This window comes from Eubalaena glacialis, chromosome 4 (genome assembly GCF_028564815.1).
Source record: "Eubalaena glacialis isolate mEubGla1 chromosome 4, mEubGla1.1.hap2.+ XY, whole genome shotgun sequence".
NCBI lineage: Eukaryota > Metazoa > Chordata > Mammalia > Artiodactyla > Balaenidae > Eubalaena > Eubalaena glacialis.
The window spans coordinates 127474917-127525880 of NC_083719.1; the positions used below are offsets into that span (position 1 = coordinate 127474917).

The following is a 50964-nucleotide window of genomic DNA, read 5'->3' on the forward strand; positions in this document are numbered from 1 at the left end:
TCTCCATCCTTTTGTGTCCTCACTCGTTCCCTCAACCCTCCAACTCTACAGCCCAGCAGCACAGGCTTGGTTTTTTGTCTGGGTTTCCCAGCCTGTACCAGGGTGGTTTCTCCTGTCTATACTCATGCAGTGCCCTCTGCGTGGGATGCCATCCCTCTCCTCTGCACCTAGAAATTCCTACTCCATCTTTAAGCTTAAGCTTAGATATCTCCTTGGGGTCAGGGGCCCCTCCTTCTTTCTCCCACAGGCTGTATCTGTCCCGGACAATGCACAGAAGACATTGAGCCATAGTTGCTTGGTTACCGACTGTCTCCCTCCTCCCTGTGAGCTTTGAGGGCAGCTGCCATATCCTATTCATCTTTTTATCCCCCAATCCTAGCCTAGCGCTAACCCAAGGTATGGTGCTCAATAACTATTTGTTCAATGAATGAATGAACAATGACAAATAGTACTTGGTTTATGGGCTCTAAAACATCTGTGAAATGAATAAACGAGTGGGTAACTGCAAGTTCGGGTCTAGAGAGAGCTGGAGATTAGGATGTTCAGAGATGAGTAAAACCGGATCGCAGCTGTCAGACAGCTAAGTGGAAGACAAATCTCAAGGAACGAGTCCGAAGGATTTAAGGGGGAAGTCATTCGAATCGTGGCCGGCCCAGGGGGCGCGTCCGGGTCCGACCACGCCCTCCCAGCCAATGGGAGGGCTCGTTGTCCTCCTTGCCTCCGCCCCTTTCACCCACCGGGGCGGGGCCGGCCACTCCTGGAGATAAGACTGCATGTTCCGGCGTGCCGCGCGGCGGGTGGAGGAGGAGCCGGAAGTGGGGGTCGCGAGGTCTAAGGGCAAGAGGGAAGTGGCGGGCGGGGACTGAGGGGGGCGTGCAGGTAAACCGACAAGCCGGGGGTTGCGGGCATGGCCGAGGCCAGGAAGCGGCGGGAGCTGCTTCCCCTGATCTACCAGCATCTGCTGCAGGCGGGCTATGTGCGCGCGGCGCGGGAAGTGAAGGAGCAGAGCGGCCAGGTAAGCGTGCCCGGGCCGTGTGCGAGGGCCGCGTGCAAGATCTGAAGAGAGGAGGCCCGCGCCTCCTCGCCTGGCGGCCTGGAGGGCGCCCAGAGCCGGATTCCCGCGGTGCTCCGGGACGCGGCCTGGGGTGCCGAAGGAGACTCAGCCTCTGCTCCCCACCCCGGCGGCTCCCAGTTCTTATGGGCCTCAGTTTCCCTGTCTGTGCAGTGGGCGGGCCGGGACGTGAGATATGACGCTCAGGGCTTTATAATTCCCGCGCCCCTTACCTCCATCCCCTTCCTGGGAGCGGCAGTTTAAAGTTTCCGAAGTCTCGGGCCACGTGGCTCGGCGCGGCTCCCTGGGGCGAGAAGGTTGCTGCGAGTCTGAGAGGTGGATTGCGACCAGATCTGGTGGGGCGAAAGAGCGCCAAGAGAGGGGGTCTGAAGCCCCTTAATTGAGCTGGAGCTCAAGCCCTTAGCAGCCCTTCTGTACTGAGTCGGACAGCTTTGGGATTCGAACTCGTGGTGCAGTCATTTCTTACTTCATCCATTCTTTGAGCAGCTGTTAATCTGGCGGTCAGAGTACTAGTGACAGAATAGTGAGCACGGTCCCCCAGTTCACTGTTTAGAGTTTACAGTCTGAATCTGGTAGGGGAGATAGACATAAATCAAAGAACCATGAAAACACCTGTACACTTAACACTGCATTAAATGCCAAGAATGAGGGGCATAGGGTGTTAAGACAAGAATGGTAGTTTGCCCTCGTCAGGGATATCCAGGGTTGCTTTCCTGAGGAAGTGGATGTTGCTTTGAGATCTGAGAGCAGGGAGGTGGATATTCCAAGCAGAGGTGCAAATTGTTGCATATGTACTGCCCCAGAAAGTTGGCTGAAGTGTGGAGTACAAGGGTGATAGAGGTCCCTGGGGAGACAGAGGCAGGGAGTTGGCTTACTTTGGTTTTCATCTGAAGAGCAGTGGTAAGCCACTGGGAAGTTTTAAGCTGGTATGGTGACTACTGACTTGGTTAATCAGTACCCCTTGGCTGTGGTGGAGGCTGTGGTCATGATGCTTGCTCTTAGGACCTCCTGGAGAAACTAAAGGATGATGGGCCTTACGACATTACCTGTGCTTTTTCCAGTCTTCTTTGGACCTCGGTAGCCCTTCTTACTCCAGTTAACATGACTTAACAGCTACAGGGGGTGAAGGAGAATACCCATCTGCTTTGGGGCATTTACCTAAGCAAAAGTATCCTGCCCTCGTGGAGCATACATTACAGCAGGAGCCGACAGATGACTGATTTTTTTTTTTTTTTTTTGAAGTTAATGATACAGTGTGTGGGGTGATGGTAGGTGCTAGCTATAAAAATAAGGCAGGCGGGGGGGGGGGATAAGGAATGTCAGAGTTAAATTATCTATATAGGGTGGTCAGGAAACCCCAATGAGAAGGTGACATTCGGGCAAGGACCTGAAGGAAGTGAGGGCGTGAGCCGTATAGTTGGCAGGAGAGAGCATTCCAGACAGAAGGAATAGCAAGCCCCCATGCGGGCGGGGTGCCCTGACAGATTTGAGGGACAGTGAGGAGGCCAGTGTGCCAGGGGCCGAGGAGAGTGAAACTGACACTTTCAATTACTGTCAGTTACACTCTCAATGTTACTGGCTCCTGTGCTGGTCACTGACTAGATGGTCTCGATCAGGCCTGACAGCAACATCTTAGGTGGGTACTGCTGTTATCCCCACATTAGAAAGAAAGAACCAGAAGTTTGAAGAGGTGAAGAGAGTGGCCCATCCAGTTAACACAGGCGCTCTGCCTGAGTCCAGATGCACCCTCTTGACCACTCTGCCTAAATCCCCGGCACTGCCCTCGCCCCACATTACTCACTCAACCTCCTTGGGGCACTTGACACCCCAGGTTCTTGACATTTGCAGAGAGAATAGGCTTCTGATCTTGGCTCCAAAGGCCTCTGCTTCTACCAAAGGACTGGCACCATTTGGTTCCAGTCTCTTCCCAGCGGGTGAGCTGACAGTGCGGTCTGGTGTGGTTCGTACTGTCCTGGGGAGATTGACCAGCCTGGCTTTTGAAAGCCTTCTGAAAGGTCAGGGGTGGAAATAAGCCCTGTCTCGTGCCTCCTAAGCCTGGAGAGTGCCAGGGAGGCTGGGGGCTGGATAAATGCTAGCCTGGAACATTCCAACTCTAATCTTCAAAGATACTCCTCACCAACATGTTGTCTTAAAAGGTTTTAGCTGGAAATACTTGGCCCTGCTTGTCTCTGGAAGGTTTGGGTGGTACTGGAAGGGTCAAGCAGACATACTTCCCAGAGCAGAAAGACCCCCTTCTCAACCACCTCTCTGTAGATCATGACGTTGTGAGAGTGGGGCCCAAGGAGGACCCTTACTGTGCTTGGGGGATTGATTGCTGCTTTCTCTTTACTTCTCTGCAGAAAAGTTTCCTGACTCAGCCTGTAACCCTTCTGGACATCTATACACACTGGCAACAGTAAGTCTAATGGGACTGAGAGAGTACAGCAGGGACACTGCAAGCCCTCAGCTTGGGATCAGCTAGGATACTAATCTGGTGTAAGGTCTGTCCCCATAGCCCACCGTAGATACTATTATCACCTCCAGGAAGCCAGGTCACAGATACAGGTGTCTGGTAATGGAGAGGACACTGAGCTGTGATCAGTGCCTCTTAAGGACAAAAGCTTCTCAGCAGCTTTTATTATTCATTCAATCAGTAAACATTTATTGAGTAACTACTGAATGCCAGGCTCTGTTCTAAGTACAAAGATATTGTCATGAGTGAGACATACATGGTTCCTTCTTTCCTGGAGCTGACATTGGAGTCCAAGAAGGTAAGCACGCCTCAGAAAAAAACAAATGAGTGTCAAATTACAGTGGTAGTAAGGATTATGCAAAGAGGTGCCCAGTGCCAAAACTACCTAAACAGGTTAGCCTAGCCTCATTTGGGGGTTTAGGGGAGGCTTCCCTGAAGTGACCTTTGATTTGAGAGCTGCAGGGAGTGGGGGAGTGAACGAGGCAATAGGTGTGGAGGGGCCAGTAGAGTGTACCTGGCAGAGGGAACTACTGGTGTGAGGCCTGTAGCTGCGGGCACAGTGCAGACGAGGCTGGACCGTCGGCAGGGCCCACTCCATGCAAGGCCTGATCATCCATGGGGAGCAGTTGTGTCTTTGCCCCAAGAGCTGTGGGAGCCATGGAAGGGTGAAGCAGAGAGTGATGAGATCACTGCAGCATGGCGCGACCAGGTGAGGCTGTGGATATCATTATCCAGACAAGAGCTGATGGAGCTTGAGGCAGTAATAACATGGAGGGAGACAGTAGATTCCAGGAATGTGAGAGGATGAGATGAGGGTCTGTGGATGGTTTGGAGAGGCATCTAGTCCACTCCCAGGTGTCTGACTTGTACACCTGAATGGAAGGAACCCAATTTGGAGGGAAAGATTTCAAAGACATGTTGAATGTGAAATGCCTGTAAAACATGGGAAACAAGGAGGGGAATAATCTAAGGACATATCAGCAGAGGAATGGTTTGAAAATGAAGGAGGGATAATCGTTCCCTCCATGAACTGGCCTGACCACAGCCAACTATGGGAGTGAAGGACCTGCAGTCATGTCCCATGAGGAATGATAGTGAATACTGAACTGTCTGGGATGGGAAAGAGATGTCAGAGGGGCAGGCAAGGGACCTCTGTATGCACATCTTTGAAGATGAAGGGAGTGGGGTGTTCCCTGGGGCCCGAGAGACTGAAGTGGGACTCATATGTACCTGCTTTAGGAAGACAGGTTTCAGCTTCTGAATAAAAGCAGTGGGTCATCAGAGCTCTCCAGAAATGAGGTAGGCTACAGTGGAGTTGTGAGCTCCTTGTCATCAGAGGTGTGTAAACAAAGGCAGGCGTGGTGTGGAAGGGATCCAAGCTTCCAATAGAGAGCTAAGGTCTTCGAGAACCCTATCAAGCCTCAGTTCTTGGCTCTCCTCTGCTGCTGAAGTGAGCACAGGGCACACCCCGACTTCCTTTCCCACTTGCCCAGGTGTCTGTGTGTTTGCACAGCACTTCCTTCCCCAGAGAACTCCTTCAGTGAGCTGCACCGCACGCCCTTCCCTGCCAGCAGCCCCTTCTGTGGGTGAGGAGTACTGACTGGGATGAGGACCTCACACCCACCAGAACTAGCCTAACCTAGTGGTTCAAACCCAGCAACTAGCTGTATGACCTTGGACAAACTTGGCCTCCCCAAGTCTGTCTCCATCTGTAAAATGAAGATAATAATGGTAAATAAAGTGTTAAACCTAGCTATCGGAGGCATCCCCCTCCCACCCCCACTCACCTCCGTATTTACTGAGCACTTACTGTGAGCCAGAACTGTTCTTGATATAGCTGGGAACAAACCGGAGAAAAACCCCTGCCCTTGTGAAACTTACATTCTGTTGGGAGGAGAGAGGCAGAGTGAACTGGTACATGTAGTAAATGAGACCTGTTTTTGCAGAAGATTCCCAGCAAGTAGCCTTCCTGGGAACAAGGGACGCAAGCAACACATCCCAAACTGGCAGAGCAGCATCCGTCCCATCTGGAGAGCATGGGGCACAGACAGTGACTCCCTCGGGGCAGGAGGCTGGGGTCAGGGGAGATGATGTTCGAAAGTTCCAGCAACTCAGCCATCTGGGTGCTTATCCTCCCCAGTGCCTGAGACTTACTCTTTGACTCTGGGCAACTCACTTGGCCGTGAGACTCATGCTATGTGCTCAAGGTACTGAGGGAGCTGGAAAAGGCTCCTGCCAGCCCTCCTCTCCAGGGACCTGGCTGTGCAGTGGAGGCTTCAAGCAGGAAGTAGGTAGAATAACAGGAGAGAAGAACGTGCTCTGAAGAAAATGAAACAGGATGGCAGGGCAGAGAATGTCTTAGGGGAGGGGGGGTAATCAGGGAGGGCCTCTCTGAGGAGGCTGTATTTGAGTTGAGGCCTGAAGGACAATAGGGACCGACCTGGGCAGAATCTTCCAGGAAGAGGGGGCACTGCAGGTGCCACAAGTTCTGGAGGAAGGAGGAGCCTGGATGGTGCTGTGAAGTGTCTATAGTGCCGGCACTTAACGCTCAGTGACTCTTAGCAGCTGTTATATAATATTGTCCACCCTTCCTGAATATTTGAAGACTCATAGACAATTGTAAAAATACGATGAAATGAGTGAAAATGCAGAACACAAAATTGTATCTAACACTGTGCTTCATCACTGTTTAAACTCTCTTTATGCACGTTTCCTTTGGGGGCGGGGAGGATGTGGGGAGGTCTTCCTTTTCAACTCTCCTGGGGTTGTCCTTGTCACCCGGTTGAACTAGCCAGTCACCCTTGTCCTGCAGAACCTCGGAGATTGGCCAGAAGCGGAAGGCAGAGGAAGATGCAGCCCTGCAGGCCAAGAAGACCCGCGTGTCAGACCCCATTAGCAGCTCAGAGAGCTCAGAAGAGGAGGAGGAGGAGCAGGAGGCAGAAGCGGAAACCACCAAAGCCAGTAAGAGCCCTGTGTGCTGGGGGGCTCAGCTCAGCGCCCTGCACCTTTCGGGAACAGGCTGTTGTATACTGGATTGTTCCAGGGGAGAGTCCACCTCCAGCTTCTCCTTCAGTGAGTCCTCAGAGGACCAGCCCTTTTAGAGGGAAGGTTCGAAGGGTCCCACATACCTATTTCAGTCTTGATTTGAGCCCTTCCTCTGGGCCAGACATCGTGTCCCAGGTGCTAGGAATCCAATGGTGAACAAAAACATGTATGGGCCCTTACAGTCTAATTTGGGGTACGTAGAGTCAGCCTCTCCAGTGGGGCCCAGGAGCTGCATTTTTACAAGCCCTCCAGGTGATTCTGATAAAGATAGAAAGAAGCCCACATTTTCAGAAGAACTGCTAGAGAGATTTCAGAGAGGGCAGCTGGCGGGCACCTCTTATGTGTGCTTATGGGCTGCTTCAGGAGTTGCCGATCTTCCTGTTATTTTGGAAGTGTGCAGGTTAGCACTGGCAAGCCGTCCCGGGCACTCTGGTTTCAGGGTGTTGGCAGGGGTGACCCAGGGAGGCCTTCACAGCCCCTTCCCCCCATGTTCTCAGGGCAGTTTGTGCTTTAACCAACAGTGGTCATAGCTCCACAGAGGAATTATTTTTCTTCTTTGCATTATTGGTTTTTACTTACATAGAAGATAATTTCTTAATTTTTAAATATGTTTTCTGATTGTAAAAGAAATACAGGCTTCGTTATGGAGTATTCATTATAGAATATGTGAAAATTACTTTTCAGAAAGGTAGGGGAAAATTACCCACATTCTTGCCACATATAATTTGGCAAATTATTCTTCCATTTATTTTTCCTGAACATGTTTTTTCAAATACTTGAGATCATACTGAATATGCATTTTATACCTTGCTTACTCTTTTAAAATTATAATGCAAAACAGGTTCACTGTGAACTGTACAAAAGCATACAGAAGAAAAGTGGGAGGTTTCCTGTTCCCTTCGCCTGCTCCCCTTCCACTCCCTAAATGTATCTCCTGGAGGGTAGCCTTACAATGCTCTCCTCTGTATCTGAAATCATGCAGATAGACATCCATACTTGCCTACGTCCATACCTACACACTATTTAAAACAAAAATTGTAAAATTTCCTACTGACGGGCTACTTGATATTAATAAATTTTTAAAGCTGTAATAATGGAATTATAACTATACTTTTTAAGAGTCCTCATTGAGAGAAACATGCTGAAATATCTGTGGGCAACATGATACGATGTCTGGTATTTTCTTCAGAATAATACTCAGCAGGGAAGGGCGAATGGGGGGACAGTTGAAATAAGATTGTCCACAAGTTGATAATGGTTGGGGCAGGGTGGTTTTATACACTTTCTCTCTACTTAGGAACGGGCTTAAAATTTTCCGTAATTAAAAATAGAGAGAGATGGAATTAAATGTCAGGAAAAGAATTAGATCATATCATTCATATCAACAACATCCTGTTTATTTCACAGCATACATTAGAAATCTTTCCCTAATCTGAGCTCTAAGGAGACGATACCCCGGTGTAAAAGCAACAAGAATCTGGAAATCTCGACATCTAACAGGGTCCCGGTCTCATGGTTCAGCTACTTCTCCACTGAGAAACCGCTTAATTCGAGCAGCTTTCTCTGTGGACCTGGGGCTGCCTGACCTTCCCCTGTCTTGCTGAGTGACGTTAGGGCTGCATTGTGGCAGGTAGCCTGTGGGAATGGCACCCCTGGAGTTACACGGGGCCTCCGGGGTAGTATGCGGCAGGACTAGGAGCCAATCCCTTTTCCTCTGGGGGCTTCAGCATCTCGTGCCACCAGGGAATTTGGACCCCATCGGGGATGCAGACACATGGCTTTCATGTCGTCACTCTCCTCTCTTGCTCCTGGGGGATGTGGCTGATGCACCACCGAGCTCTTTCCCAGTCCAGGCTCAGCCTCAGATCTCATGCCAGCCCCAGGCAGCCATACCAGTTGAATTATTAGGTGACCTGAGCCTGTTTGCCGCTCACCCATGAGAAAATGCTCATCTGGCTCACCCAACCAGTGTTTGTGTCTTGCAGTCCCGGCACTAGCATCTACCAACTCCTCAGCCACGGGGAAGGTTTTGCCTTCAAGTGTGAAAGAAAAAGCCAAGGTGAGTGAGACCACCTTCCAAGCTGTCGCCCGTGGGAGTTGAAGTGCCCTGTAGGACACAGTCCCCTGTGTCAGAGAAGGATAGGGTTGTGGGTAATTGCCCAACTTGGATTCAGATCTCAGCCTCAGTCGCAGTGTGATTGTGGTCTGTCCCTTCACCTCTGTAGGCCTCAGTTTTTTTTTTCTGTAAGATGGGGATAATGCCTACCGCCATGGGCCACTGGGCACATTACACACCTGGAAGAGACAGTTCCTTTCCTCCTCCGGCCCCGCATTCACCTGTTCACTCAGCAAATCGTTACCAATACAGTTATGTTCCAGGCACTGCACAAGGCAGTGGAGACACCAGAGCAAATAAGACACTTGTGGCTTTGAAAGCTTGAGAAGCATTTTTTTTTGTTTCTTTTTTTTTGGTTTTTTTTTGGCCATGCCGGGCGGCTTGTGGGCTCTTAGTCCCCCGACCAGGGGTGGAACCCGTGCCCCCTGCAGTGGAAGTGTAGAGTCCTAACCACAGGACCACCAGGGAAGTCCCTCAAGAATCACTTTCTAGGCTGGAAACTACTTGGAAAGTAGAATATCCTTTTTTGGTCATCCACAAAGCAGTGTCACAGACATGTAAAGGATTATGTCCCTGATATTGCCTGTAGCATTAGCAAAAAATATGTAGACAGAATTATGAGGCCGTGGTAATGTCCACAGCAAAATGCTACTTACCACTGAGCAAAACTGCTGTGTCCCAAGAACTGTAATTCGGTTCTCTCCACGCCTCTGCGAGGGGAGGTACCATTTTTAGCCCCACTTTGAAGATGAAGAAACTGAGGCTTAGGGAGGTAGTGTGCCCAAGCTCACAGGGCTAGGAAGTGGTGGAGCTGGGATCAGATGTGGTCTGTGCCCTCATTTGCCAGGCCATACCCACTGTCTGTCACTCCTGTTCTGTGTAGGCAAAGGCCAAGAAAGCCAGCAAGACGGTGAACTCCACAGCACACCCTGCCTCCGGGAAGGCAGTGGCCCACCTCCTCACCAGGAAGTCACCCCAGAAGGCGGCAGGGCCCTCGGCAAATACCATCCTGGTCTCAGAAACTGAGGAGGAGGGCAGTGTCTCGGCCCTCAGAACCACTGCCAAGCCTGGTGAGCGGTCCTGCCCTCTAGGACCGGGCCCCCCCGAGTGCGGGCTGAGGAAGCAGACCTGGGCGCTGCTTTGTCAGGCCCTGGGACCTTCTGGAATTCAGGGGGGTGTCTCTATGACAGCGAGAACCCCCACCTCAGGCCATTTTCCCCTCCTCTGGGTGAGGAAGAGTCAGCTGCAGGGACACCTCAGGCTTTACTGAGGGCGTGTGAGCAGCCGGGGTGGGGTTGGAGCCCTTTCTGGTTTATTGCTCTCAGGTGGGTGCGGGGCCCGCCGCAGAGGCTCAGAGGCTAAGCTGAGAGGCCTGGGCTTGCCTCCGTCTCCCATGTAAAATAGGCATCTGCCCTGCCTGCTGCTGTGTGCTGGTGGAAGGAGATCTTCTGAGCCGTCAGCTCCTGGCGCTCGTGTGTTAGGACCTAACATCATAGGCCTTACCGGGGCCTCAGAGCCGCGCAGGAGCACAGGGGGAGTGACATGCCCCTGGGCTGTGCGCCTTCCAGAGAGCGCGGAGCTGCGGCGGGAGGAGGAGCGCTCGCACCTGGCCCTGAGTAGCTGGCGTGGAGGGTGCCGGCGTGGAGGGTGCCGGCGAGGGGCAGGCGGGTCTGGAAAGGCCCTCAGTCCCTCCTTGTTTATTCCTCAGGAATGGCGGCCGCCAGCCAGGCCACCAGCTCCAGCGAGGACACCTCCAGCTCGAGCGATGAGACGGACGTGGAGGTAATTGCCGCCCATCCTCAGGAGCTGCCCTCTGCAAACCTCTAACCCTCCTGGGGGCCTGGCCGGGGCCTCACCTACCAGGGGCACCAGATGAGTTCAGCAAGGGTGTCAGGGTGACCGGGAGCTGGGAAGGCTGAGACCTGCGGAGGCGGGGAGCCAGGCGCTGCTCACTGCACTCTAGGCAGGCGAAGGTGTGGGGCTGGGGGGAAGAGACGCCATCCTGCCTGTGAGGTGGGGGGAAGCCTTCCTGGAAGAGGTGGCCCTGGACCACGGCCTTGACGCACAGGAATCTTCACGGGGAGGGAGGTGGGGGGAGGGGTATTCGAGCGGGAAGAGCTGCACGAGCAAAGGCCACGGGGCAGGAGCGTGGCTGTCCGGGTGACTGGGGTGTGGGGTGAGGCTGCTGAGGAGGCTCTGGGCCTGCTGGTGAATGCCAGGCCTCAGCACCGGCCAGGGGCAGGCAGGTCTTTTAGTCTGTGGCCGTGTCTATTCTGTGAACGGTGACCTGGGAGGAGTCCCCGCAGGTTATTCCTTATTGTGCACCTTCCAAGCGCCAGGCCTTGGGGAAACAGTGGTAAGCAGGACGGGTGGCGTTCCTGCTGCCGTGGGGAAGTGGAGGGGTCCCTCAGAAATTTAACTGCCATGGTGATGGTTACTATGAAAGGGAAACGTGGAGAGCTCTGAGGCGCAGTAACAGGAATGTGATGCAGACAGAGGGACAGCATGGGCAGAGGCAGACACAAAACGAGTTTGGTGCTTTTAAGCAACGGTGATCTGCAATTTCATGAATGAGGCGGAAAGTGATACAAGGTGAGGTCAGAAGTAGGCAGGGGCCAGATCCATGCCTGACCAAGAGGACTGCTGAGAGGAATTTGGGTTTTATTCTGGAGGCTGTGAGAAGCCACTGCAGGGCTACAGGCACAGCGGTAAGATGGCCTGACTTACGGTTCGGGAAGATCGCTGGTTGTGGCCTGGATCGGAGGACAGTGCTGAATAAATGTAATGAGGTGGTTGAGGGGCTGTTGGAGAAGTGCTGGCAGGAGATGCTGGTGCCTGGCGCCAGGACACCCAGGGGAAAGGTGTTGCAGAGGGAGAAAAGTAGTGTGCAGGGATGGATTGGCCTGGCACCCACAGTGCTTCCTACCTTGCCTTCCTGCCTTAGCCAGTCACCCACGAAGGTGGAGACCTTGCTCCCAGCTACCCCGGGCCTAGCTGTGGGCCGCTCCCCACCTTCCGTCCCACCGCTGGGCCCTAGTTACAGCCAGCCATAAGGACGCCCTGGGCTCCCATCCCCCAGGCCCTGCCAAGGGAATGAGCGACACTCCTGGCCCTGGGAAACCAGCAGCCAAACACATAGCTTCAGTGGGCCAGAGCCCAGAGAGGGAAGGAATGTACCCCAGGAATCTCAGCAAGCCAGTGCCAAGACTGGAGTTCAGATCCTAGCCTCCTGGCCCTTGGGGTGGCCACCATGACGAGATACTGTAGCTGGAGGGACAGACAATCATGAGCTGTCCTGGTTGAGAGTGGCTGCCCCTCTGCTGGGCCCTGTGTGCCAGGTGGGAGAGGAGCATCGTGGTTGAGAGCTCTGCCCCCAGAGCCATGTAGACATGGGTTCAAGTCACAGCTCTGCCCCTCAGTATTGGTGTTGAGTGGTTTAACCTCTCTGAGCCTTTTGTCCTGTACTGGAAAATAGATGTAAAGATAGTATCTGTCTTAGGGAGTTGTTTGAGAACCAGATGACATTAGGAAAGAGCTTTACAAACTATGAAGCATCTTATACTCCTCACGGGTGGAGAGGATTATTCTCTGATTCCATCCTCTCGTTCCAGGTGAAACCTGCAGTAAAACCACCACAGGTCAAAGCCTCAGCAGCTGTGGCCAAGGAGTCTCCAAGGAGAAGGGCAGCCCCGACCCCAGGGAAGGCAGGATGTGTGACACCCCAAGTCAGAGGGGGTGCCATGACCCCAGCCAGCAGGGCCAAGAAGCCAGAAGAGGTCTCAGAGAGCAGCGAGGAGTCCGAGAGTGAGGAGGGGGCCCCTGCGGGGACACCCAGCCAGGTGAGGCCCAAGGGAGGCCTGCTCCTCGGGGTTCCCTGGTTCCCTGGCCCCGAGACTGGTGGAGTAACTGTGTAATGAGCACCTTCCCTGCCAGAGGAGACTCGCCGTGGAGTTTGGGGAGAGGGAGGCGGGGCTGTGGGAGTTGAAGGGCAAGGGCACCTGGTTTTGCTCCAGCCGCTTCTGGAAATGGCCCTTCCTGTCCAAGCAGTGGCCTGGAATGGCTGCTTCCCAAAGGGCAGGTGCTGCACCCCACCCAGTCAGTAACCACTCCCTTCACCCCAGTTTCCCTGTCTAGTAAATGGGCTGCTGTCCTTGTCCCAGCTAGTCCTGCTGTGAAGGGGCTTGAGAAGTTTTAATTACCTGGTCCTCTGGCTTCTCAGGCCAAATCATGGCTTGTTAGCAGACAGGAATCCGCTTCCATTCCATCTGCTGGGACCCCCTTCTCCTCGCTTGGGTAGTCAGAGCTGCAGCTGGGCATGTCCTAAGGGAAAGCCAGAGAGGCTGGGAAGCTGTTGGAATCAGAGAGCAGGGAGGACTAGGGGTCAGACAGGTGGTAAAAGGCCCCTGGGAGCCCTGAGCCTGCCCACCCTGGGGCAGGGCTATCATGGAGAACTGCTGTAAGGAACTGGCATCTGTCTGGGACCCAGGGGATGAGGCGGTAGTGGTAGTGGTAGTGAAATGGGCAGGGGGTGTGAAGGCCCCGGGAATGAGGAGGTATGGCCATACTGGCTGGTCGGCCATACCGGCTGGAGCACCAGTCAAGGTGAGGAGTGTGGAGAGAAGCAGGGGGTCTTGTGAGCCTCACTAAGGCCTCGAGCTTTATTCTTAAGGTGTCACGAGGGGATTTTCAGAAGGAGGGAAGCAAACTGCACTTTTTCTTTTACTAGGTGAAGACCTCCGAGAAAACTGTCCAGGTCAGAGCTGCCTCGGGTCCTGCCAAGGGGACCCCTGGGAAAGGGGCCACCCCAGCACCCCCTGGGAAGGCAGGGAGGCCAGAGGAGGACTCGGAGAGCAGCAGCGAGGAGTCGGACAGCGAGGAGGAGGCGCCAGCTGCCCAGACTCTGCTGCAGGTGAGGCCTGGGGAGGGAGAGTCCCACAGCCAGCGCCCCATCCCAGGAGGCCTTCTGAGGGCTTGTTCTCCCGCTCCGCATGCGCCCCAGCCATGCTCAGAGCCCTGCGCCTTCTCACCGTGTGGTGTGGTGTCTGCGGTGTCCTTAACCCTGTCCGCTCTCCTGTGTTTCCTCATGCCCACCGTCTGGGCTCCCTCCTCTGATACTGTTTCACTCGCTCCAGGCAAAGCCCTCAGGGAAGATCCCCCAGGTCAGAGCCACCTCAGCAGCACCTGCCCAGGTGCTCTCCCCTGGGAAAGGGGCCCCTCCAGCAGCCCCTGGCAAGGCAGAGCCTGCAGCCATTCAGGCCCAGACCAGGGGGCAGGAGGAGGACTCAGAGAGCAGCAGCGAGGAGTCAGACAGCGAGGGGGAGGCGTCCACAGCCGTGCCCCAAACCGCGAGCCTGGCTCAGGTGAGGCTGGAGGGATGCCCGGCCCGGCCCTGTGCATCGCCTGCAGATACCCTGTGGGCCTCTCCTCCTCTGCACCCGGAACCGCTGCCCTCCATCCGCCCTCCTCACCTCCTGTCTTACCTCACACATTCCCCCCAAGCCCCCTATCCTGACCCTGTCCTTCGTCACTCCCAGGCAAAGCCCTCGGGAAAAAACTCCCAGGTCAGAGCTGCCTCAGCCACAAGCACGGGGCCCTCAGCGAAGAGTGCTGTCCCAGCGCTCCCTCGGAAGGCAAGGGCTGTAGCCGCCCAGGTGGCAAAGTGGGATGCGGACTCGGAGAGCAGCAACGAGGAGGAGTCGGACAGCGAGGGGGAGGCGCTGAGGGCAGCGGCCTTGGCCCAGGTGAGGCCCCTGCTTGTCAGTCTCTTGTCTCCGGCTCAGTGCTGGAAGCCCCTCCCCCTCTGCTCACCGTGCCTGTTGACCCTCTCCGTCTCTGTGTCTCTGCACAAAGCCACACTTTGGGTGCTCTCCCCTGAGCCTGTGTGTCTCGCTGCAGGCAAAGTCCTCGGGAAAAGTCCTGCAGGTCAGACCTGCCTCAGGTCCCACCCAGGGCCCCCCTCAGAAGGCCGGGCCTGCAGCCGCCCAGGTCAAGACTGAAAGGTCCAAGGAAGACTCGGAGAGCAGTGAGGAGGAGTCAGACAGTGAGGACGAGGCCCCCGCAGCCAAGACTCCAGCCCAGGTAGCTGCCCCCGCCGGTCAGCCCCACAGGGAGCTGTGGGGGAGGATGGCAGTGGGGCTCCAGCCCTGAGCGGATGGGGGCTCTGAGTCCAAGATCCTTCTGTAGCTTCTGACTTCTGTGTCCCCTCAGGCAAAATCAGCTGTGAAAACTTCTCAGACCAAGGTCTCCCCAAGGAAGGGCACCCCTATTACACCCGCATCTGCCAAGGCCCCACCAGTGCAAGTAAGCGCACCAGCCCCCTGGAAAGCAGGAACGGTGACTTCGCCAACCCGCACATCATCCCCAGCGGTGGTCAGGGGCACCCAGAGGCCAGAGGAGGACTCTTCAAGCAGCGAGGAGCCGGAGAGCGAGGAGGAGACAGCTCCCGCCGCCTCAGTGGGACAGGTGAGGCGAAGTTTGTTTGGCTGGGGCAGGGCCAGCCCCCACATGGTCCTTTGGCTCCTGTGACATGCCTCTTTTCCACATCATTCCAGGTGAAGTCTGTAGGGAAAAGCCTCCCAGTGAAAGCTGCCTCGGCACCCACCAAGGGGCCCTCAGGGGCACGGACCACCCCGGGGCTCGCTGGGAAGGCAGGGCCTGCAGTGACCCAGGTCAAAGCTGAGGTGCAGGAAGACTCCGAGAGCAGTGAGGAAGAGTCGGACAATGAGGAGGCGGCCTCAACTGCAGCACAGGTGAGACCTGGGAGGAGCCAACCTGCCCCACCCACACCGTTGCCTGGGGTGGGGCTGAGGATGGGCTTACCTAGGCTGCTCTTGCCCCAGGTATGCAGAAGCCTGAGCAGCAGCCTCAGCTCAGCCTCATTCCACACTTTCCACTCGTCTCCTCTGCCCATCAGAGCTCCAGGGTCGAGCTCCAGGGTCTCCTTCATCACCTTTTGAGCTCCCACTGAGATTTCTTTTTACACAAGCTCTGTTAAGTACCCCATCTGCCAGGTGCCAACTTGTCTGGGGCTCCTTTGGCCCTGGCCCTTGGAGTTCCCAGCCTAGATGGGGGGGCGTGGACATGTACAGATTATTTCAGCATGGTATGATAGTAGGGTTGAGATGGAGGGTGTGTGCCTAGGCTAGCAGGGCGTGGCAGGTGATGGTGTCTAGAGGTTTCTCAGGAGAGAAGACCTCTTGTAAGAAGTGGCATTTAAACTGTGGGCTGAAAGAGTTGGCCAGGTGATGTGGAGTGTTCCGGGCAGAGAAACCAGCCTGCGCAAAAGCCAGGGGGTGGGAGAGTGCCTGGCTTTGTGAGTTTCCCCAAGCAGAACATTCTGGTGGGATCACTAGGGGAGACCATGTGAATGGCGAATGGTGGGAGGTTTGGAGCCAGGCTGCCTGGGTTCAAGTCCTAGCTCCATGTCCTAGCAAATGAAGTAATTCATTAGGGCCTCTGTTTATTCTTCTGTAAATTGGAAATCAACCTGCACAGAGTTGAGAATTTGATGAGCTCTCAGCTGCCACACCCAGCAAAGGGCCTGCACACAGCAAGTTCTCATCCGTCTCCCTGAGGGAGCAGAATCTAGAGTTGCCTTCCAGCCTGGGAGAGCGGAGAGAGGTGAAGATATCTCACTCCCTGCATTCACCCACCCATCATTTATTATTTTTAATTGTCGCTCTTTTTTTCACTAACCACTCAAATTAGTCATTTCTTGTTTCCCTGTACCAAAGCACACATTTTTATGGATTTTTTTTTTTTTTTTTTTGGTCCTGATCTCACTATTATCTTGTGGGACCCAAGGTCCTATCATTCCTTTACTGAGATTTTAAACTATTCTTGGCCTTCACAGAGTCTCAGGTCAACAGTCTCCTATCCTGTTTTTCCAAGCTACAGACATATTCCAGACCAATGCCTTAAAAGTTTCAGTGTGCCAATCACTTAAATATCTGTCTTCCCATTTGAGCCTCCCACCTGTACTATGAGACGGTGTTCATTTACTTTGGTTTCTGGAAGAGGAAATTGGAGCGTAGAGGAGTTGTTTGGTGACTTGCTCCAGCCCCACCAGCGCCTGCCTCCAAAGCCTTTGCCTTTCCCGCTTCCTTCTGCTATATCTTGGCCAAAACTTTTCCAGCCACAGAAATGGTCATACTTTGGGGCCTTATTTTCTCTCAGGTTGAAAAATAGAGCAGCCAGTCCCTCTCTATAGGGGCGTAGCCTTACAGCCTGATGCTCTGTCAGAAGCTACTGCCTTTCCTAGCTTCAAGAGGTCTGAAGAGCTTCTGCTAAAACAAGCAGGGCTGATAGGAGTCTTGTTGGCCACCTTCTTTTGCTCGCCTTCATCTGAAGGATGAGGATAATAACTGCCTCTGTTGTGGTGTTATGATGAGGATTGAAATAATACTTGTATGGCCTCACCCACAAAATGCTGTTCTATTCTGCTTAGCATTGCTGGGGTCAGAAATGAGTCACAATCTCTGATCTGCTCAGAGACACCCAGCCAGCTCAAAGTAAACCATCCATTGAGGGAATTGAGGTTCAAAACAAATTAACAGGGCTTCCCTGGTGGCGCAGTGGTTAAGAAACTGCCTGCTGACGCAGGGGACACAGGTTCGAGCCCTGGTCCGGGAAGATCCCACATGCCACAGAGCAACTAAGCCCGTGCGCCACAACTACTGAGCTTGCACTCTAGAGCCTGCGAGCCACAACTACTGAGCCTGCGTGCCACAGCTACTGAAGCCTGTGCACCTAGAGCCCGTGCTCCAGAACAAGAGAAGCCACCGCAGTGAGAAGCCCGCGCACCACAACAAAGAGTAGCCCCTGCCCGCCTCAACTAGAGAAAGCCCGCACGCGGCAACGAAAACCCAATGCAGCCAAAAAATAATAATTAATTAAAAAAAAAAAATTAACAAAGTCAGAGAATCCGTTCTGGAAAACCAAATGTGCCAGAGACTCAGGAAGGAGATGATTCATGACTTAAATATCATAGAAAGACAGCCCTTGTGTGAGAAAGGCAGGAGAGAGATGTTCAGTCAGTGTTTGATGAATGACCAGATAAGTGGTGTGGTGCCTTCTGGGCCTGACCTTGTGATGTATGTTGATCTCATGTCCTGTGACATTGTTACACATGCTTACCAGTTCTAGTGGCTTTTGTAGATTCCTTAGGATTTTCTGTATACGGATCATGTCTGCAAATTAAGGGCAGTTATACTTTTTTCTTTCTAATCCAGATGGCTTTTCTCTTTCTTGCCTTATTGCACTGGCTAGAACCTCCAGTAAAATGTTGAATAGTAGTGATGAGAGCAGACATCCTTGCCTTGTTTTTAATCTTACTGATAAAGCATTGTCTTTCACTCTTAAGTGTGATGTTAGCTGTAGGTTTTTCATAGATGCCCTTGATCCGGTTGAGGAAGTTTCCTTCTATTTCTAATTTGTTGAGAGTTCTTATCATGAATTGGAGTTAGGTTTTTATCAAATGCCTTTTCTCTATTGAAGTGATTTTTTTTCCTTTGTTCTGTTAATATGTGTTACATTAGTTGATTTTCAGGTATTAAATCAATGTTTCATTCTTGGGATAAATCCATCTTGGTCATAGTGTATATTCCTTTTTATTTGTTGCTGGATTTGGTTTGCAAATCACTTGTTAAGGATTTTTGTGTCTGTGTTCATAAAGAATATTGGTCTGTAGATATCGTGTGATATCTTTGCCTGGCTTTGGTATTGGGCGATACTACCTCATAAAATTAGTTGGGTAGTATTTTCTGCTCTGTTTTCTAAGAGTTTGTGTTGGATTGGTATTATTTCTTTCTTAATAGAATTCATCAGTCAAGCCAACTGGGCCTGGGCTTTTTGTGTGTGTGTGGGGGGGGATTTTTAGTTACTAAGTCAATTTCTCTAATTGATATTGGTATATTCAGATTTTATTATTCTTGAATCAGTTTATATTTTGTACCTGTTAATAATTCTGTGCACAGTTAATAATTTGTGCCTTTCTAGAAACTTGTCCGTTTTCATCTCAGTTGTTTAATTGGTTAACATAAATTTGTTCATAATATTCCCCTATAATCCTTTTAATATCTATAGGGTCTGTAGTGATGTCTTGCTTTCTTTCCTAATTTTTGGTAATTTGTGTCTTCTGTCCTATTCTTGGTAAGTTTAGCTAAAGACTTATCAATTTCATTCTTTTCAAAGAAACAACTTCTGGCTTCATTGATTTTTCTGTATCGTTTTCCTGTTTTCTGTTTCATTAATTTCCACTGTGATCTTTATTATTTCTTTCCTTACTTTGAGTTTGATTTGCTCTTCTTTTTCTAGCCTCTTAAGGTGGAATCTTAGATTTTTTTTTCTTTTCTTTTTTAAAATTTATTTATTTTGGCTGCATTGGGTTTTCATTGCTGGGCACGGGCTTTCTGTAGTTGCGGTGAGCGAGGGCTACTCTTCCTTGTGGCGTGTGGGCTTCTCATTGCGGTGGCTTCTCTTGTTGTGGAGCATGGGCTCTAGGCACGTGGGCTTCAGTAGTTGTGGCACACAGGCTCAGTAGTTGTGGCTCGTGGGCTCTAGAGCGCAGGCTCAGTAGTTGTGGCGCACGGTCTTCATTGCTCCGTGGCATGTGGGATCTTCCCGGACCAGGGCTCGAACCCATGTCCCCTGCATTGGCAGGTGGATTCTTAACCACTGTGCCACCAGGGAAGTCCCTGGAATCTTAGATTTTTGATTTTAGTTCTTTCTTTCTAATGTAAACATTTAAAGCTATAAGTTTCCTTCTGAGGACTGCATTAGCTTTGTCTCTTGAATTTTGAAATGTTGTATTTTTAAATTTTTATTCTTTGTATTATTAAGAAGTGGCTTAACTTCCAAATATATGGAGTTACACAGATTTCTTTTTGTTGTTGATTTCTGATTTAATCCTGTGTGGCTGGAGAATATATTTTGTATGATTTCAGTCCTTTTAAACTTTTAAGACTTGTTAGGTCAACTTAGACTTGGTTTCTTTTGTTTTGTTTTTGTAAGTCTATGTAAAAAACATTACTCCCCTCTGGATGACTTGAGTTCTGTGCTGCTAACCACCTTAGCCTTAGTCATACATAGTCCATGCTTTAGAGAATTTTCTTTCTTCAATTCATGACTGATAATTTCACTTGGTCCCATGTGAATGAGGGAAGCTGGGTTGTAGGGCATATCACTGTTCAGATGACATCTCTGAAGGAGACAGGGGCCTTGAGATGATGCCAAATTCCTCATCTGATTTCACATTAGCAAGGCTTGCTTTCACACTCTTATCAAGGATTTTGCTCTTTGTTGCTCTTATGTCTATAGTTCTGTTTATAGACCCTGACAAGCTTTTAGGGGATTCCTTGAATATCAGTTTAGGTTAGGTTAAGCTTAAGAAAACCTCAAACAACAGTGGTTTTCCTTTTTGTTCTGCCATCCTGAGTACTTGGCTCCCATCTCATAGACTAAGATGGCTGCTTGGGCTCCAGCTGTTACCTCAACATTCCAGGCAGCAGAGAGGAAGAAGACACATTTCCTACGTGTGTAAGAAAGTCAAATGTATGCTTGACTTACATCCATTAGCCAGAAGTTAATCACATGGCCACCTAGCTAAAAGGGAGCCTGGAAAACACCTTTGCTCTGGGTAGTCTTATACTTAGCTAACAGTAAGAAAAGTTCTCACAGTAATAAGTTTGAGTGCTTATTGTGTGCCAGGCACTGTGTTAAACACTGGGAATCTCCCATTTAATCCTCACCCTCCCTATGGGTAGGCCTCATTTATTCCCATTTTATAGAGGAGGAAACTGAGGCCCAGTGAGGTCAAATGATTTGCCCAGGTTCACACAGCTATTACTGGAGGAGCCAGAATCCAGACTCAGGCATCTGACTCCAGAATCGGCATTCTTGGCTACCTGCTCTATTGCATCTCACCCCCTTTCCGTAATTCCCTTTTCTCCTTCCAGGTGAAGACCTCAGTGAAAACCCCTCAGACCAAAGCCAACCCAGCTGCCACCAGAGTGGCTTCAGCCAAAGGGGCAGCATCAGCTCCTGGAAAAGGGGTTTCTGCAGCTGCTCAAACCAAACTGGGGTCCCCAGCCAAGGCAAGTAGGACCAGTGCCAAAAGAGGTGCCGGGGTGGGATGGAGAGGAGGCCAAGCAGTGGCCCCAGCCTGGACAAGGGTCCTGCACAGGCGGGAGTGATCTCCCCACAGCCATGCCCTGGGTGGGGCTTCACTTAAGGGGAACTGTGCTTTCCTCTTCCTTCCCCAATACTGTTCCCTCCTCATGATTCAGGTAAAGCCACCAGCAAGAGCCCCCCAGAGCAGTGCTGTCTCGGGCAGGGGCCAGGTGTCTGTGCCGGCTATGGGGAAGGCACTGGCTGCAGCAGCCCAGGCCCAGCTGGGGCCGATCAGGGGCCCACAGGAGGACTCGGAGAGCAGTGAGGAGGAGTCGGACAGTGAGGGGGAGGCGCCCGCTCAGGTGAGGCCCGGGAGGGCAGAGAGCAGCCCTGTGCTTCCCCTCTGTGCCAGGAGCCGCCCACAGCACAGCTACACATGCCCCATGCATCTCCCGTCTCCCTTCCCTGACTCCGCTTCTCTCACTCCGCTTCTCTCACTCCAGGCGAAGCCCTCAGGGAAGACCCCCCAGGTCAGAACTGCCTCAGCCTCCACCAAGGGGTCCCCCAGGAAAGGGGCGGCCCCAGCACCCCCTGGGAAGGCAGGACCCCCAGCCGCCCAGGCCGGGAAGCGGGAAGAGGACTCGGAGAGCAGCAGTGAGGAGGAGTCAGACAGTGACGGGGAGACGCCGGCAGCTGTGCCCCCAGCCCAGGTGAGGCCTCATGAGGAAGCAGCTACAGTGCCAGGCCTCTGAGCCACCGCCACCTACTCCTGCATCAGAACGTGGGTTCAGGGCCAGGTGAAGAAGGAATTAAGACCAGATTAAGGCTCTGACCCCAGGATCCTTTCCCCCAGCTGCTGTCCCCCATGTCTCCTTAGGTGAAACCTGCTGTAGAAACCCCCTAACCAAGGCCTCCCTGATGAAGGGTGTCCTATGCACTCCCATATCTACCAAGGCCTCCACAGCACGAGTGGGCACACCAGCCCCATGGAATGCTAGGCCAGCAACTCCCACCAAGCCCCCAAAGATGTCACAGAGGGCCATGAGGAGGCTTGGACTGTGATGCAGGTACCATGAGGCCCTGGGAAGCTGGAGGAAGTCACATCCCTCACCTGGGCCTGGGGCCTCCTGTAGGCATGTGTATCTCTCAAGGAGAGCTCTTCTAGCTTAACGTGAAGCCTGAGGAGTGGGGAGAGGGAAGGAATGAGCAACCGACTTTTATCTTGACCATTTTCCCTCTGTCTGCTTGCACAGAAGAAGTTCAGGGTGACAAACTCCAGGACTCGCAGGGCTCAGACATGTGATGGAAATGACGGGCTCAGGCCTAGTAGAGGTGATAGATGGCAACTGACATGGAGCCTTGGTGTCAGGAGAGACAGTAGGGAGTGGTGGCAACCAGGACAAACTGGAGAGCCCTTGTCTCATCTAGAAAAGCAGTCCCTATCAGCTCCAGCCAGTTGTGACCTGGTGGAGATGGACCCTTTGTGAGGCCAGATACTCAATTTCTTTTTTTTTTTTTTTTTTTTTAAATTTATTTATTTATTCATTTATTTTTGGCTGCATTGGGTCTTCATTGCTGGGCGCACGTGGGCTTTCTCTAGTTGCGGAGAGCGGGGGCTACTCTTCGTTGGGGTGCGTGGGCTTCTCATTGTGGTGGCTTCTCGTTGCGAAGCACGGACTCTAGACGCGCAGGTTTCAGTAGTTGTGGCGCACAGGCTTAGTTGCTCCGTGGCATGTGGGATCTTCCCAGACCAGGGCTCGAACCCATGTCCCCTGCATTGGCAGGCGGATTCTTAACCACTGCGCCACCAGCGAAGTCCCTTGAGCTTCCATTTCTTAAGGGAAGCTGGAAATCCCTGTTCCACGCTGAGCTCCAGCCCCTCCTAGATTTCTATTTTCTTCATGAGTAAACAAGCACCAAGAAGTGTAAGTGCTCCTAGCACTAATCTCTCTGCCTTCAGTGCAGCAGACCACTACTGAACACGCTGTCTTATTGACAGGGACAAAGGAATGAAAGATGTTGGCCCTGCCCTCAAGGAGCATATAGTCTGTCGGGCAAGACAAGGTGACCGGATTATTGGAGAATGTTCTGGTTGTGCTCTGATGGTGCTGGGAAAACAAGTGTCTGAGAGGCCAAACGAGATGATTGAGCTGAGCTTGGAGGAAGACCTGGGGTTCCCTAGACACGAAAGTAGAGACAGACCCTCCAGGTTGGGGAGGGGAGTGTGGAAAGGGAGGGGGGATGTAAAGTCAGGTGGGTTCAGCAAAGGCCAGCTGTCCTGTAGGCAATAGTCACTTCTAGTTGCTTGTTACCAGTAACATTTATGGGGGCCTAAATGCCAGACTAAGACACAAGGGTCCCAGCCATGTTTTGGACTGTGGTGCTTTTTGTAAAGTTTCTTTTGTTTGTTTTTTAATTTTTTTTTTTTTTGGCTGCATTGGGTCTTCGTTGCTATGCTTGGGCTTTCTCTAGTTGCGACAAGCGGGGGCCACTCCTCGCCGCGGTGCATCGACTCCTTATTGTGGTGGCCTCTCCCATTGCGGAGCACAGGCTCTAGGTGCGTGGGCCTCAGCAGTTGTGGCTCGTGGGCTCCAGAGCGCAGCCTCAGTAGTTGTGGCGCACAGGCCTAGCTGCTCCGCGGCATGTCGGATCCTCCTGGACGAGGGCTCGAACCCATGTCCCCTGCATTGACAGGCAGATTCCCAACCACTGCGCCACCAGGGAAGTCCCTGTAAAGTTTTAAACAGGTTATTGTATCAGTCGGGACATCCTAATCTGCAGGAGAAAACAAGAGCTACTTCACAAGCGCTTAGATGCTTAGGGGATTGGTTATCTCAGTGCACGATGTTTCAGGGTAAGGTGTCTGTAAAGGTGGTTCCTTCAGCTCAGCATCATCTGTCCTTCAGCTCAACATCATCAGTGACTCAGATTTCTTCCGTCTCTATGCCTCATGTGCCTCATTGTCACAGCAGGGCTGCAGCATCTCCTAAAGAGCTAGGAAATCCCCCAGTTGACTTCCCCTCCCCTTGTCTCCTTGACCAGATCTAAGGCATGTGCTCTGCCCACCCCCTGCCACCCCCCAAAAAAGTCACTCACTGATGAGAGGCCTGCAGTTCCTGTGATTGGCTAGGAGAAGTAGCCATCCTCTCCAAAGCCTGTGGTGGGGACCCCCAGAACAGAGTCAGGGTTCTGTGAGCAAGGAAGCCATGGGGGCGTGGCTGTTGCAGTGTGCATTGTAGTTGATTCATTTTAAAAATTGGGAAATACACAAGTCAGGATCTTCTAGCTTTTCTTAAGAAATTGGAGGCTCAGGCAACATGGGTCCTGCTTTTCTGAGTGGTGAAAGTGGGGCCTTCGCACCAGTAGGGAGGCCCAGAGCTGCCCTCTGCACCTACCTGGGCTCCCCTGAGCTGGTCACCGCTAGCACCTTGCTGATTAGTCACTGCTCTCTGAGTCGTCCTCTGGCTCCTGACGGCTCTTCCCAGCCGGCCCGCCCCCCTCATTTATGTCTGGTCCAGCAGGAGGGGATAACAGCCGCTCGGAACACTCAGCCAACTCCTGCTTTTAGCTGGAGGTGTGACAGCCAGATGTGAGCTGTGCTGGGGCCACTGGCCCCACCCCTGCCACCTTGTCCCGGGCCACTGTCACCTCTTATTCCAATGCCCGGCCAACAGCACGCCAGCCCTCAGGTTTTAGTGGTGTCTGACTCACACATCCCTTTCACGTTCAGAGTCAGCTCTGGAGGAAGGATAGACAGAGTGGAGACCTGTGTTCCCAGTGGCTGTGAGGCATGCCGGGCCAGCAGCTGTGACCCCTGTGTGTATATAGGGGGGTCATGCTATCTTCCCCGGAGACTGAGGGTCGTTGCTCGCTGGCCGTGGTTTCCCCACCCCGGCCTCTCAGTGGTGCTGCCCCTCGGCTAACAAATGCCCCCTCACGCACCATATGCTTGTCCCGTCAGAAGGAGGGTAACTCCAAAACTGCCAGAAGCAAGACCCTGGCCCCAGCGCCCCCGGAGAAGAAGGCAGAGGGGTCCTCAACCAGCAGTGATGAGCTGCCAGCGAGACAGGTCGGCCAGGCCTTGTCTCTGAGGACACTCAGGCTCAGAGCTGGGCGGTGGGCCCGGGCGCGGGGGCAGATCTGTCCCACTTAAATAGCACTTCCCAGTTTCCTGAGCTCTCTCCTCTGTTTTAACACCTTCATCCTCACAATAACCCTGGGAGGCAGGCAGCAGAGCCAGACGGTGTAGGGTCAGAGCCGGCTCCCCCGCCCTCCAGCTCCAGGGCCCAGGCTCGCCTGAACCATGCTGAGGCCCGGCTATTTCAGCTGTGAACAGGCAGGGTGGCAGTCCTGCTTCCCCGCTCTGCATGCTGGCGCAGGTACACAGCGTGCCACCCGAGAGGGAGGGCCTGTAAACGCAGGAGGGCACGTGGCGGTGCATCAGGAGTCAAGGCCCAACAACTTGAAGTGATTTCCCCAGACTCCTATGACCCATAAGGAGCCAAGGAAGGGGCAGACGCTGATACCCCTGCTTCCTGTTGGGAACCGGGAGCCTTCTCTGCAGGGCCTGTCAGAATCCCACAGGCCCGGTCCCAGACCGCACTCACGCACCTGCAGCCCATCCTCACACGCTGCCGGCCGTCCTCCCCTGACTCTACCCCTGAGGGCGGGACCAAGCCCACCTTGCCTGCCCAACTCCAGAGGCCCACTTTCACCTGGCAGGTGTCTGAGCTTCTGTGTGAACCCCAGGCCTTGCCTGCAGCTGGCACTGCCCTTTGTCCTCCTCTAGCCCCAAGTTCCTAGAAGCGTCTACCAGGCCCTTCAGAGATGCTGGAGCCCGCAACCCCCAGACCAGTGGGTCTCCTTAACCAGCTCCCCTTAAGGACTTCCCTGGCGATCCAGTGGTTAAGACTCTGCGCTTCCAATGCAAGGGGCACAGGTTCCATCCCTGGTCGGGGAAGTTCGGCATGCCACGCGGTGCAGCCGAAAAAAACCCAGCTCCCCTTAGATATCATACCACGTGCTAATCAGTCCATCGGTAGAGTCAGATGCCATTTGCACACCCCCAGTGCTGGGGTGCTCACTGCCTTTCTCTCCTTAATAGCCTAGATTAGAAAAATAACCATGAGCAACTCCATCTACCATTGGTCACTTCCTGAGTGCCAAGGACTGTGCTAGGCCCCATACTTTCATTGTTCTGTTTAATCCCCACAACAGACCTATGAGGATAGGTGCTTTTATTCCCATTTTGAGGAGGAATGAATGAGGCCCAGAGAAGTTGGGTGAGCTGCCCTGGTGTCACAGGGCTGTAACAAGGGGACAGGCCCGGTGTTTGAACCCAGGCTGTCCGCTCCCTGGCACTACCCTGACACTCCCCTCTCCATGGCAGGAAGGAAGCAGGGCTTGGACACTGCCCTCTGGCTCTCTGTGGAGCCTTTTGGAGGCTGCCCCCTTCTCTGAGCAGGATCGAAACAGCTGGGAGGGAGCGGGCCGCTTCGCCCTTCTCTGCGGGGGTGGACTAACACAATTAATATGAACATCATGCTTAAACTGAGCCATTTAATTGGTACGTTAGTCCTCAGTATTCTGGAGTCCCTATTAAAAAAGAGGAAAGGAAAAAGTCGGCACTTTGTGCATTCCCCGGGAGGATTCAGGGAAGACGGCACAGCTCGGGGAAGCTGCAGCTTCCTCCTAACTGGGGGGTTTTTATCTCCTTAATCCCCAGCTCACTAATTATGATTATTATCGTTATTATGCGTTTATCAGGCACTTCTCTGTTGACGAGTTTCACTGTTTCTATTATTAGCCTGTCCATGTGGGAAAGGGATTGATCCCAGGGTGGTGGGCAGAGCCCTAGGCTGGGAGGCAGAGAGGGGATGTGGTCCATTCCCAGGCCCCCTCACTGTGCCTCAGCCTCCCCCCATGCAGGGGGTGGGGCCTGTCCCCTTGCTCTCACGGGCACCTCGGGGTGGTCCGTGGCTCAGCCCTGTTGTGCTGGCATTAACCCCAGGCCAGGGTCTGTGCTGGGGCCTGGGGTAAGTACCAAATTAAAAAGACAAGGCCCTGCCTTCAGAGTTCCAGGTTGAGTCAGAAAGAAAGAAGAGACCTGTAAGAAGCTAAATGAGGGTGTTAAATCAGAGGCTTAGCATGGTTGGTCCTGGAAGGAGTTCCTGTCTGGTGCCTGGAGAACTAGCTTCCAGCCCTGGCTCTGACACCAGCTTGCTGGTCACCCTGGGTAGGGCCACTTGCCCTTGCTGAGCTTCAGCCTTCTCAACCCCTGGGGTGAGATTCCCTGGGGGCTGGTGAACCATGGAGGCTCCAGGCTACATCCCTGGGAGTGGGATTTCTCATCTCCCTGGGGTGGAGTGGGCCCAGGATCTGCTAACCAGTCCCAGGCAGTTCTGGGAGAGGCTTTGGAGAAGTGCTGCCATCCAGAGCTCGGGTGCCTTCATGGCCATGTCCCTTGGGGTCAGCAGCCTGGGCCAATCCGCCCGACCCCTGCTCTGCCCCAGACTGGAACGAGGGCACTCTTGTGATGCGCTCAGCTGTGACTTCTAGAAGGCCCCCGGGTTTGGTCCTACAGACGTCAGACCCTATAGTAGGAAAGGAGTGCCTGCATTCCCTCTGGGCCCTCACTGCCCAGCACCTACACGGGGTGTCCAGCCAGATGTTCGGGCTGCTTCCATTTCCAGTGTGTCTTTTCTGACATACCCCGGAAAGAAGGCCCTTGTCACCCCTGTGTGTACTGGGCAGACCAGAGGCCCTCCGGTGAGTGAGCCCAGGCTGGGGTTACTAATAGCCCTTTCAACAGGTGGGAGAGTGAGGCCCACGAAGCTCAGGGGCTGGGCCACGAGGTGAGGTCGTGGCAGAGGTGGGATCAGAAGTGCATCCCACATACCCCTGGGCAGCACAGCCCTCCTTCTGAAGCCTCCTTCCCAGTCCAGGGCTCAGCCAGGGTCCCCCTCGTGCCCCGCCCCCCAAAGCCAGGCCCCCTGCCCAGCCCCCAGCCCGGGGGAGGGAGGGGTGCACGGCGTGGGCAGGTGGAACAGGGAGGAGGCTTCTGCTGCGGAGCTGCTTTTAACATCCCAGACGCTATTGTTTGCCTCAGTGGGCTTGCTGCCTCTCTTCATGCCCGACAATCTGTTCCTCTGTCTTCTCACATATATATAGATCCCCCCTCCCTCAACTGTAAGCCTTCTCCCACTTTCCATCTTCTCTCTTTCGTCACGTGGGAAGGAAGGCTCTGGAAGTGGCAGATCAGAGCAGCCATGGGGGAGGCCGTTTGGCAGGGGTAGGAAGGGCCCAAGCCCAGCAGAGCTTCCCCCCTTGGGCGGGCCCCTTCCTGCTTTCCTTTTTACTTTACCTCTCCCGCAGCACCCTGGGAGGAGGTGGAGTCACGCTCGGGAGGTGGGCAGAGACCTGGGTCCCAGGCCGTGGCCGTGGCTGTGGCCGTGGGCAGCTCCTGCCTGCCGCCCTCCTCTCCCTGTGGGGGTGGGGCCAGAACCCAGACCAGACCTGACCTTTGGGGACTGGAAAGTAGGCTCCCCAGATGCCCTTCTGTGCAGTGGGCATATTCACTGGAGCTGTGGTTCCCAGGTGTCCGTAGAATACAAGGTGGTGCTGCTTTCTTTCTCTCTGTTTCAGTGTCTCACTGGAAAATGCAAAGCATAACCACAGATAGAACGTGTACAGAGCCCCCAAGTACCATCCCCAGCTTTGGTAGTTCTGAACTTGTGACCAAGCTCGTTTCATCCAAACCTTCAACTCACTTCCCCAACACCACTGAATCCCTCCTTTTTTTTTTTTAAGCACAATCTCTAAAAAGTTGACCCACCTAGTCGGTGTCCCCATTCCCCAGTTGTCTCATGAATGACGTTTTCTATATCTGGCGTGGTCAAATAGGAGTCCATGGAAGAGCCACACACTGTACTGGGTCCCTTCGGCCTTACTCTGTTGATTTTCCCTGTGCAGTGTATTTGTTGAAGATACTGGGCCGATGTAGCTGGGTTGCTGCGTCCTGGCAGCCCCCTCGGGAGGCGGCATCAGACTCTTGGGCATGGGGGCAACTAGACTGTGAACCACTCCCCAGTGAATCATGTATTACAGCCAGGCAACTGAGGGGGGCGCTGCTCGGAGCGCCCCATGCGGCAGGCGTCTCTCTGAAGTCAGCCAGAGGAGGGAAGCTGAATCGCACGTTCTGGCCCTGACTCTGCTTCCGTTGGGCCGTGTGACCTTGGGCAACTCTCCTCCCCTCTCTGGACTTGTGGCTTTCCCATCTGTATAGTGGAGCTAACGCCGCTGACCTCGGGGGTTTATGTGAGGGTCAGGTGGGCTCCTGTGAGCTGTGAGGTGCTGTGCGGGGTCTCAGCGGGTGCGTGGGCTGGGAGTGAGCTGGGAGTGCCCTGGGCAGCTAGAATGGCCTCTGACTGTGCCCAGCCACCCCAAGCTCTCTGGACCCCTTGCCTTATAAAACCCTCCCCTACCCACCTTCCCCTTCCTCTTCCCCTGGCCAAGCCTTTAATCACTGGGGGGGTGTGTTTTGTTTTTGTTTTTCAAGGTGATTAAAACCCCTCTGATTTTTGTCGACCCTAATCGTAGTCCAGCTGGCCCAGCTGCTACCCCCGCCCAAGCCCAGGCTACAAGCACCCCGAGGAAGGCCCAGGCCTCAGAGAGCACACCCAAGAGCTCCTCTGAGAGTGAGGATGAGGACGTGATCCCCGCTACGCAGTGCTCGACTCCTGGTGAGCACAGGCCCACTGTGCAGGGCTGACTCCCCTGCTGCAACTGCCAGACACACGCACACACACCCGCGTGCACACACACACACATACACACACACACACACACACACCCCCACTGGGCTGGCTCAGGAGAAGTAGCTGCTGGGGCTTCTCTGTGCTGGCTCCAAAGGGTAGAACCTAGACCAGAGGCTAGAAGCTGCAGGGACCAGGTTTGTAGTATAAGGAAGAGCTCTGTAACAACTGACTGACTGAACATGGAGAGGGCTGTGAGGTAGTGAGCCTTCCGTTCCTGGTGGCATGTAAAGGGGGGGTTAGGTAATCCCTAAACAGAGACATGTAGGGAAGGATTCCTGGAGACAGGACCAGATCTGGGATTTCTTTGACTTTTGACAATCTGTGATTCTAACAGTGATAGCAAGAAAATGGTTAATTACTATTATTATTACTAGAACACTTTTTAACGAAGATATTAATACCTGATCTTGGTAGGCTAATTAAGAAATGCAGATTAGCACAAAAGAAAAAACCTCACTTGGAATCCCACTGTCCAGAATAATTACTGTTAACATTTTACAACTATTAACTTTACAAAAACCTAAGATGACACCATGTGTTTTTAGTGAGACCACACTGGACATACGCTCAGTAATCTTTATTTGGTGTGTTGTGACGTTACATATTTACAGCGTGATGCCTGCTGGCTACAAAGTGGTCACTGGGGTGGGATCCCGCGGTTCACTTAGCCAGCGCCGCGTTGGAGGAAGCTGAGGGTTTTGTTTGGGGCGTTTGGCTGTCATGAACAGTGCTGCAGTGAACGTGTGTAATCGAGCCTCTGCACATGACCAAGGCTGTCCTCAGGAGAGACTGTTTTACATGCGCGGAGAGTCACGTTTGGCTCCAGTGCTCTGCCTGTTGCTCAGGAGGAGCGGCCTGGCCAGCGGCGGGGGCTGAAGGTGGGGAGGGGCCAAGGAGGAGGCCTGGGGTGACAGCCACAGCAGTCGTGTCATCTCCCTGTGATGTGGAGACAGTGGCAGATCCTGCCTGGAAGGCTCGGGAGGGGATTTAACGGGCTTCTACCACACAGGCCCCGGGCACCGCGCCAGGTCCCCAGGATGGGCTGAGAGATTGGGTGTTGCTCCTCTGGGGAGGCCACGGGCTCCTGTGCCCTGACACAGCCCCTCCCGCTCCATCTCAGCCATTAGGACCAGCGTGGCGACTGTGCCCACGGCCCACCCCAGGGCAGCCCTCAGAGCCAGCATGGTGGGGGCCGGCAGCAGTGAGGACACCAGTCGGGCGTCTGAAGGCAAGAAACGGGAGACGCCAGCCTCTCAGGTACCTGAAGGGCCGGGGGGCGCTGTGCGGGCTAGCAGGGCTGAGGGGCTCCCTCCTCTGCCCCCACTTCCCCACAGGGCTTCTGGGTGGCACCGCAGTTGCTCTCACCCACGCCCTCGAAGCCACAGCCTTTCCTGGCCTGGCCGTAGCCCTGATCCACGCTCCCAAATTAGCCTTGCGTGATCTGGCACGTGGCGCCCGGGAAGAGCCAGCCCTGCTCCTTGAGTCTCTCAGCAGCTTTTTCAGCAATGTCAGGCCTTTGGTTTGTTTTTTTTCTCCCGGTTTGAACAAAAGTTTGCCGTTGTCAGTGTTTGTCATAGTGACCATGAGCGTTCTTCCCAGCCTTCACGGTTTTCAGTGCCTTTTTATTTATTTGGTCCTTGCTGAAACTAAAAAACCGGGCAGGGGAGAGTTAATGGCTCATCATTCAAATGATGAAACTGAGCACCACGCCCTCAGCAAGAGGGTCGAGACATGTCCAGGATCCGGCAGGGTCAGAATCGGGGCTCCTGCCTCCCAATCCATTGCTCTCAGGGCTGTAGAGTTTGTCTCCCTGACGCCTTGTACCCGCCCCTTTTTTCTGAGAAGGCAGGAGGAGAGAGAGCTGGGGACGCGGCAGCAGGACTTGGGCATCTCCACTCAGAGGGGCTCATCACGAGCTACAGCTCAAAAAGAGCTTCCTGGGAGCATGGGTGCTGAGTGGGTGGCTGGTTTGTGGTCACGGCACCCAACAACCTGCATCCATTTGGCCGTTCAGCCAGCAGATGGTGCTGAGCATCTGTCTATGTGGGACACTGAGGATACGACAGGAAGAAGACAAGGAGGGTCCCTGCCCTCGTGGAGTTCCCAAGGCGGGGGTCAGCCACTAAACAAGGAGACCAAAAGTTAAAGTACTCACCAACTAGGGAACAGGGGGATGACCTGCTTTAGAAAGGACGGGCCGGGGTGGCCTCCCAGAGGAGGCAACACTGAGGCCGGAGAAGCAGCCAGGCCTGGGCGAGCTGGGGAGCCCTCCAAGCAGGGAGACCCAGGTGCAGGGACCTCTGGGGAAGCACTTGGGGGTTCGAGAGCTGGAAGAAGCTGGGGCAGAGGGGCCAGGCCTGACAACCCATGGTGAGGGCCTGGTGAGGGCCGCGGGGGGCCTGGAGGTTTCAGCGAGGGATCACACCCAGGTCTCGTTCCATTCTCTCTCCTTGGCCGCTGCCGTGTGTGGGAAGCAGGAGTGGCACCAGGGAGACTGTTAAGGAGGCTGTTACAGCCACGAGGCTAGAGGCTCAGATTGAGTGGTGGGGCCTCCGCTGGAGCCTGAGCTGCTTCCCTCCCATGGGCTGGGAGCTGTCTTTGGACCTCTGAGAACGCTATGATTAGCTCATAACCTGAAGCCTGGCACCATTTTCTGCCCAGATGGTGGCGTTGCCCCTTTGCCCCTCAGTCCTCCACTCCAGCCCCAGGTTCCTCTTGCAGCTACAGGTCCCCTTCCACCCCAGCCAGACAGGATCTGACCAGGCTGTGGCATGATGGCATCCCGGGAACCCGGGAGTCTCAGGGCTGCCTTTGGCTGTCCACAGGTGACAAAGAGGAACCCAGCTCACCTCCCGCTGACCCAGGCTGCCCTGAAGGTCCTTGCCCAGAAAGCCAGTGAGGCCCAGCCTCCTGCTGCCAGGACCCCGTCTTCAAGTGGGGTGAGCTGGGGAGCCGGGGGCCAGGCCCCGCTCTGGAGGGGACAGTCATCAGAGACCGCAGAGGGTAGAAGGCAGGGCCCAGGCAGGGGCCTGAGTCCCAGCACCAGCACTTACCAGCACTGGCTGTAGCTCACGCACTTACCTCCCGGGCTTCTGCTGCCCGTCTTAGAGAGTTGTGGGAGGATTAAGTGAGGCCTGTGTGCGAAGCAGCTAACACGGTGCCTGGCCCTTAACTGAGGTGTTCAGTAAGCACCAGATCTTATTTCCCCTAATTTTTCCTTTCACCCTTTCTCCTCTCACCAAATTAGACCGACGAGACACTGCCCGTGACGAGTCCCCAGAGCACCCCCGCGCAGGCCAGAGGGGCCAACAAGCTCAGAAAGCCTGAGGTTCCTGCAACCCAGCAGGCCATAGCCACTCCCTCGGGACGCCCCAAGGCCAAGGCCTCTGGGACCTCAGGTGACAGCAAGGACAGCAGTGGCAGCTCTTCAGGGAGTGAAGAAGATGCTGAGGGGCCCCAGGTGGCCCCATTGACCCACAGGCCAGGTGAGGGTCCTGGGAGGGAAAGGCTGGGGGACCTGGTGGAGCCCTCGGCTCAGGCCTCTGCTTTGTATGTCCACTTGTTCTGCGACTTTGGCCTAGCCATCCCACACAGGGTCTCAGTTTACCCAGCTGCACAACCCCGTAACAGAGTTGGTCCACATGATGTTAGAGGCCTTCCTACTCGGCTGTTTGGCCACTCCCAGCTTTCTGGTATCAGGCTCCCCTAACTGAGCCCCCAAAATCCCAGGGCCACGCCTCCCTTGGGAATTAGCAGGTGTTGGCATTCAGGTGTCTCACCTGGAGTGCTGTGCAGAGCAGTAGCCCTTGGAAGGGAGCAGTGGGAGCAGACGAAGCCTCGGGCGGGAGGGTGAGGCACGCACGCAGGGGCCAGGCCCTCCTTGGGCCCTCCTGAGGGCTCGGCCTGTCTAGCTGGCAAAGGGTACCTGGGACTCCCAGTAGGATACCTGTGCTTCTCCAGTAGGCCCCGCCCCCTCCAGGAGGGAGACCTTGGTGGAAGAGACCACAGCGGAGTCCAGCGATGATGAGGTGGTGGCACCCTCCCAGGTAACCGCGAGGGAAGGGGCTGGCAACCTTGGGGGCCTTGGGGCAGGAGCCCCAGGCCCAGCTCTTGCCCACCTATGCAGTCGTAGGCCGAGGCCGCCCCCTGGCTCATGGGTCTGGGCTCTTCCTCTTCCCGGGGGCCCTGGGCAGGGTCCTGTCCGTGTGGAGCCAGGCTGGCTCCTGCCCCGAGGCCCCTTTTCAGCATAAGGTCGTGAGTAGCGGACTCTTGGAGTCTATAGACAGGGCTTACCTTGATTTAGGTGATCCCCATATAAAAACGTTCTCTAACAGATGGGATTTCTTTTAAGGTTATCATCTGTACGTGGCAAATGCTAGTGCTTTTCCATTTGCATTAGTAATAAAGTTTCCTTTTTAAATGTGCCTGTTAAAACTATGTATTAATTAAAATAGTGCAGGAGGTACGCACAGAGGGCTGATGTGCCCACCGCCCAGTAGGGCTGGCCCAACCCTCGGGGTCCCTGTGCTGGTGTCCTCATAGCAGGCCATGCACTGCTGGGCCTCTTCACACTGGGCTTCTTCAGTCTCTCCTCTCAGGTTATGTGACCCCTGGGCTGACTCCGGCCAGTTCCCAGGCTTCAAAGGCCACTCCCAAGCCAGACCCCAACCCCTCGGTTTCCTCTACTCCGGCCACCAGACATGCCCCAGACGGCAAGCAGGAAGTGGAGCCCCAACAAGCAGCAGGCACCATGTCCCCTAAAACAGGTGAGTCGAGGGCTGCAGGAAGGACACAGCAGGATGTGGAAGGACAAGGCAGGGGCCCCTTTCCCTCCCTCAGGAGCCGTCCCACCAACATGGTCCTGTCTGCCAGCAGGGCCTCCCCAAGTGAGGCCTGGTACCCCTGCATCAGGCCTGGAGGTGCTCATCAAAGGGCAGGGGCCTGCGCCCGGGAGGCTGGCTGCTGTGGTCTAGGGCAGCCTGGAGGTTGGGTTATCCATCCTGTGGGATGCTGGTGCACCTGGTAGGGTGACCCCTGCCTTAGAGGAAGTGCACCTTGACTTTCAGGGCAGGCCTTGGCTCTCTCTAGCTGTCCGTGTTGACTTTTCTTCCTAACAAGTAGGCTCATGGTGCGGGACGTCAGGACTCAGGGTTGCTCAGACAGAAGGTGGGGCCACGTTTGGAGAAGTCTTCAGCACATGGCGAAGCCCCCAGGCTATGGACTGACGTTCTCTAAAGCCTCAGACGAGCCCCTGGCCTCTCTGGACCTCAGTGCCTTAACCAGACAGGGCAGGGGTCGATGCATCCATTGGTGTCACGTAGAAAATTGCACATGTGGAAAATGGTCACGCAGTGTTTGGAGGGCAGACTGGAGTGCTCAGGTCACCTGGCCTGGAGCATCAGCCACCGCTGACCGTGCCAGTTCTATGGGACATTTAGAGGGTACACCTGGGACAGCTGTAGGGGTTCCCCGGCCTTGGTGTTCTAAGGTGTTTGGTAGACAGGAAGCAGAGAAGTGGGCTGCAGGGAGAGAGGTTGCCGAGGCACCCTGTGTCCTCCTCAGCTCCCTTCTCTAGCCGACTCCTCTCCTTGCCAAGAAGCACCAGAGGACTGAATTGGGCCTCCGTCTGTCCTGCGACCCCCTCTGCCCACCACCCCTGGCCCACTAGGGCTCTGGAGCCAGAGCTGCTACAGGGCCCACTGCACACTGCTGGGAACAGCCCTCTCCTCCCCACGTGGAGCAGGGCCAAACCAGCAGCACCTCCCCGAACCCAGGGTGTCGGCGCACTTGTGCTGTGAGGCCCCCAATGGAGCTGAGACCTGCCAAGTCACCTGTGATGTTGGGGCGGCGTCAGGACATATGCTGAGTCCCCTACCCCCCGGTCCCTGGGCTTTTCGTTGCAGCTTGCCTGGTGCCGGGTCAGCAGAGGAGTCATTGCTCACTTTCTTCCCCAGCGTTCTTCTCCTTGTGAGAGGCGGGTGTGACAGGGAGACATTTTAGAGGGGGCTGTGGAAGGTTTTTCACACGTGTAGTCAGCATACAATTATCAAAGGAGAGCAGAGGCGTGGAAAATTCTAAACAAAGGCTGCAGCAGGAGTCGCTCTGGCAGGCAGTAAACCTGCTTAGTCAGCCACCACGTGCATGTTCACTGCACCCAGCACCCCCAGGCCACGCCACCTGGACCCCTGGGCCCACTGTGCGCAGGTGGGTGTGAGTTGAATGACTGCGTGGCCTTCACTTTTATTATGAATCTGTGATTTAGAATGGGGGTGAGGGGGCTCACAGTTCATCTAACCCCTCATTTTACAAACGGGGAAACTGAGTTTGGTTGTCAGACCCAGAGCCCAGGTCTCCTGCCTCCCAGCGCTGGACTCCTGACTGGAAGATACTATCCCTATCCTGATGGTTAGATTCTTTGATTTGTTGGTAGATTTCAAGCCCACTGATGAATATTCTGGAGTTAATTTCCATCCCCAACCTGAACTTGAGTTTTTAGTGTGAGGAGACGAGAAAAGAGCTCTAAGTTAGAAGCTGGCAGAGAGGTGTGAGCAGGAGACCCAGCGGGGCCCCACCGTCCCCCTCTACTGCATCAGAGGAGGTCAGGTCTGTGCTGGAGCCCCTTGACTTTCATGCCACGAGAGGTCTACTTCCTGATTCTCTCAGATCCGTGACCCCGGGTCCTCTCTCCACAGGCAGAAGAGAGGCTAGCGCCACACCTCAGAAGCCCCAGAAGCCCGGGAAGGGGCCCAGGAGCCCCCAGGCCTCCATGCTGGCGCTGCAGAGCGACATCACCCGGCGCCTGCTGAGCGAGCCCTGGCCCCTGAGTGAGGCGCAGGTGCAGGCCTCGGTGGTGAAGGTGTTGACGGAGCTGCTGGAGCAGGAGAAGAAGAAGGCCGTGGACGCCGCCAAGGAGGGCAGCCGGGAGGGCAGCCGGAAGGGCCGCCTGGGCAACAAGCGGAAGCTCTCTGAAGACCAGACAGCCGCCGGTGCCCCCAGGAGCAAGAAGAAGAAGCAGCTGGCGGCCGGGGATGGCGGGGAGCGTGTGGTCTCCCCAGAAAAGGCCCCCAGGACTTCCAAGGGGAAATCCAAGAGGGACAAAGCAAGTGGTGACATCAAGGAGAAGAAGGAGAAGGAGTCTCCCGGCTCCCAAGGGGCCAAGGAGAAGCCAGAAGGGGAGCCGGGGAAGGTGAAGGGTGAGGGGGGAGACCAAGGCAACCCAAAGAGCAAGAAGGAGAAGAAGAAATCCGACAAGAGTAAGTGCCCAGTGCAGCCCGGAGCGCATTCCCCAGCCCCGCCGAGCGCTGTCGGTCACCTCCCAGGCAGGCAGCCCTCAGCCAGCACAGAGATGGGGCTGAGAATGGCTTGTCCATCATGGGGGGCAGGATGGGCAAAGCCAGAACCAGGTGCCGCAGCACAGGGGCCACGACTGCTGAGAAGGTGCTCTCAGCTCCAGGGCGTGTGCTCACAGCCGCGCGCACTTGCAGCTCAGGCCCCTGCGATCCAGGCTCCTGGACAGCAGCCGCCCCTCAGCGCGCTCTGCGCTGGACTCCGCGTGCGGCAGGGCTACCTTTAACCCTCACTCCGGCCCTGTACCATGGGTGATAACTCATTCCCATTTACAGGTTGAAAGGGTCTTTTTAAAATAAACGTGTAGAAGTTTTACAGAGTGAGTTAAAGGAAAATGGTAATAGTCCAGGTGGTCCATGGATGGAGCAGAAATCACGAGGCTGGCCCGAGGGCCAGGGCAGGTGGTCGCAAAGGCCTATGGACCTGTGCTTTGATGGCTCCCCACGGTGTGGGGCATCGGGAGGAGAGAGCTCCAGGGCCCCTGGAGACCTACCTCCTGTGTCTCTCGACATTGACGCCAACATTTAAGACTAATACCTGTTGTTTAGCAAGTTTACTTTCTTCCCTTAGAAAAAAAAGACAAGGAAAAAAAAGAAAAGAAGAAGAAAGCAAAAAAGGCCTCAACCAAAGACCCTGACTCACCATTGCAGAAGAAAAAGAAGAAAAAGGTACAGTGAGTTCCTGAGGAGTCTCAGGCGAGAAAAGGGGGCCAAACCCTGTCCCCAGGGTGAATGTGATCAGCCCCAGCCTCTGCATGTCAGGGTAGGGGGTCGTGTGGGCCAGACCTGGTCCCTGTGCCCCTTCCATTCTCAGGGTCCAGAATGGGGGCTTGTGCGTTGTGATACACTAGAGAAGAGCTAGGGGTGGGGCGTCACCCTGAGGGGCACGAGGTCTGTGCACATGGGCACCATGGAGTGGCCCTATCTTGCCTGTGAGATAGAAGGATATTCTTATGACAAGTGAAGAAAGCAGAGCCCCCCAGGGGGGCAGGGAGGCCAGGTAGGCTGTTGCAGGTTTCCAGGTGAGAGGAAACGTTCCCTGGGATGTGTGTGCCCCAGCGGGCAGGGCATCTGCACCACAGAAACACACACAGTCTGCTTCATGCATGTCAAGGGCTGATCGCCTGGCCAGGGGGCCCTCAGCGCCTTATACTCAGGCGCAGTTCTCACCGTGGCCAGCAGGGCTTCAGCTGTGGTCAGAAAAGCTGAGCATCTGCTGCTGCAAAGTCCTGAGCTCCTTCCTCCAGGGCACACGGGGCGCCATCCCTACCCTCGGGATCTCTATATGCCCAAAATCTGTTCTGGGGGAGCCACGAATCCTCAGGAGACAACTGTCACATCCCCTCCTGGTGGGGGCAGCGTGGGTGGGGAGATGCTTCAGGTACAGGAGCCTCTCATACGTACTTCTCTCTTCACAGAAGAAGACGGCAGAGCAGACTGTCTGAGGGACACCAGGCGGCAGGTGCACTTCCTGACCCGGGAACCCCTGCTGACCATCTGCTCCCTGGGGAGGGTGGGAGGGCAGGCCCAGCATTCACTGTGGTTCCGGGGAGACTGGGCTTCGTGGGTAGGCCCACGAAGGGAGGGGAAGGGGGTTTGGAGAAAGAGGTTGCATTCCTCAGGGTCAGTGGGTGATGCCGGGAACCAGAGCTGTAGAATCAGAAGTGTCCGGGACAGTCCTGGCAGTGACCAACACTGAGTGTGCAGTGGGAGGTGGGCACTGGGCTGGTGCCTCTGTACATGAGGATAAGGCTTGAGGTCGGGGACAGCTCAGTCTCCCCCTTGCCACTGCCAGTTCCTTTTCCTTATGATTTTGTAATTCGAGGGCATTTCCTCATGGGAAGGAAGATGATTTGCTCAAAACAAGCCATTCTGATGGCTGTGTGCTTCCCAGGTAGTGGTGAAGTGGTTAAGTGATCCGCCTGGCTGAGCCGGCCCCAGCCTGCTGTAAATGGGGGTAATACAGGCCTGGGCTGGTAGTGAGGATTCAGTGCAGTTAATTAAGCTCTAAAGCACTCAGCCCAGTTCCTGGGACGTGGTCAGCACTGACAAGTATCCACCGTGGTTAGTTAATGCCCCTCCCTGCATAGGAGATGCCAGATTTTGAGTTTGTTCTCCTTGGTGGAGAAAAAGGTCAGGAAGTCTGACGTTTCCTTCTCCCAGGGATTTCTTAGCCAAGCGGTGGCCAGCCCCATGCCTCTTCCCTCTGCCCACCAAGGGTTGGAATTGAATTTTTAACTTCCCCTCCTTCCCCAGAAGATGATGGCCAGCTGTGGTGTCCATGCTGGCCAAGCCAGTGAGCCCTGCAGAGAGGCTGGTCCCAGGAGAAGGAACCCCGCCCAGCTCCCGTGACCTCCACTCACTGACCCTGGCCTGACTTCTGTGCCGACAAAGGATGCCTCGTATGGACATGTACAATATATATATATATTTTTTAAGTGACCTGCCCCTCGCTTCTCAGACCCAACATGCCCAGAGGTCTCGGGACGTTCCACCTCTGCCCTGCAGACCCAGTGAGGCTTAGCCTGCGACTCCTTCCATGCCCCTGGTCTCCAGCTATGCTGAGGCTTTGTCCTCTTTTTGTCAGTTTTCTCCCATTTTGTTTGTGTGTTTTTTGTAATAACTCAGAAAATAAAAGACTTGAAGGAAAGGTGCAAGTTCCCATTGCATCTGGGGCAAACGTTTTGCAATTGATTGATTCTTGGAAGGGAGAGTCTGGCTGACACTTGGAGATGAACAAACCATCGCTCAGGATTTATTCTTGACCGTGTATCAAGGCTCTGGTATACTGTGGTGAGTGACACACTGTTTGCCAGAGAAGGAGACTCAGCAAAAGGCCCTGGTGTTGAATTGGGGTGGGGAAGGCTTCCTGGAGGAGGTGGCATCTAAGGTAAGGGGGAGCTCAGGCATGGTCATGGCTGGTTGCTGGGGTAGGTAGGTCAGGCAGATACCCAGAAGCAAGAAATGGAAGGGGATCTTCCAAGTCACCTTTTGTAGTTAGGGCAAGCTGCGGGCAGGCTCTCTTGAGGTACTTGGTGGAGAGTAGCTGGCAGGGACAGTAGGAGCAGGAAGCCCAGTTAGGACTGAGTTGTCCACGTGTCTAGGTAACAGAGGTTCTGCAATGATGAAGGCAAGAAGTGGAGGAACCTGAAAGATGTGTCAGGGTGACGTCCGCAGGACTTTGTGATGGCCAGTGATGCAGAGGTCCACCTCCCTGAGCCCAGAGTAGTGTGGAGCACCCAAGGTCATGGAGTCCGCTCCAAGGCTTTTAGCCTTCTGCTAGAGGCAGCAAGAGGCCATGCAGAAACAGCACTGGGCTGGGGAGGTCTGGGAGAGCCAGGGTGGCATCCAGATTTACCCTAACTTGGGGCTCCTGGGCCAGGCCCTCCCCCAGGGAGCCTCTCTCCCCCTAAGTGTGTTGATCTAGAACAGAGGCCGCAGAGCAGTGTCCTATTGGGCTTCTTTGACCCACAGCAAGTCTTCAGACTTAGAAATGGAGATTTCAGTGAACTTCTTCATTTGGGGCTCCTCTTGAAAAGTCCAGAAATCTGACCACAGGGGCCTCTGCTCCTCCTGGCAATGAGCGGCTGGGGCACCGCAGCGGCCACCCCTTAACTAGGACATAGGCCCCCACTTCCACAGCCGCCACTCCCTGGTGATCCCGACACGAGGGCCCATGTTGTTGCCATCTGTCATCACACTTGTACTGTTCTCAGTATAGAAAAGAAAATGGGGACGTGAGAAGCCGGACCCAGAGGAGCTTGCGCTTAAAGGACTGTGGGCAAGAGCCTGTTTCTTCTTGGAAGTAGAGAATATATTCCCGTGTGTGGAACATGGAGACCAAGCGTGTCTGCGTCCAAAGACTGCAGCCCCGCCCCCCACGGCCCGGCCCCGCCCCACAGGCATCCTCCCACCTAGACTACAGGATGCAAGGTCTGCAGTTCACCCTCTTCGGGGAAACGAACCAGACCCAACAGAGCAGCCGGGAACTGGGAGTGTTCTACTCACTACCTTTTATTCTCACAGGCGCCATGGCCCTGAGGGCCGATGACAAGCTTGGCTGCGCAGACGGAACTGGGGGTTGGTAGAAAGGAGGGGCTGTGGGTGGAGAGGCTGGTTCTTCCTGGGTGGATGATGCTGGGGAGAGGGAAAGGGTGGCTCCTCCCCCCCAGTTAAACGGGCTGGAAGGCTGAGGCCAGTGGGAGAGGAGACAGCAGAGGTGTCCGTCCTGGGGCTTGGGTCAGTGCCGTCCCTTCTCCCTACACCTGCCCACCTCTTCCATGGGCCTAGATCTTGGAGCACCATGTGGTGTCAGAAGTGGGGGTCGACCTGTTTCATGGTCCATCTCCCTGGGCCTTGTGTCCCTGCTAGTAGATGGGGTTTTGAGCAACAGGGCCCTTCTGCATTGTTAATCTATGCCGTTCTGATGATTTGATGTGTCCAAGGATGATGGAGAGCCAGGCTCCAGAGTCTCATAGAATGAGGTGCAGGGTGGGAGACGGCAAGGGGAGGGGTGTGCAAAGGAAGGAGAGGGGCTAGGGTAGGGGGCCAGGGAAACTGTGGCCATGCAGGGCTGGCTGAGTGCTGGCGTCTGCGTCTGCTGTGCTCACGGGATGACTGCGGAGAGAGACACAGCAGGTTAGGGTTGGAGTCACCTGCTGTTGCTGACCCTTCCCAGCATCTTGTGGCCTCAGAGCTGTCGAGGACTCTTTACCCTCCACTGCCTCCTGCTTGGGTACAAGTACTGACCGTCATAGCCCCTGAAACCCCCAACGCTGGTCCTCATCTGTGAAATAGATGTTGGAGAATGGCCCAGGGTCATCTACCCACAAGGGAGTAGGCCCCACGGGGGGTAAGCTGCTAGGGACCAGATCCCCTGCAAGGGCCCTTACCCTGACCGAGATCCGGCTTGGACACGCCCAGCCCAGACGACAGATCCTCCATCTCCAGTGGGTCTGCAAAGGAGCACAGTTCCACTTGTTAGTTGCAGCCCGGCCTACCGCACCCGTTGACAAGGGGCCTGGGCGGGCTAGTTCTTCCCAACCTCGCCACGAGCCTGGTGCTTGGTAGAACAGACATGAATGGAAGGATGCTTGTTGGATGGCTGCAAGCGGCAATGAAGTGCGGCTGGGGAATTGAATGAGCAAGGCCAAGGAGGGGGGTGATGAAATCAGATGGGTGGATCTGGAGACTCCTGGATGCATGCATGGAGGGGTAAAGTGGAAGGACTGAAGGATAAATGAGTAAGTAGATGAGTGTGGGCAAAGGAGAGAAATAATAAATGCACAAACAGATAAGGAATGCACAGGTGGGTGGATGCATGGCTGAGTGGCTGCCCCCCAGGAGTTGTCACCTCGAGTGTCCTGGCCCCATGTGTGCCAGGAGGGACCTCCTGCCCCTCAGCCTTCCTGGTCCTTCCTGCTCCTGGCACAGCGGCCACTGCTTACCGCTGCAGTTATGGTGCCCACGGCTCCTGGTGTGGGGGACCTCGGTGCCGTTGGGGAAGACACACCAGCAGTAGCCGATGCTCCCATAGCATTGGAGCGGCATATAGTTGCCGTTCTCGTCGCACTTGGGCCTGAACATGCCCGGGTGGATGTCAGGGATGCAGCTGACCTCTTTCTGGCACTTGGTCAGTACTGAAGCGACAGGCACGGTGAACACAGTGAGTGAGCGAGCTCTGGGCCAGGGTCTCAGCAGAACCAGAGATCCACATACCACTGCTGTGGGCCTAATGCCTTCTGTCCAAGTGGCTGTACTTGCTCTACCCATTGCACAGATGGAGAAACTGAGGCCTGAACCAACAAGGTCCAGGATCAAAGAGGAAGTGAATGGCTGTGTGGCTAATTCATCCCAGAACATGATTTTTTCTAACACTCAATGCCTATTAAAGTTTAGAATTGCACCTCTGATTCTGACTTCTAGAGAAAAGCAATGGACACCTTGGTAAGTCTGAGCTTGCATTACTGGGGGTATCCAAGTAGAAGTAGGGGTTACTATGTGATGGGGATGTTATAGAGGGGGTTCAGACATTAGCTGGGAGTTGGTCGAGATAGCATCCAATGTGCCCTCTGTGACTCTATGATGGAGAATCCGAGGCCCAGAGAGGGGTGGACCGTTGATCTTCCACTTCTGAAACTGAAGCCCAGAGGGAACAGACTTGCCCAAAGTCACACAGTAAATTAGCACCAGGATGAGAACACAGGACCCATAAAGGCTTTAGGGCTGAAAACCCTGGTATACATTGTCCATGAGATGGAAAAACCCCAAGGCCCTCTTATCTAGTACCCGCTGGCTGTGTGACCTGGGAGAGGTCCCTTTGAAGGGTGACACTCATGAGCCCAGCCCTCTCACGGGAACCTGCAGGGTGCAGTGCTGGGTGGAGAAGGTCATTGCCATGACTCCTGGGATGTTTTGGGTGGTTTTTGCTCCAGGCCCCCTTGTGCAGTACCATCCTCCACAAGGAGGGTCACCTCCTGAAGGGAGGACTCTGTACCCCAGACAGGATGGGGGGCTGGGGGCAGCCGAGCCCAGAAGAGCAGGCAGGAGAGACAGGAGTGAGAGCTGAGAGGCTGGGAGAGTCCTGTGCATGGATCAGGGAGTGCCCAAGGCCCTACCCCTGAGGGAGCTCCCAGAAACCCTGCCTCCTCAAGGCTCCCATTCCCTCTACCTTTTGGTGGAACTTCAAAGGGCTTCTCCTCCAGTGAGATCTTGCTCATTTCAAACAAGAGCCACTGATGCATCCAGTTCTCAAAGAGCTAATGGGGATAAAGGCAGAGAGTCAGGCTCAGTAGCCCTCTCCAACCCAGCCTGACTTTGTCCCTGGGGACAGAGACATGGAGGGCCAGCGGGAGCCTGGTTCCTCCTTAGAGACCCCACAGGGCTTGGTCAAGGTGGTTCCTCAACTCCAAGCACTCCTCCATGGCTAGGGTTTTCTAGGTGCTGGTAAGCCGCCTCCAGCTCCCTGAGAATGGCTTCCCTGCTCACCCCGCCTCTTCCCAGGGCTGCTCTAGATGTCAGGAGAGGGAGGCTTCCCTGCTCACCCCGCCTCTTCCCAGGGCTGCTCTAGATGTCGGGAGAGGGAGGGCACCAGGGCAGGGAAGCTGCTGACCTTCCAGTCCATGCCATCCATGGTGTCCTTAAGGTGTTTCAGGTTTTCTGGGAAGCTCCCCTTCAGCTGCGGGTACACCTTCAGGGGGTCAGCCTTCTGCAGGGTAGCAAGGCAGGAAGGAAGGTTGAAAAGCTTCCTGGCAGGCAGGGTTTAATGTGCAGCCCATGTTCCCCTGGTCTTCCGTTCTGAGGGCTGGACCCCAGACCTCAGCATGTTGGAGCTAGTGGGGAGGGAATGTGGTCTAGGTAATCCGGCTACACAGCTACAAGACCCCAGGGCTAGGAGTCGGGAGACCCAGTTCCAGGCCCAGTTCTACCAATAACCCTCAGTCTTCTACTCCTTGCAGGCTCCTATTCATCTTTCGGGTCTCACCTCCTTCAGGACTTCCTTGACCTCATCCCAACCGCCCAGATAGGTTGGGTCCTCGGCCACTTTCCTCACAAAGCCCCCTGCACATCCCTCATCACCTGGTCACTTGTCTGTCTCCCATGCTAGCCTGAGATCTCCATGGGACTAGGAGCTGGATCTGATTGCTCCCGATTGTGGGTCCAGAGCCTTGCACAGTGCCTGGCACTGAGTAGACATGCAGCAAAAATTTGGGAAGGAAAAAACAGGCATCTTCAGCAAGTCACTTCCAGACTTTGGGCTTTGGTTTCTCCATCCCAAACACAAAACGGGGAGTGGCGGGTCTGGACTTCATATAACGTTTAAGGGCCACACTTGTCTTCCTTCACTAATCCGGTGATCCCATATTGAATGTCTGCTGTGAGCCAGGCATGGTGCAGGTCTTGAAGCATAGCCGCACTGGGGGCTTATGGGGATGGGGCAGGAGGTCAGGGATGCCTGGCCAGGTTCCACTCACCAGGAGCAGCTGCATCACGTGGTCCTGTGTCATGTTGCCGTACTTGGTGGCGTTCTGCATGGGCTGTGGAAGGAAGGAATAGGGTGTTTCCCAGCACTGGCCCATGGAGGAGGGGCCCTAGAGCAGAGCCAGCAGCTGCGGTCTGGGTGAGAGTTTGGATTCCCAGATGTTCAACAGGCCCATCTCTGCCACCTCCAAATGTGAGAGCTCGGGCAAGTCACTACCTTTCTGCCTCAATATCCTGTTCGTCAACTCTGCATAAGCTTTCCTGCCTAAGGCTTTGTGGACAGGAGATCGTTTTGTGAACAGAAGCATTATCCATATATGATATCAAGGGCTTTGAGAATAGGAGGCACTGTGAGATGCTCTGGGAAATGAGAAGTATCTTGTAAGTTGTGGAGGACTGAGCCCTCTTCCCAGGGAGGGCCCCAAGAGGCTCCTTCCTCCCCCGCCTCTGGAGTTCCTCCTCCTCCCCAGCAGTCAGGACCCCCTCTCCAGCTCTACTTTTCCCGGGCCAGCTGTCCTCCCCTGTCCCTTGGCACCTGCCCTCCATCCAGGCTAGGTAACGCTTCCCTCTTCCGCCGCCCTGGGACTGGCCTTACCTCCGGGCCTCCCATGGGCAGCGCCTGCATCAGCATCGGGGTGGCGAGGCGCATCTTGCTCAGAGGCTTGGCGGCTATGGGGCAGAAGGCACAGCATGAGCGTGGCCCCAGGGAAGAGGGCACTCAGGTCCGGGGACCGAGATCTCAGACCCAGATGAGGGACTGGAATTCCAGACCGGAGGGAAGGGACAGCGGGCGCAGCTGGGTTCAGGAATGAGGGGTCTTCTGAGGTGAGGGACGGGGGGCATGAGGGCTGTGGGGATAGAGGTGGGGCACGCACGTTTGGGAAGCTTCATGCGCATGTTCTCCAGCTGCAGGTTCTGCGAGGTGACTGTCAGCTTGTCCAGGCGGCCCTGCTGCCGGTACAGGAAGTAGGCGGTGGTGGCCTGGCCGGCCAGGAGCAAAGCCACCAGGACGGAAAAGCCTGTGTACAGGGCTCCACGGCTGCACTTGCTGTTGGGGGCGGGGGAGATAGGTCGGAAGAGGGTCCGTGGAGGCGGCTGCCCCGAGGACTAGCAGGGAGTGGGGAGTGTGCCCCCCATTTCCAGCCCTCGGCCCTCAGCTACCGCTAACAAACACACACTTTAAACACAAACAAGTGCCTATGAACCTGCAGCTTGAAGACGTTCCCCTGACCCCCTACCTCCAATCAGTGCTGCCCCTATAGCCCTCCCAGGTGGAAATCCTGGAGCTGCCCCTGGGCCTAGGCTGCGTGGGGAAGAACCGGGGACAAGTGCCTTGTCTTCTCCGGGCCTCGGTCCCACCTGTGCAATGAGGGGTCGAGGTGGAGGGTCTCCCCAGGTTCCCTCTACCAGAGGATCTCCTGAGGATCAGGGCTGCCCTCCAGGCAGCACCCACTATGCACCCAACCCCTGCAGTGAAATCAGAGACGAAGGAAGGAAGTAGGGCCTGGACAGCAGAGCATGCAGCCCACCTGAAAAAGAGAAGTGAGGCCTTGCCATTTTTAGGAGTGGGTTGGGTGCATCAGACAATGTCTGGCTGGAAAAGGGCCAGGGACCACCCGCCTGTGGGAGCACATCCTCTGCCCAAGACACTCCCTGTGCCTCTGAGCACATCTCTGCCATTCTCTGGGCCTGTTTCATGGGTACCTCTCACCGCAGCAATTCTAGAATTTGGTGGTCATCATCTGAAGTAAGATCTGTCTGTGACCACAGAAGTATTCTGAATGGTAATATCTACCGGGGATGGGGGTTAGGGAGCAGGGCGGGGCGTATCTCAGCAGGAGTTTGGTGCCTGAGCCTGTATGACCTGGGAGAACGTCTCACGCTCTCTGGACTGGCTGGCTGCACAGGGAGGGGTGGCCGGACCTCGGCCAGCCCTTGGAGCTATTGGCCTTGGATACAGTTTTGAGGGCACATGTACATATTACGTGCCGGGGAAGTAAGGATCCCACCCCAGGGCCCTGAGAGTTCCTGACCGGTTTGTTTTTTCCCACCTACCCCAGGGATAGAATTACTAGGACCCCACTGGAAATTGAGGACGAGACTGCGCCCTGCTTACTCCAGCAATCAGCAAGGTTAGTTTAGGAACCTCCAGGAACACCCTGCTGCCTAGTAACTCATGACATCACAGACATGGCTCATTCTCACTGGCTCTCTGCTTGTCAGTCCTCTGTGATTTCTGGGCCAAGGCCCAGCCCAAGGGATTATTATTCTGAAAGGAGAAAGTAAAAAGCCTGTGTGGAGAAAAGGAGAAAAACAGACAGGAGGGGAAAACAAATCCTACTTGTTGGCCTTCCCAAGGAACAGGGGTGGCCTGGCCTCTGAAGTGGTGAAAAGTCCACCCAAGTCTGGGTCTTGCCTGAGTTCAAGCTCTACAGTCTCACCCCTTCAGCAGCCCCACCCCCAGTCTAGCCCCAGCTCTGCCTCCCGCCATCCCCTCTCTGAAGCTCAGTTTCCCACAAGGCCTGAGACTCTATAGAGTCATAATGAAGACGAGACCATGTAACCTGGATTGGAAGCCTGGTTCTGCCACTCCCTTAGCTCGGGGACCAGGGGCAAGTCACTTAACCTCTCTGAGTGAGTAACTTGAGGTAAGAACATCTACTCTACTCAAAGGGCTGTTATATAAAATAAGAGCGGGGGGAAAACTCTCGACTCCATACCTAGCATGTAGTTAGCACCCCATAAGTAACACTGAGCACTGATCTCAAAGGAGGTAATAGTTAACTTTAGCATCTGGTTTCCTTCCTCTTTATGCATCTTGATTGCCTGTCTCCTGGTTCTAGACAAAGGCCAATTCTTGTCACCCCTCTCTTCACTTCCTCCTTTCTACTGCCTCTTTCTTGACTAGTAATAATAATTGGCCAAAGTCAGGAGCCAACCAGAACTAGCAGGAATCATGATACAAATGTTGCCAGGCAGAAGTGTTCACAAAAGGGTCCAAAACAGGCCAGGACAGTTTTTAGAAGCAGTAATTGAACTAAAAGGAAAATTAGACAAGGATTTGACGAGGGGGCACCCTTTCTGCTCACTGAGCCCATGCTGGGTCTGCAACTCACTGGGAGGCCTGAGCTCAGAGGGGGACCCATCTCCCCCTCCCTGCAAATCGTGCCTCTAGAAGGAGGTCAGATGGTAGAATAAACTCAAACTTTGATATCAGACTAGTCCTGGGTTCAAATTCTGGCTCCAATATTCAGTAGCTGCAATAACTTAAGTAAGTCATTTACTGATATGTCTCAACTTTCTCTTATGTAAAAATGGGAATAATAAAAGTACCCAACTCATAGGATTTCTAAGAGAATTACGATTGAGTTTAGCATTTAGTTATATGTCTGGCACAAAATTAATCATAGTAATGACTAACAGTGACTGAAGATTGGTGACAGGTGTACAGTGAATAGGAATTATTATCATAACTCCTGTCATAGTTATTATGATTATTACTACTACTGAGACCCAGAGAGAAACACTGATTTATACAAGTCACACATGACAGTAGCAGAACCTGGACCAGAATCCAGCCCTCGTAAGAGTCGGCCCTCCTAGCCATGGGATTCCCCAGGATTTTCACAGGCTGTGAAAATGGTCTCTAAAGGTCTCTATCTAGTTACCTGTCCCACAGTATGCAGTTCCTCATGACATCTCTGAGAGTCTCTCCCAAACCCATTTCTGCCTGGCAACAGCTGACATCACAATTGTAAGTCCCTGTAATTTGTGAATTATTTGGGGGAGCAGGGGCGTTAGGGTAGCTGCATTCTAAGCACCCCCCTTTCTTTTCAGGGGAACAGATGGATGAGGCCATCTTGGAGTTGGGAAGGGGTCCTCTGGATGGCTGTGCTGGCCCCTTGCTGCAAGGGAGAGGGGCACAGGCAGGGTACCACCCATATCAACCCACAGTCCCTTCTAGAAATTTAGCCAGAGCCCCCCTCCCCCTTTTTTGATCCCCCTCCAACATCTCTCATTCCCTCCTGTGATAGCAAATGTCTCCATCTACTCTACAGACACCTGCAACTGTAATTCCCTTGATATAAACACATATAGCAATTTATGGTAACTAGGAGGGAAGTCCTCTATGATGAGCTGCTTCTCCAACTAGGATCCATACTATTTTCAAAATCTGGTCCAAAATTTCTAACCTAGGCCTCATGGCCCAGCTTCAGGGGACTCTGTGAAGCTCCTGATATTGTGTGAAGCTCTAGGGAAGGAGTCCAGAGCTCTCCCGATTTTCAGAAGAGAAGTGCATGATGCATAGAAAGTTAAAACCCCTGTCCTAGAGGAGCTCCCTCATTTTACAGGAGGGAGAACTGAAGCCCAGAGCGGGCTAGAGACTTGCTCAAATTCACCCAGTTAGCACTGGGGTCAGAGCCCGAGTCCATGCCTCCTCTGACTCCCGGTCTACTGCTCCTCCCTTAGCACCTGCGCACTCGGTGCGGTCCAAGGCTTGTGTGCTCTCTCCCGCCGTTCACACGTACCTCTCCTGGGCTCTGGGGCGCTGGCCCAGCATGGGCATCTGCTCGTGGTTGGAGATGAGGTCACGTTGGTCTTCCATGGTTCTGGCCTCTGGTCTTCCCCTCTCCTGCTGCTGCTGCTGCTGCCTCCTGCGTGTCTGGGACGCTGAGCCCCTGGCTCACCTCTTGAAATTGGGGCTGAGAAGGAATCTGATTCGTCCACAGGAGGGCACTCCGCCCACCTAGTAGAGGTGGAAGTGAAAGCCACAAAGCTGGAAATACCCCCCACTTGAGCAAAGCTGCCTTTAAGGGGGCAGGATGAGTAGGGGGAGGTCCCCCAGGCAGGTGGAAAGGCCAGCATGCTTCCACTGGCTGCCCAGGGCCCTCATCACTTGTTTCTGGGCAGACCTGTGGATTCATAAGGCTCTTTGGATGTTTCGAGAAACAGGCAAATGTTCACTCCCTAGACAGGAAATCACTTTGAAGCGAAAAATACCGAAAATGCTTTGTTTGTCTCCCCTCTCACCTATAGATGAGTGGGTGCAGAAAGGGGCTGTTCCCCCTTTGTGAACTTAGACAAGTTCCTCTCCTTCTCTCAGTCCTCAGTTATGTCATCTCAAAATGGAGGAGGAAAGTTGGATTCACTGTTCCCTCTGCTTTCTTCTAACTCAAGCATTTTATGAACCTGAGTCCATGGTTCTAAGGCTCTGGTACTAATATTTGCCACCACTTACCAAGCCCTCCTTTGTGCCAGGCACTGTGCTAATCGTTTTGCTTGCTTTGTTTCATTTAATCTTTACAGTAACCCTTTGAGGGCTGTTTTATTTTATGATCTCCATTTACAGATAGGGACACTGAGGCTTTTGAGAGGCTACGTGTTTGCCCAGGATCGTGCATCCAGGAATTGCAGCCCATGATTTTAACCATTCTACCCTTCTGCCTCCTGATGCTCAAATTGTTTCGTTCAAATTCATGAAAGCGGGGACCTCTACAGGGAGGGAATGAGGAGGGACTGGGAAAGGGTACCCAGGGGAGGTTTAACTGTGTTGGCATGGTTTTATTTCTGACTATCTGTGGCTTGTAGACCATATCTGTTTTATTAATCTTTATGTCTTTTGTGTGTGTGTTTAAATTTTCATTAATAAATTAACAAATTTATGGTCGATAAGTACATGAAAAGATGCTCCACATCATTAGCCATTAGGAGGCAAATCGAGGCCACAGTGAAGTACCACTTCACATCCACTACAATGGCTATAATCAAAAAGACAGATAACAAGTGTTGACAAGGATGTGAAGGATTCCATCTATTTGAAATGTCTGGACTAGGCAAGCCATAGAAACAGAAAGTAGATCAGCAGTTGCCAGGGGCTGGGGGGAAAAGGGGATGGGGAATGACTGCTAATGGGTATGGGATTTCCTTTCAGGGTGATGAAAATATTCTGGAATTAGATAGTGGTGATTGTTGCACAACTTTGTGGATATATGGAAAAACCACTGAAT

At 54.3% G+C, this 50964-nt stretch overlaps 2 protein-coding genes across 6 annotated transcripts; one reads left to right on the forward strand and one right to left on the reverse strand.

Moving 5' to 3' along the window:
• The first annotated feature begins 880 nt into the window (after positions 1–880).
• TCOF1 (treacle ribosome biogenesis factor 1) lies at positions 881–39626 on the forward strand. Of its 4 annotated transcripts, none has more exons than XM_061189851.1 (26): positions 881–1015; positions 3433–3488; positions 6358–6506; positions 8576–8649; positions 9590–9776; positions 10415–10488; positions 12318–12545; positions 13433–13615; positions 13839–14066; positions 14241–14447; positions 14602–14784; positions 14914–15168; positions 15258–15455; positions 20661–20798; positions 20991–21176; positions 21318–21524; positions 29372–29555; positions 30751–30887; positions 32456–32569; positions 32878–33115; positions 33591–33676; positions 34216–34396; positions 36323–36883; positions 37548–37645; positions 38395–38438; positions 39233–39626. In XM_061189851.1, the coding sequence occupies exons 1-25, from the start codon at positions 908–910 to the stop codon at positions 38419–38421; spliced, it is 4287 nt and encodes a 1428-aa protein (XP_061045834.1). In that variant the 5' UTR covers positions 881–907; the 3' UTR covers positions 38422–38438; positions 39233–39626. The 4 variants fall into 4 exon arrangements, with proteins under 4 accessions (XP_061045834.1, XP_061045835.1, XP_061045836.1 ...); XM_061189852.1 differs by having other exon boundaries at positions 39236–39626; XM_061189853.1 differs by having other exon boundaries at positions 33594–33676.
• A 1346-nt stretch (positions 39627–40972) lies between these two features.
• CD74 (CD74 molecule) lies at positions 40973–49758 on the reverse strand. Of its 2 annotated transcripts, XM_061189855.1 has the most exons (9): positions 49486–49758; positions 45832–46004; positions 45552–45625; positions 44950–45012; positions 44088–44183; positions 43647–43734; positions 42424–42615; positions 41869–41931; positions 40973–41593 (listed from the first exon to the last, which is right to left on the reverse strand). In XM_061189855.1, exons 1-9 carry the CDS (start codon positions 49560–49562, stop codon positions 41583–41585), a joined length of 837 nt encoding a protein of 278 aa, XP_061045838.1. In that variant the 5' UTR covers positions 49563–49758; the 3' UTR covers positions 40973–41582. The 2 variants fall into 2 exon arrangements, with proteins under 2 accessions (XP_061045838.1, XP_061045839.1); XM_061189856.1 differs by lacking the exon at positions 42424–42615 and having other exon boundaries at positions 49486–49750.
• Between the last annotated feature and the right edge of the window lie 1206 nt (positions 49759–50964).

Coding starts and splice junctions, on each gene's coding strand:
- TCOF1 (XM_061189851.1), top strand. CDS start 908: ATGGCCGAGGCCAGGAAGCGGCGGGAGCTGCTTCCCCTGATCTACCAG. Junction 1,016..3,432: donor TGAAGGAGCAGAGCGGCCAG/GTAAGCGTGCCC, acceptor ACTTCTCTGCAG/AAAAGTTTCCTGACTCAGCC. Junction 33,116..33,590: donor CCCATTGACCCACAGGCCAG/GTGAGGGTCCTG, acceptor GTGCTTCTCCAG/TAGGCCCCGCCCCCTCCAGG.
- CD74 (XM_061189855.1), bottom strand. CDS start 49,562: ATGGAAGACCAACGTGACCTCATCTCCAACCACGAGCAGATGCCCATG. Junction 42,616..43,646: donor CTTTGAAGTTCCACCAAAAG/GTAGAGGGAATG, acceptor CTGTCGCTTCAG/TACTGACCAAGTGCCAGAAA. Junction 41,932..42,423: donor TGGGCACCATAACTGCAGCG/GTAAGCAGTGGC, acceptor GCTCCTTTGCAG/ACCCACTGGAGATGGAGGAT.